General features: G+C 30.1%; 6 protein-coding genes across 8 annotated transcripts; 4 read left to right on the top strand and 2 right to left on the bottom strand.

Annotated features, from left to right (window-relative positions):
- The first annotated feature begins 14,430 nt into the window (after positions 1–14,430).
- LOC124939334 lies at positions 14,431–15,194 on the top strand. The gene is made up of 2 exons (XM_047479816.1): positions 14,431–14,928; positions 15,006–15,194. Exons 1-2 carry the CDS (start codon positions 14,431–14,433, stop codon positions 15,192–15,194), a joined length of 687 nt encoding a protein of 228 aa, XP_047335772.1.
- Positions 15,195–21,214: 6,020 nt separating this feature from the next.
- Positions 21,215–27,442, top strand: LOC124940131 (protein NEDD1-like). The gene is made up of 10 exons (XM_047480615.1): positions 21,215–21,482; positions 21,555–21,667; positions 23,034–23,294; positions 23,394–23,498; positions 24,168–24,233; positions 24,354–24,575; positions 25,454–25,996; positions 26,208–26,798; positions 26,893–27,075; positions 27,152–27,442. The coding sequence occupies exons 1-10, from the start codon at positions 21,326–21,328 to the stop codon at positions 27,257–27,259; spliced, it is 2,349 nt and encodes a 782-aa protein (XP_047336571.1). The 5' UTR covers positions 21,215–21,325; the 3' UTR covers positions 27,260–27,442.
- Positions 27,443–48,168: 20,726 nt separating this feature from the next.
- On the top strand, positions 48,169–50,068 carry LOC124939848 (protein IQ-DOMAIN 19-like). The gene is made up of 3 exons (XM_047480302.1): positions 48,169–48,781; positions 48,885–49,073; positions 49,138–50,068. Exons 1-3 carry the CDS (start codon positions 48,413–48,415, stop codon positions 49,831–49,833), a joined length of 1,254 nt encoding a protein of 417 aa, XP_047336258.1. The 5' UTR covers positions 48,169–48,412; the 3' UTR covers positions 49,834–50,068.
- Positions 50,069–55,051: 4,983 nt separating this feature from the next.
- LOC124938777 (putative pentatricopeptide repeat-containing protein At3g01580) lies at positions 55,052–57,201 on the bottom strand. The gene has a single exon (XM_047479282.1). It carries the CDS (start codon positions 57,054–57,056, stop codon positions 55,092–55,094), a length of 1,965 nt encoding a protein of 654 aa, XP_047335238.1. The 5' UTR covers positions 57,057–57,201; the 3' UTR covers positions 55,052–55,091.
- Positions 57,202–58,351: 1,150 nt separating this feature from the next.
- Positions 58,352–60,061, top strand: LOC124938035. 2 transcript variants are annotated; one of them, XM_047478398.1, is made up of 2 exons: positions 58,352–59,528; positions 59,873–60,061. In XM_047478398.1, the coding sequence occupies exon 1, from the start codon at positions 58,637–58,639 to the stop codon at positions 59,429–59,431; it is 795 nt and encodes a 264-aa protein (XP_047334354.1). In that variant the 5' UTR covers positions 58,352–58,636; the 3' UTR covers positions 59,432–59,528; positions 59,873–60,061. The 2 variants fall into 2 exon arrangements, with proteins under 2 accessions (XP_047334354.1, XP_047334355.1); XM_047478399.1 differs by having other exon boundaries at positions 59,856–60,061.
- A 228-nt stretch (positions 60,062–60,289) lies between these two features.
- Positions 60,290–64,867, bottom strand: LOC124938033 (protein NETWORKED 1A-like). Of its 2 annotated transcripts, none has more exons than XM_047478396.1 (4): positions 64,658–64,867; positions 64,274–64,482; positions 61,416–64,192; positions 60,290–61,352 (listed from the first exon to the last, which is right to left on the bottom strand). In XM_047478396.1, the coding sequence occupies exons 2-4, from the start codon at positions 64,383–64,385 to the stop codon at positions 60,447–60,449; spliced, it is 3,795 nt and encodes a 1,264-aa protein (XP_047334352.1). In that variant the 5' UTR covers positions 64,386–64,482; positions 64,658–64,867; the 3' UTR covers positions 60,290–60,446. The 2 variants fall into 2 exon arrangements, with proteins under 2 accessions (XP_047334352.1, XP_047334353.1); XM_047478397.1 differs by having other exon boundaries at positions 60,290–61,343; positions 64,658–64,865.
- Between the last annotated feature and the right edge of the window lie 7,222 nt (positions 64,868–72,089).

Raw genomic sequence — 72,089 nt, 5'->3', positions numbered from 1 at the left:
TATAAACAAAATAATTATATTAATTATATTATATATTTAATTGTGTTTATTATTGTTCGAGGAGATAAGGACCGACACTAAGGTAAGATATGGTCGAACGGGTTAGGACAACACATTTAATAAAAACATATAAGAGATTTAGTTAAATTTATTAAGTTTTTTTTGATATAAAAGTGTGTAGTAAAAATAATTTTTTATTTGGTTGTTAGTTCAAATTTCAAAAAAAACAATTTTTTAAACAATTTTTGTAACTAAAATTAGGATCATCAATTTTTTTCTTCACGTTTTTCTATATGGACTGGGATAGCTCAATTCCTGGGGCCGACACTAGGTAAGATTAAGACGGAATCAGTGCGAGGGACACACATACCATCCCCATCAAGGGCGAATCAGGGAATTTTTTTTACCTTGGGCGGTAAAGATTATAAGGAATTTTTTTCATGGACACTATTACGGGTAATAAGTCAACATATTAATTGAACCGTGTTTCACGAATACATTTACTAAAATAAAATAAATATACAAAATTTAAAAAGTGATAACATCACTGGATTCAAAAAATAAATTTATACATTTAAAATTATATAGTTAAAGAAAAATTAGGATAAAAAATGTGTGAAGTTAAATTAATTAAGTTTTATATAAGTAAAGACTATTATATAAATAAAGAAAATATTAAAGCCTAATTTAGTGAATTTCAATTTAGTTTGACGAGAATATAAAATAAAACAAAACATGAAAATAAGAAAGAATAAAACACAAAATTATTGTAAAAAATATATTATCAAATGAGTAGATACTCAAAAAATATATTATAAGTGAGTAGATATTTGAGAAAACGATTATATAATATTAATATTTATAAACCGTTTTGAAAGAATGAATAATATATCTCAAATCAATATAATTGTATTAATTTATTTTTAAATATTAATTTATATTTTTTTATAAATTTTTGAAATAGTTTAAAATTAAGAAATATAAAAAATTATTTTATCCTTATATTTATATAAATTATTATTTTAATCTTTATTTTATAAATAATTTGTATTATTAATTATATTAAAAATAAAAATAATAATATATAATTATCATATAAATGTACTTTTAAAATAAATAATATTATTAAATGTACACTATTTTATATATATTTCCTTAAACTTAAATAAATAAATCTTATTTATATATTAATTAAAATTAATGTATTATTATAAATATTATTTATATAAAATAATTATTTTAATAAAATGAAATGGAGTCAGAGTTTGATCACTTAACTTGGGCTACAGCCTAACCCCGCCCGCTACATAGTTCCGCCATTGATCCCAATCTTATTTCCGGTCAACTATCGATCAAATTAAAAAAAATGGCCATAATATGACAATTCAAATCGAAATCATATACATATTAAAATTGTCATCCATAATATCTATGAGGTACAACCCCACCAAGGTATCCCAGTGGGTAAGAATCGGCTTAAGAGATCAAAAAGGTCACGAGTTCGATTCTAATTGAAAGCGCTTTGAATTTAAACGATGGATCATGATTGTTGGATGTCATGCTAGATCTATTTTAATTCCCCAAAACAGATTTTATCGTCCTTTAAAAATTGATTATTAGAGAATTTAATTCTTGTTTAAAACGTAATAACTTTATTAGGATTTAACATTATGATAGTTAAATGTTAGTGTTACCCATTTAATGTTCATTATAAACATATTTATAATTAAAGTTTGAGTTTATTAAATAAAAATAATTAAATCAAACAAACAAATTAAAATAGAATTTAATTGACTTTATCTTTTATCTAATTTGTTTATGAACTTTATTTTTTTTTCTTTCCTTCTTTCCAGATCGAAAGTAGGAGATAACCCCATTTTGAACCAAAGAAAGAAAATAGATGACAACAAAGACGCAATGATCGCGAGGCCACGAAGAAACTGTTAGATAAAAGGAGAAGGCGATGACTTACAAAGAGGAGAGATAAAAGAGAGAAGAATGGGGTTTTTCTTAAAGATATGAGATCCAGGGAAAAAATGAAAAAAGGGTTGCAGCTCGGAAAAAAAGGAAAACGATTCGAATCTTCGGACTAGGAATGAAAGAATTTCGTACCTTTTGTTTACCAAGTTTTGTCACTCGTCTATAGGTACTAGCACTTTTATTTTTAGATTTAAGACAGATGACATAGACACATGTTTTTAGTAAAAGAATGATACAAAACTTGACACATGTTTAAGCTTGAATTACCTTTAACGCATGCCCTATGATTGGATAATTAAATAAATAAGGTGTAGAACAATATTATTTTAAATGAACAAAAGTTTAAAGCAGAGACTGTAAAATAAAAGATGCGTAAGACATAACACAAGATCCCATCCTCACAAGTAACCAAGCACAAAACAAGAACATAATTTCTAAAATGTGTTTAAATACACAAAATATTTTTCTTTTCTAATTTCTCAAGTATAAATTAGGTGGAGACTTTAAAAAGTCAAAGCTAGTCTAAATCGATGTTTTTAAATGCACTCTAGTCAAGTCTATCATTTTGGTTTCTCGTCTCACTCGAGGCTCGAGAGGAATGTGTGTTATGGGGTGCGACTATCGGGAATGGTCGATTTTTTACGTTACATTATGAATTATAAAAAAATATATAAATATATGTACTATTAATAATAGATTAATTTATGACTTTATTTGAGGCTCGAATTTATGTTTTTTTATTAGATGATGTTCGCTTTTTGAATTGTGCATTTAATACTCGAGCTATCACAATTTTATTTATTTAAAGTTTTCTCACAAAAATGTGTATTCTTATTTTAACATAATATTTGTCATTTCTTAATTAATTTATTACATTTGTAAAAAATAATAATTTTATTTTTTTCTTTCGATTTTTCTAATCTTCTCACGTATTACACAATTTTAAGACATTCAAATCGTACTCAGCAATTTTGAACATGTATATCTTGAAAAAATATTCAATCAAAAATACAAAAGGTTATATCTTGCGGAAGTTTTTTGAAAAATAAATACAAAATATATCTAATTTCAATTTTTTTCTTAGATTACACATTTAGTAACCCAAACCATCTTTGATACTAAAATGTGTAAATCTTGAAAAATTACTATTATTTAAAAATAGTACTTTTAAATGATGTAAATCTATCGACTGATCACACCCATCTCCCAACCATCCATGACGTCCCTCCTTTTACCAGTCATGCAACCTCCACATCGACCGGCCTGGCTACTGTCAACCAAACCAGCAGCGATGCTCCCTCGACAGGTCATGTCACTACCACCCTAACCGGTCACGATGTTGTTCTCCCAGCCGGGCTCACTTCATCCAATCCAACATTTCACAACATCCCCACCCCGACCACTCAAATCTCCGGAAAGTCGTGGACCATGGGACAAAATGAAATCGCAAATCTGACGGGCATTCGAAACCAAATCCTCAAATCCCTCACCCAGTTCCAAAGACATGGGCTTGTCATGACCAATGAAAGAAACAAGCAAATCATTTGCCAATTCAAAATCCGATTAGAGCAAGATTGGAATTCACTCGACAAAACCGAATACGAGGAAATCATTAAGTGGTTGGTCAGTGTCATGAGGGAATTCTACAAGTTCCCCAAAACCTATACATATACTATACAGACAAACATAAACCAAACATGGTAAACCAACAAGGTTTGAGGCAAAAACGGGACAGCTAATGGAGGCAAACTCAATATGGATCATAGCCTTAAAATCAAAACACTCGAACACCCGCTCCAAATCGAACTCCCCCTGGAAATTGAAGTGGGATGCGTCAACGATTGGAAGCGAGTTGTCGCCAGTCACTTCATGGGCACCCACAAGGCCCCATTCCGAGCAAGCCCTCTTCTGACAATGGAGCAAAAATGGACTCAAAAAAGTCAATGTCAATGAATTTGGCTATTTCTTCCTCACTTTTGGCATGGAGCCCGAAGCCCAAGTCATTGCGGACTTAGATTTCACTTTCATTTTCAGCTTATGCTTCAAGCTCGCCAAATGGAATAAAGAAATGGACACCAATAGCAAACCGCCACAATTCGAACAAGTGTGGGTGAGACTGAAAAACATCCCACTACACCTCTTTAATGTTGAAGCACTTGCCTACCTCGCCGGACTAATTGGAAAACCACTTAAGCTCGATCCCGACTTTGACTCGTTTGAATGGGTCACGTATTCCCACATTTACATTAAGATCAACTCAACGAGTGCAAAACTGAAACAATTGAGCTAAGATGTCGGAATGGAAACATGGCCACCATTGAGGTCATGTACGAGCAGCCGGGAAAAAAGGACGGGGAAAGCAAAAAAAGTCCATAGACACCCCTGAACAAGAGAATGTCAAGGTGGTCAGGAAATCCTATATTAAAGTCTTCAAGGCAAATGAAAGCCACAACAAAAACGTCAACGAGAACTAAACCGATCCCGATCTCACCAAGCCTGAAACCATGGTCCTTTTCCCACCAATTAGGTTCGAAATGCCTAGCGTCGACGTGAATGATAGAAAAAGCAAAAGCATCTCAGAAACTATGATCTCCAAAACCAAAGAAAGCCACAACGTTGTCAAAGAAATCACCTCAAGGGAAACAATTCATACATCCAACTCCAAACTCAAGCCCCAAAAGAAAAAAGTGACAAGAGAAGTAAGCGAAGACGAAGAAGCCGATACTCTATCAGGAAATTTATCCCCAAAAGACCTAAGGGTGACTAAAAATAAGGAAAGAAAGAACAAGGGCAAAGACAAGAGAGACGAGTCCGATGAAGTCAACCCCTATCCTTTTGTTTTAGCTGATTGATTGCTAGTTTCATCCCTTATTCACTTTTGTACTTTGATTTCATATCTGTGTGCATTAACTAGGCCAAATGTGGATTCATCATGGCTATTATGTGTTGATTTTGAGTAAATTTTTGTAATCTCAATTTCAGCTCTTGTACTCCTTTACCCCTTGCGAGTATTTTTTAATTAATGGCGTAAGCCGTTTCTCAAAAAAGTTATAAACGAGACAAACTAATAAGAAAAACAAAAATCATATGTTAGAATAAAAAAAAAACGTTTTTTCCATTTCAAAAAACCTTAAATGACTAAAAATATTTGATATTTCGAACCACATATTACTTAATTTAAAGTTTGAGTCATAATGAGTGAAAATGACCCATGTTCAAGTCTTAAAAAGAAAATTGGTCATTTGCTGAGGATTTGTGGATGCTTATATTGAAATAAACTTTTAGTCATTTTAAAAATAATGTTTTACACCTTCAACCCAGAAAAATCTAAAAAGTAAAAAATTAAATAAATAAAGGCAAAAAATGGTTCATCACTCAACTTTGCTTTTTTACTTTCTGGAAATAGTTTCTCCTTCTCCTTCTCCTTTTCCGTCCCCTCTCGCTCATTCGCCAACCAACTATACGTTCCCGAACTCGATATCATAGTCATCAAGGACAAATCATTTATTTGCCCCTACACCAATGTTTCCACTGTCTGAAAAACCATCATCATTACCAGGAATTATATAGCTCATCCACTAGATTTGCGATAAGAGTATTCACGTCACCAAGCAAAATCTATATTACACCGACGTCAAACTCTTCCAGGACAAAAAACAATCCGATATAGTACTTGACAATGTTTCATGCATCCTCGGTTGCACTAGATTCAGCCTCAATGTCATCACCGCCGAGAAGGGAGTGGTTGTCGGACGTCTCATCTTCAGTGACAACGGGGACATGGTCGATTGCACAAAGATGAGAATGGAGATATGTAGAGTGATGCGTTGTACATCTTGTCTGTTTTATTAATATGTAACTAAGGATTCGAAACATTTATGTGGTGATTGATGAATGGTGATTTAAGTTATTTTAATATAAGAAATTAATATATAGATATATTTAAATTCGAGCATTTCGAGCCGAACTCGAGCCTATGGTTATTTGATTGAGCCGAGTTCGAGCTTAATATTGAAAGCTTGATCGAGTTTGAGATCGAGACGAGCCAATAAAAAACGAGTCGAGTCGAACTCAAGCCCGACTTGGCTCGTTTATACCCCTAAGTCAAACATTCAAGGTAAATCATAGAAGACGATGAAATACCTATCGGAAAACTTGAGCACAAAATTAAGACATGATCTCTTGATCATAAGAAATGGCTCTAGGTACTAAGAACGCGACTAAAGCCTAAACTTAAGAACGATGTTCATAAAAGAAGAATATTAACATCTACTTGAGCTAGTGAGTCAAATATTTAAGGTGAATTAGAGAAGACAATGATGGATCCTCGAACAACCTGAGGACAAGATTCCTTCCCATACTTGATGGATGGTACACTTGGAAGTCTAAAAATGTCATTAATGGAGAATTTGGAAATGATTGATCCTTCGTAGGATTGCATTTGCATATGCATGCATTAACATCATTTGCATTGAAACTATTTGCATGAACATACGTAAAAATAAAATAAAATGATGATAACAACATCAACAAAAATAAAATCATAGTTTTTACAAAAGGCACTTGAAAATAAAATGAATGGAAAAACAATAACAAAAAAAATCATCAAAATAATAAATGACAATAAAACTATAGTTTTCATGCTAAGTGATTTTCTAATAAAATGAAATCATAGTTCATACAATAACATCTTCAAAATAAAAACAAATAAAAAATGAAAACACGAATAAAATGAAAATAAACTAATGACCATGAACTATGTCCATAATCTGTTTCTTTGCCAAAAGATACATAAAGGTGCTCGAAGTGTGGGATGTGGAGGTACTCGAGTTTCACTAGTACTAAGTGTTGGACCTTCACTTGGATCGCATATAGTTTCTGATTCTGGAAGAAAATGTATTAATCAAACTACTAATAAAATTGAAGTCATATTACTAATAATACCAAAAATATTTGTAAGAAAAGAAAAGTATACCTCTTATTGGAGGTTGAGAAGCAATTCCATCGATTGTAATTTCTTTATAACTCCTTTTATTTTGTCTTTTTTGACCGCATTTACTGCAGACCATGATTCGACCAACTCTCCTTCTAAGTCCAATTGCTTTTGTTTCTTCAATACCTCTTCTTCTGTTAACCTTTTTCCTACCCCTTTTCCTTTGAACATTTGGGGGTTGAATCAAAGGTAATCCATCACATTGAGGTTTCCATAATTCTCTTCCCCTCAATTGTTTAATGACATTTCCATAAGCCTTCTTGAATGCTGCTCGTTTATACCATTTTGAGATATAATCTTCAAGATGTCCACCGAAATGTTAAATGACATAAACACCATGTGCACAAGGTATACCTATGAGTTTCAAAATTTATTAAACTACTATTTATACTAAAAATATTCGAAATAAAGTAAAATAAAATTATACCTGTGATTTGCCATAATCTACACGAACAACTTCTTTCTCTAATGTCTATGGCATGTTTATGTCTTCCCTCAGTGATCTCATAGCCAAATTCCCCGTTAAAGTCCAATGTGCATCTATGATACCTTGTTTTTGCAAGTTCCAACCTTTTCATTGTCACTGGAGAAAAGTCTCCAATCCAATTCATCTCTAGTTCTTTCCTTAGTTGATAACATTCTCATTATCATCAATCGAATGTGCTCCAACATGTTAATGATATACATAGACCTACTTGATAATATCCATGACTTAAAAGTTTCGCAAATATTATTACCTATCATATCACACTTTGAATCCTCTTTTAGGTATGCTTTTGACCATCTCTTCTCAGTAATTCAAATCACAGAAGTACCAGCTCCTTGTTTGGTATGTTCGAGTACTCTCAAATTTGCATCAAATTGTTCTGGATATATGGATCGAGCACACCTCCAAAAAAACAACTTCATGTCTTCCCCCATGTTTCCTTCTCTAGCCCAATTTGTATACCAATGGAGACAACAAAATCTATGTTCCGCATTTGGTAATAACCCAGCAACAGCTCTTATGAGTCCCTAAAAATTCAATAAAATCAAAGTCATATTACAAGAAAATATACCAAGATGTATATCAATAACAAAAATAAATACTAAGAGCATACCTTTTGCATGTCAGTGATTATGCTAATGTTATCTCCTTCTTATAAATGAAGATCCTCAATCAGGTGTTTAAAGAACCATTCCCAACTTGTCCAGCTCTCTCCTTCCACCATAACCCATGCTATCGTGACCATGTGATCATTTGCATCTCGACCAACCATAGAAAGTAGCTCTCCTTTGCACGCAGTCTTCAAAAAACAGCCATCAACGCCAATAATGAGCCTACAACCTTTTTTCCAACCATTCTTACATGCCTCAAATCACACGTACATTCTATGAAATTTTGTTTCACCCGTAGTTTCATCTATGATAGTTTTGAGAATAAATGTCCCATTATTTCTTGAATTAAGTTCCTCCAAATAATTCTATAATTCCCTAAAGACTTTTTCAATGTCACATTCAACCTCAGCCAAAACTAGTCGACTTTTGTTCATCAATACACGAGTGACATCGCAATTTAATTCCTCCCTACGAAGTTGTTGCAAGATTTTTGTAGAAATGTCTCTTTGTGTTAAAATTCTATTGCGAAATTTCATCGCAACATACCTTGCGGAGACTAACTTGTTTCTATTATCAGAATAACAACGATGATCGGGATGATATTTCTTTATAATCCACTTCTTTTCAGTATTATCCTTGTTTGCAAAAAATACCAAAAGCATCCTTCTTTGGTACACTTTGCCCTCATTCTGGAATAGTCCTTTTTAAGCCATTTCAAACTAACTCTACAATCACAAGAATATTGTGTTATAGCATCTTTGATCATTTTCTTGATTTTAAACACCATACCACAACAAACCTCCCTGCACCCTCAACAGAAGGCTTGAATGATACATTTGAACTTGGCCGTCTCTTTACTTGATGAGATATTACATGATCATCAATCCTCTCGAAATCATTTTCTTCACTACCACTCCATTTATAACTACCCGGGTCACTTTCTTTAAAATATTCAGAAAAATAATGAGCCTACAACCTTTTTTCCAACCATTCTTACATGCCTCAAATCACACGTACATTCTATGAAATTTTGTTTCACCCGTAGTTTCATCTATGATAGTTTTGAGAATAAATGTCCCATTATTTCTTGAATTAAGTTCCTCCAAATAATTCTATAATTCCCTAAAGACTTTTTCAATGTCACATTCAACCTCAGCCAAAACTAGTCGACTTTTGTTCATCAATACACGAGTGACATCGCAATTTAATTCCTCCCTACGAAGTTGTTACAAGATTTTTGTAGAAATGTCTCTTTGTGTTAAAATTCTATTGCGAAATTTCATCGCAACATACCTTGCGGAGACCAACTTGTTTCTATTATCAGTATAACAACGATGATCGGGATGATATTTCTTTATAATCCACTTCTTTTCAGTATTATCCTTGTTTGCAAAAAATACCAAAAGCATCCTTCTTTGGTACACTTTGCCCTCATTCTGGAATAGTCCCTTTTAAGCCATTTCAAACTAACTCTACAATCACAAGAATATTGTGTTATAGCATCTTTGATCATTTTCTTGGTTTCAAACACCATACCTACAACAAACCTCCCTGCACCCTCAACAGAAGGCTTGAATGATACATTTGAACTTGGTCGTCTCTTTACTTGATGAGATATTACATGATCATCAATCCTCTCGAAATCATTTTCTTCACTATCACTCCATTTATAACTACCCGGGTCACTTTCTTCAAAATATTCAGAAAGTTCATCTTCATCTTCATCTTCTACCTCATCACCATCTTCATCTTCTATATCAACTTCCTTTTCATAGGTAGTGTCATTTTCTTCATCCCCACTTTGAACCACACATTCATCATCAACATTAGATTGGATTGGAAAATCTTCAGTATTACATTGAAATGGAAAATCTTCAATGCTTGTTTCAATATCAACATCTTCTTCAAAGTATTCTGCACGATCTACCTCTTCATCATCTACCACTTCTTGCTCTACGTCTTCCATCAGATGTACCTCTTCAACTTATAGTGGTATGGGTGCACTACTAGATTGAATTTCATCCATTTGCATTAGATGATCATCTCTTACCTCAAGATGAATATCAATCTCAAGAGATGTCTCAAATATTTTTAAGATATCTAATAAATCTTTATCATTGATAAATGGCAATAGAGGCTTATTTGGTGGACATACCATAGCTGCAATTGTTTTTTTCTTTTATATCCCAATGAAATTGCAAAATCCATAACATTCCACATGCAAAATCTATCTAAATCTCTTATTGGCATGATATGTTCTTTACCATAATGATAAAATCGAACAAATCTACAAAAAAAAAACAATTATGAAACTACCAAAATGTACATTTTAATAATATAAATAAAAGTTAGAAATGTATACCGTTCTGGATTTTAAGACAATTTCTCATGATTAAGGATTGTTTTACCACTATTGAAGTCTTCTCCCCAAAACATCGACATTTCAGATTCCTTTACCACAAACTGTTATTCCGATTATCAAAAATAATAAGAGAACATAAGCTGGAAATAAGTAATCAATAAAGGGAAAATACAAACAATGAAAGTTAGACCTATTGAAACTGGGTAATTGATCACGTGGGTAATTGAAATAGGCAGCACCACTGTGAGAATTGTATCGACAATATTCGGTCCTAGAGAATACCCAGTGAAGAAGTGATGTCTTATATTATATATATGTATGCGTAAAGAAATGAAATCATACATTTTAGTTAATCACTTGTTTGTAAATTGTAACAGTTGTCATCTTTATTTTGCTAATAAGAATATTATATTGAAAATAAAAGAACTATTACATCTTTAATATAGGATATCATAAGTAATATGCAAAAAATATGAGAAAGTTTAATTCAAAAAAATACATTCGTCAAACTAAACTACATGTTTGGAAATTAGAGATATTATTGTAATCTTAATTGTAATATTAGAATGTGTAGGTTTGAAAATAAAACATAATTAGGGTAGGCTAATAACAATGAAAAAAATAATGGCTTATAACTGCTCTCAACCTTAATAACAAAACATACCTTTCAGTTAGTCGGTCGTCAGTCGAGATGAACTCCGGACAAGGTTTCGATGAACTCCGCCTAAGCTTCGATGATGAACTCGCCCAAACTTCGATGATGAGAATCACAACAACATTGATAGATGAAGAAAACCCTAGATGAAGAAGATGATAAGTGAGAGAAAAAACGATATTGGGGGTTTTTAATTTTAATTATTTATTTTTAATACATGGAAATTAAAGATTTATGTGGCAGGTTAAAAAAACACGCTGTAAAATATAGACGGACGCTTGGTCTGTTTAAGACGAAGCCTCAAATGGTTAAATATGTAAATGTTCAAGCCTCATATGGTCAAATCGTCTTAAGTTCGAGCCTCAAATGGTATTTAAGCCCATTCTAAACTATTCAAAATAAAAAATAAACCTATTTCACACTAGGACATTCCAAAAATAAAAAAACGAACAAAAAAGGAGAATTAAAAAAAAAAAACAAAAAAACCTAATTTAGACTAGAGGCATTAAAAAAAAAGCAAAAAAAAATCAAACACACAAAAAAGAGAGAATAAAATCCTAGTTCACACTAAGAGCATTTTCAAAATAAAATTGACGATTTTGCACCTTGAACTACGTTTCGACCTGATTCCTATCTTAAGAGGATACGTAGGCAGCCTTGTATCGAGACCCGGTTGTAACCATTCATTTTCTAAAAAATAATGTGAGGAAATGTCGTCAAGATCACTCTCTAAAAAACAAGAAAAATGGATATTAGAAAATAAGTACGAGTTGAGATGAGAGTGTCCATTCGACGATCGTTTCAAAAGAAACTTAATAATTTCCTAGATGGTACAACAAAGGATATCTAATTGCATCGTTTCGTGTACTTGCGACTAATTTTGAAAAAAAATGAAGTTCGTAGAAAAAAGTCAAAGTCTAAGCTCAAACCACGTGAATAAAGAAAATTATTCCGCTTCCTAAAAAAGAAAAGAAAAAACGTTGAAAAATTGGAGTTGACTCGAAACTCGAGGCTTGAGAAAAAAATAATAATACTAATAAATGAGTCAAAGTAGTCATCAAAGTTGAGACTTTGAAATAACCATTATGTGTTCATTTAGACTCTTGTCTTTATTTCCAAAGGCAAAATTGTGAATGTATCGATTCGGTCAGATATACCAATGCTATTAAAAAAAGAAGAAAAAAAACTTCCCTATGGTTGAGATTTTGAAATCACCCCATAATGCTCACCTAGACTCTCGTCTTGATTGCTTAAAGTAAGAGCATATGTGTATCGATTCTATCAGATATACCGGGTCGCTACAAAACAAAACAAATAATAATACTCAAAATGAATGAGACATTGAAATCATCATTCGATGTTATTCAAACTCACGTCTTGATATGCCCTAATAATAATATTAGTGTATTAATTCTATAAGATAGTACTCCGAGTATATTATAATAAGAGCTCTCTCAAGCCAAGAATGACGAAGATTCTCTAAAAAATGTAATAAAGAAAGCGATACAAAATTCTAAAGCACGTGGCGCAAAGCACAAGCTTGATTAAGACGCTATAAATGATGTTTGGGTAGAAAATTCTCTTTCACAAAAAAAAGTTGTCAAAATAATCGCAAGAACACGGATTCAAGTGCAATATTAATGACCTTAGTGTCGAACGGAAATATAAGGAAAATGACCTTCTTTTTAGACGGTCTAAAAGTGTACTCGAAGTTAAATTTCGGACATATTTTGATCTGGAATTCGTTCTAAAACGAGAGAGAGAGATTAAGGCACACCTTAACTTGCAAAAATTGAATATCCTAGACAAGTACTAGGAGAATTACCCAAAAAACTTTTCAAAATAATCCCGAGAACACGAATTCGAGCGAAAAAATGACACTCGTGGTGAGACACCGAACATGTTTTGATTTGAGATTCGTTGTAAAATGAGAGAGAGATCAAAGCACGTCTTAACTCACAATAAAAATGTGAAAACAACTGAAAACCCCCCTTAAACAAGTGATACGGGCATTTTCCAAAAAATGAAAAAAAACGTCTTCAAGTCATGCACTAGAGGCATTCCCCCAAAAAAATAAATAAAGTATTGAAGTTTTTTTTAAAAAAAATCAAGTCATTCACTAGGGTATTTTTTCAAAAAAAAAAACAAAAAAACGAAGCGTTGAAGTCTTCAAATGAAAAAAGAAAAAAAACCCTTAGGGTGTGTTTGATGAGGGTGGAATTAGAATTGGAATTGGAGGGGTCAATTCCAATTCAGGTGTTTGTTTGAAGAATTAAATTTAGGAATTGGATTTGGAATTTGAATTCTGATGGAATTATAAACCATGTATTTATTAGCTTTTGAATTCCGGTCAAATTAGATAAAAATTCTAATTCCAACCAAACAGATCATACCCATTTCCTTTCACCTCTTTCTCTCCTTCCCCATTTTCAGCTGTAACATTTTTCTCATTTCCTTTCACCTTTCACTCTCTTCTTCCCCATTTTCCCATTTTCCAGTATCATTTTCCCCATTTTCCCGATCTATCTTCTTTCTCTTCTATTATGTAACGGGCGGCGACGGACGACGATTCCTCACTGGCGGCGACGATCTCTCACTGGCTTCAACATCAGGTACCTCCATATATCTCTTCAAACACTTTCTATTTTTTTTGTTTCTGGATCTGAATGCGATTAGATATTCTTTTCATTGAGAATATTATCCTTTTTGCAATACACAAATCATATGAAAAATATATTTGATCTTAATGATAGGATCCTGGTATTTTGCAATAGAGTTTGAGTGATGTAATGTATTTGTGAATAACAGTAGACACTTTGTTTTTATATGTGATGCTTTATGATTATATTGTGGCTATTTATGGTACATATGATAAGATTAGATTATATAGAATATGATAAGTGTTAGTTTGATCAATATGTTGGTTAATATCTAGTAAGATTATGACTATTTATTAGGATTTTGATTCCTAGGATTGATTCTAAATTCATTTCTGATTTTTCTGCTTTAAAGTTTAAATTTATGTAATCTTAGTTTTTAAGTAGAATAGATTTAATAACTGAAGATTAGGATCATAAGAAGAAATCAGGTTGACATGAGAAATATTGAAATCTAAGTTGTGACAATTCAGGTTTGAGGCTAATAAGTTCATTTTGAATTTAGGATGAGTTAGTATTTTAATATCAGATTGAGTAGTTTAATGTTGACACATACTCAATATCTTTTTGGTCGCCATATTGCAATAGTGGATTGGTCGCCATTAATTGCAATTGTAAATGAAGCATATGAGACATATAAACCTTATTTAATTTTATTTATTTTTCAGAACGTGGTATCTTATTAATGGATGATAACAGTTTAGTACAAGTAAAAAAAAGAAGATTACTTCTTGATGTGATAACTCAAACCACTATTGCAATTGTGGATTGGTTACAAGAACAACCTATACCAAGAGTCCCACGATATGACACTGAGGAAAATAATGCATTAAGAAAAATATTGTTAAAAAGATTATATGGAGAAAAAGACAAGACTTGTTTTGACTTATTACGATTCACAAAATACAGTTTCAATATGTTTTGTGAATTGTTGCGTGAAAAGGGTATACAAGATAATAGCAATGTGACGGTTGAAGAATCTGTAGCCATGTTCTTACTTGTATTAGGACATGGAGTAAAACTTCGGGTACTTGGAGGTATCTATATTCGTTCATTAGAGACAATTAGTAGGCGCTTTCATGAAGTACTACGCTTGGTTCTCAGTTTAAGTAAAGATTTTATAAGATTACCTAATCAAGTTGAGAATGTTGATGAGAATGATCATAAATGGAGACGATTCAAGGTTAGTATCAAAATTAAGTTTGACATATATTTGTAGATTATTTTAGAAATTATATAGTTTAATTTTAATTTTTTTAGGATTGCCTTGGAGCTTTGGATGGAACACATGTTGAGATGACTATTCCACATAAGGATCAAGGTAGATATCGAAATAGGAAACAACAGATAACAACTAATGTTTTGGGAGTATGTGATAGAAAGAGTTTGAAATTTCTTTACGTTCTTTCTGGATGGGAAGGTTCATCATCAGATTCAAAAGTTTTATGAAGTGCATTAGTGAGAGAAAGGGATCCATTTCTTGTGCCGACTGGTATTGTTTTTTAAATTTTATTTATATTAGTAGCATTAAGAAGACTAATAAATTTGAATTTTATTTAGGAAATTATTATCTAGTTGATGCTGGATATGCAAATACTCCAGGATTTTTTAGCTCCTTATCGTTCTACTCGTTATCACCTAAATGAATGGTCAAGTCATGGTAATCGTTCTTCTAACTATAAGGAATTATTTAACCTACGACACTCTTTAACAATAAATTCAGTAGAGAGAACATTTGGATTGCTGAAAAAACGATGGGCAGTACTTCGTCAAGCATCATTTTTTGGTACTAATACACAAGTTAATTTTTATAACATAATTATAAGTCGCTCACAGTGCAAGGGACACAACCCAAACCACCCTTATGTGATTAGGCTCTTTACTCCCCGAACTACGTGATCATAAGACCGATAAAATTGTTTAGACGTCAATCTACCAAGCTGACGCAAACCTCTAACTATCTCACAAATTATGTCACATAACTCGGATTAATTAGACACATACACTCGGACTAATTAGATACGCACTCAGGACTAGAATCGTGAGGTTAATATGATTTAGTTGCCCACCTAAGGAAGGGCGCCAACCCTCTAACTATCTACGCAGTTGGTCTAAGGAATATAGTGACGTACGATTAATGTATTTGGTTTTCCACTCGATTTGAAAGTCGATGAAAACCCTCTTGGCTATTTCATGCAACTGATCTGTGGACTATAATAACGTGAAATTAATGTATGTATAAAACGTCCACCCACACAATGATGCAAAACTCTTCAATTATCTCGCATAAATGGTCTTTAGACCATAAAAACTTAAGGTCAATACAATGTGTTCATCAATCCACATAATAATGAAAACCTTTTAGCTATCTCATATAGCTAGTCTTCGAACGATAATAACTTGAGATTAATACACCATTTTCATTAGTCTCGACATCCATGCCTGGACGAGATACTTACGTCACTAGTTAACACCTTGACTAGAGTCAAAAACCAATCCTATCAAATTTCACAGATGAAGCAAGACGAACATCTTTCAAGATCCAAACCCCCCGACAAGACAACCAACAAGCACTAGAATCGGGGTATCATCGATCATGTGATCGTCATTTTTATATATCCATCCTTTTAATGCTTTCCGAATAAATAAATAAATACAAGTCTAAATGGGATTTTAAATTAGGTTATTTACAAATGTAGTGTCTATGATGTTAGACTTGGGCATGCGTTTTCTAAAACTCGGTCGTAATTTCCAATCTTTATTCAAGAGGAGAATTCTGTAGACACTCATATTTTACACCCTATTTATAATTAAAATTTGTGTTTATTAAATAAAAATAGTTAAATCAAACAAAAAAAATAAAATGGAATTTAATTGACTTTATCTAATTTGTTTATGATTTTTTTTGGAAATAAATGAAAACGAGCATGACACCCCATAGTCATGACCCCCGTTTAAACTCAAAGCGCTTCTAGATGGAATCGAACATGTGACATTTTGGTCTATTAAGTCGACTCTTATCACTGGACTACCTTGGTGGAGTTTGTTTATGAAATTTATTTTTTGCATAATGAAATAAATAATTAAATCAAACAAGGTCCACGTACAGATGCCCAGACTCCAAAATAGGAATACCAAACAACACTATATATCCATTTTCTTTCCTCTTCCCCGGATGGACAACAGGAGAAGCAAAGAAGCCAGAACCCCTTTCCCCCTTTCCCCTTCTTTATCATCTCACTGTTTCTCTCTCCTTAATAAACATCAAACAAAGCCTACATAACCCCATTTTGGAAAATCCTAACGATCTCTAAACCAAAGAAAGAAGATAGATGATGATAAAGATGGGAGGATCGCGATGCCACGAAAAAACTGTTAGATAAAAGGAAAAGGCAAGATCTTACAAAGAGGAGAGGTATAAAAGAGAAGAAGGGGGAATTTTCATGAAGATGGGGAGATCTAGGGAAAGAAAATGAAAAAGGGTTGTAGCTTGGATAAAAAGGAAAACGATTCAGATCTTTGAACTAGGGAATGAAGGAATTTCATACATTTTTTGCGGAGTTTCGTCACTCGTGTCTATAGGTACTAACACTTTTATTTTTAGATTTATGGCCCATGACATTGACGTGTCTTAAGAACAGAATGATACAAAACTTGACACCTATTTAGGTTTGAAAAGAAGAATTCACTGTGAATGATTGGGAAAATTGGAGCAATTTAATCATTAAATTTACTAGCTTCAGAGTGCACTATGATTGGATAAATAAATAAATAAGGTGTATAGGTTTGAAAAGAAGAATTCACTGTGAATGAATGGGAAAATTGGAGTAATTCAATCATTAAATTTACTAGCTTCAGAGTGCACTATGATTGGATAAATAAATAAATAAGGTGTAGAATACTATTATTTTAAATGGCCAAAAGTTTAAAGTAGAGACTCTAAACTACATTCACGTGAGACATAGCGTGAGAGCCCTTTCTCACGTGTAACCAAGCACTGAACCAATATTTTTTGTTCTAAAATGTGTTTAAACACGTAAAATATTTTTTTTCATAATTTCTCAAGTAGTAAATTAGGTAGCGACACTAAAATGTCAAAACTAGTCAAAATCGATATTTTTAAATGCACTTTAATCAAGTTTACCATTTTAGTTTCTTGTCTCACTCGAGACTTGAGAGGAATGTGAGTTGTGAGGCGCAATTATCGAGTAACGAAAACCTCTTCTTGAAAAAGATCAAATTTTGTCGTTACAATATGAATTATAAAAAATTATATAAATATATGTACTATTAAAAATAGATTAATTTATTTGAGGTTCGAATTTATGTGTTTTTTTTATTATATGAGGTTCGATTTTTGAATTGTGCATATAATACTCGAGCTATCACAATTTTAGTCATTTAAGGTTTTCTCACAAAATAATGCGTGTATTCTTATTTTAACATAATATTTTTTATTTCTTAATTAATTTATTACATTTTCTAAAAATTAACAATTTTTTTTCTTTCGATTTTTCTAATATTCTCACATTACACAATTTTAAGGCATTTAAATCGTATTCAGTAGTTTTGAACGTGTATATCTTGAAAAAATATTCAATCTAAAATACAAATACGTCTAAATTGATAAACAATACATAAAGTTATGTCTTATCGAAGTTTTTTGAAAAATAAATACAAAATATATCTCATTTCAAATTTTTTCTTAGATTACACATGTTTTTAGTAACCTGAACCATCTTTGACAGGGGGCGGAGCCACCCATGGGCTAGGGTGGGCTCCAGCCCCACCTAAATTAAAATGCTAAAAGAAATTTTTTTATATATTTGTTTCACATATGAGGCTTAGCCCAGTTGGCTACATTATTGAAATGTGAATATGAGGTCAGGTGATCAAATCCTGACCTCATCTATAATAATATTATTTATTTTAAAATTATATTTATATAATAATTATACATTATTTTTTATTTATTTCAATATAATTAATAATACAAATTATTTATAAGGGTAAAATATAAAAATTAAGATAATAATAATGATGTTTTATATTTCTTAATTTTAAACTATTTCAAAAAAATTTAAGAAAAATATAAATTAATATTAATACACAAGTTAAAATAAAGAATTTGATATCCCTATTCAAGAACTTAACAAATCTCCTAGAATTGATGTTGATGTAAGTTCTCTTAAACTTGATCCAACATTACGTATTCTGATATGGAAATATCATTTTAATCAAATGGTTGAAATTAGACGAGCTTATATCAAGATGAGGTCATATCAACCTATTAAGGATGAGTACCCGCCGACCAAATTTGGAAATCAAAATCGACGGTTCCAAAGTCATTGGTTTAAGAAATTTACTTGGTTAGAATACTCTCCTTTGAAAGATGCTGCTTTTTGTTTCCCATGTTTCTTGTTTTAACATAAGCAACCTCAAAACCTACATTTACAATAGATGGATTCAAATATTGAAAACGAGTTAATGATGAGGATAAATGTTCTTTTGTTATGCATATATGATATAATATTTCACCACATAATAGGGCAGTTGAATATCTTGATAATCTAAACAATATCCTTGTCATATTGACAAAGTACTAAATGCACAGTCTTCAGATAAAAAACAAAATAACAGATTACGGCTTACAACAACTATTGAAACCACTCGGTGGCTCACTTTGCAAACGTGTGCATTGAGAGGGCATGACGAGTTTCCATCTTCTAATAATCGTGAAAATTTTATTAAAAAAAAACGGAACATAGAAAGTTAAATCTGAGATACAAGTTGGAGTCAGCCCCAGGTAATTTTCCATCCTGGCTCCGCCCCTGATCTTTGATACCAAAGTGTGTAAATCTCGAAAAAAAATACTATTATTGAAAAATAGTATTTCTAAAACATATGTAAATATCATTTCAATTATAAACGAGACAAATTAGTAAGAAAAGAGAAAATATATGTTAGAATAAGAAATTTTACGTTTTGTCCATTTCAGAAAACCTTAAATGACTAAAAGATTTGATAGTTCGGACCACATATTACTTAATTTAAAGTTTGAGCCATAATGAGTGAAAACGACCCATGTTTAGGTTTTAAATAGAAACTTGGTCATTTATTTATTAATCCTAAACCATTTTGTAACTGATTTAAACCTAAAAAATAATATTCATACTTTTCTCCACTGTACCATTTAATTTCCTTCCAACTAAATGAAAAAAAGGAAAAAAATAGTTAATTTTTTTCTTGTTTTTACAAAAGAGGTAAATTTTTCGCAAAGGGTAAAGATGCATCGTTTCGAAGATCGAGAAATTAAAGATTTAGGCATAGACTAGTTTAGAGGGATTAAACCAAATATGTGGTTAAAACTTAATTATAGTCTCTTCAGTTTTCGAATCACTCAAGTTTATAGGAATGGCTCATGTTAGTTGATTTGATTATAGAACAAGAATAAATTGAGTTTCTTGAGTGAACTAAATTCTGTAGGTATATTTTTACTTATTTGATTGAATAAAAAATGTAAAACTACATACAAAAGAAATAGTTGTCAAGATTCAGTTTTGAAAAATGATTTGTTCACTCTCAAACACCAAAATTAAGTAGTTTGTGTTATGAATGTATCACACTACCTTATTAAGAGAAAATAAAGGGTTCAGAATGTATATTGTTGTATTTGTCCTATCAAATAATAGAGTTGAAATTAAAGGATATATACTCGTCAAGTGCAAAATTTTGAAGGTAATCTCCAATTGAAACTAAAGAAATATTCAATTGAGATTTGAAGAGAAGAAAAAAGTGAAATTGTTATTGAAATCAAAAGTTTATAACAACTCATGTTTGTATGGAATCTTATAAGGCTCATATTTCATATGCTCGTAAACTGAGTCGACCATCGGGTATGATCAGGCTGCACCCAACTTTAGGGCAACCCATTTCATAAAAAATAAAATATTTAGTTAAATTTATTATATTTTAAAATATAAAATAGTTTAACATAGTTATTGAGAACGAAAATTAAGAATTTTTATTCAAATCTCATCATAAACAAATATTTTATCTTTTTTTAAAACTAAAACAAGAGTTGCCCAATATTTTTTTTTAACTTTTTTACTTGATGGGCAATATAAAACTCGGGCTCAGCACTTGACACTAGACACTTTACACTTGAGACTGTACAATGAAATTCGTAAAGTTTCTACATATATCAAAATAGGAAATAAAATTTTGTTATAAATACAATAATAATAAACTTTTTTTAAAATACTATAAAACAAAATAGATAAAGTTATAAATGTATTAATAATAAAATTTAATTGAAATTAATTTATTTAGTGAAAAAATCAAACTAAAACTTTTGAATAATAGAATTCAAAATATTAATAAATATGAATTTATTTTGAAAAAAAAAAGAGTACAAAATATTAAAAAGAATACACAGCATGATGTTTAGTCTCCCCGCCCAGTGCAAATCTAAAACTCAAACAAATCGGGAAAGAGAATGCTTTATACTTAGGTCTCGATACCTGCTATCCATTTCTCTCTTTCTTTCTCTCTCAACCAGCTGCTTCAAAGGGGGAATCATGAATTTCGGGGAATCTACATCTGGTATCCTCGCCGCTGCCGGCGGCGACACCGTTAAACTATTCGATGTCTCCGCTGAGTCCGGCGATCCTTGCATATTCAGTTACACTCCTTCCCCGGGTTTTCAAGTGAACTCGGTCAAGTGGAATCACACTAGTAAGCATAACAAAGATACACAATTCATGTTTTAAATGGTATGATCTGAAATTTGCCCTAATTTCTTTGCAGATTTGGTTGTTGCCAGTGCTGGAGACGACAAGAAGATATCACTATGGAGGAAAAACGGACAGAGTATGGGGACTATTCCTTTGGCTGGAAACGATGTTGGAGATAACATTGAGGTAACATTGCTTTTTGTAGTGGATTTTTGTAAGATTAGTTTGAGAATTAACTTTAATAGTGTGATGTAATAGGTAAAATTGATGAAAGTTGCTTTCTTGTTAACTATTATAATGTAAGCTTGACAAGAATTTAGAATTTTGTAGTAGATAGTGAGTTAATGAACATTAGATTGGATGTTAACACATGGGAATCTTCCAATTTGAATTCAAGAAATTACTGTAGACAATGATAAGGACTGAGAGTTTGAACTAAATAGAGAAAAGCAAACACTCATAAGAAAGGCCACCATATCCTGCACCTAAACTTGAAAATGTTTGTCTTGATTATCTTTTGAATGCTTTTAGCACTAGTTTCCTTGTTTAACAGAATGTCATTTGGAATTTTGGCGTGGCATCTAGCGGTGGTCACCTTATGTAAGCGTCTAACTTGTTATTTGAAAATTCTGCACTGAGAACATGGTATAGTTAAAACTAGATCCAGAAAGAGATGAGAACAGAGGAGAGTTAAGATGGGAAAAGATTGATAGAGATGAGGATACAGTGTTTCTTCATCATATTCAGCATACCCACTACTCTATCAATACTAAAGAAACCTTAGCCCATGTCAGTTACAACATAGAAGCAAAACTCTACTCCAATACAAAAGAGCTACATGGCCTTGGATATAAAAGGCTAAAATAAAATTAAAAAACAGCTAAAAGAAATGATATAAAATAAGCTGTGACACAACATTAATGCAATCGTTCCATAAGTATTGTGTTTGCGTCCCAAAACCATGTTTCAGTTAACAAATTTTGTTTACAAAAGACTAGCCTTCCATTCAAAGCTATGTATGCTAATATGACATTTCTTTTGAGTACCAAAGTCCAGTAGTATGCTTCTCGAAGCTGTACAGCACATTGGTTATGTTTAATTTTGGTAGCTATTTCTCTCAACTTCTTTTGTTGAAGGATAAAAATTCATACTGCTCCAACCTGACTAGACTATTGTCAATAGATTCTTTTTCCTTCGACAGGGATGCATCTCTAGAATATAATTTTTCGAAGTGCAATCGAACTATGTTTGGATATAAGTGAACTAACACCTGTAGCAGATTATATATAGCAACTCTCATCTCCCGACATCTCTAAAGTGCATCGAGCTTCTAACTGGACTTTCATCAGCTGATTTAATCAATATTATGTTTTCCGTATCTTCTTTAATGAAAGCTTTATGGTCTAGAGATCTAATTACTTCTGGAGTCTTGTTTCTAGTTTTCTACTCTTGCTGCAATGTATATTGGTCCACCAAACATAAGTTTGCTCGTATTTAGTACTTCATTCATAGCGTCTGCAGTCAGTCAGAGTCCCAATTAATTGCTTTACAGGAATCAATAATGAGCATCCACTTTAGCAACAAGGGATCTAGATATATGTGTTCTGGAGGAAGCGGTAAGGTGGTGAGGATTTGGGATTTGCAGAGAAAACGCTGTATCAAGTGGCTGAGAGGTCATACTGCAACAATTACTGGAGCAATGTATAACGTTAAAGATGAGCACTTGGCTTCAATCAGCATCAATGGGGATCTTTTACTTCATAATCTTGCTTCTGGTGCACGCGTAACTGAACTAAAGGATCCACATAATCAGGTTCTTGCATCACTTCTTATGTTTTTAATAATTGTCTTGGTTTTGATATATTGTACTTTATACGTATCCTTAAAATGATTATCTTTTTCTTGTGCCTAGGTGCTAAGAGTGCTTGATTATTCTCGGATGAGCAGGCATCTTTTGGCGACAGCTGGTGATGATGGATCTGTTCATCTGTGGGACACAACTGGTCGGAGTCCTAAGGTATGGAATCAAAAGTTTCGTGATTTCAGATCATTGAAGCTACACTGAAGCATCCATATCTGGTCCTGCTAAAGCTGAGAGAATATCCACTAAAACATTGTTTTCCTTTCACTAAGGCCTGGTTTGATGTATGTATTTATAACCCTAATGTATTTGCCCAAATGAATTTATTTTTAAGAACCTACATAAAACAAGGTTATTTGAAAATAACCACTTGGTTATTCAAATAAACCTAGATCAAACAAGGCCTAGAAGTTGTTTAAGAGAGGAAACCAATTTCATCACTGGAAGAAATTACATTTATTCATTTACAAAGATGCCTTATAGCTCATAACAATATTGGTCATAGTCAAAATGATTGTATAAAATCTCTGAAACAACTAATCCTTATTAGTCTACATTTTAATTTATTCATAGGAAATATACTGTTTCTTGCAATGTATACTCAACTTATTGCTCTTAACAATTATAAATATAAATTGATTGATATCTTTGTGTACATGAAGGCTTCACTAAAGAATGTATGTGAAATTGAATTCCTCTTTTAAAATTGTATCAGTTTTTTGCAGTGCAACCTCAACCAAATATATTGTTAGCACAATCACCTTTCTCATATGTACATGATGTCTATTTTTTTGAACAATATTTTGTCTCTCAACTTCCCCATAGGTTTCTTGGTTGAAGCAACATTCAGCTCCAACTGGTGGTGTTAGTTTCTCTCCGTCAAATGATAAGGTTTCTTATTCTGGACTGTAGCTTTTTTTGACAGTTTTTGAGTTCACTTGAACAATCAATTTTTTAAAAAGAAGCGACACATTTATTGCAGAGTAGTCCTGACATTTTTCCACATGACAGATAATAGCTAGTGTGGGTCTCGACAAGAAGTTATACACTTTTGACTCAGGAAGTAGAAGGCCATCGTTTTGCATCCCTTATGAAGCACCTTTCTCTTCACTGGCTTTTAGAGATGATGGTTTGATATTAGCAGCTGGTACGAGCAATGGGCGGGTGGTATTCTATGATATCCGTGGTAAACCTCAGCCATTTACTGTACTTCGAGCTTATGGGAATTCCGAGGTGATTGTTTTGATGCATTACTCTTCTTTCATCTCAGATTTACTAAGTTCTCTTGTAAAATTCATATATGTTCTGCTAATTGGCATTTTCTTGAAATGGATATCCTCCTAACCATCTCCATAGTTGTCAGTCATGGTTTTACTTATAGATATGAGGAGTTAGCTTATAAATGGTTACCTTTTTCTGCTTATTTTGTTTACGTGTTTAGAGCTTTGGATGGATAATGCATTCTAAGACTGACATGTCTTGGAGGTGTTCTTGGTAGATTCTAAAGGATTTTAGAAGAAGAGAAAGATTTAATACTAACTTTACATAAGGCTTCAAGTTTCCACATATAATTTCATTTTGCTTGTGGGTGCCATTAAGAGTGTCCATTCAGTAATTATACCAAATAGAATAGGGAGTCCTTGAAATATTTTATATTGCATCCATGTTTTTCGTATTATTAATAACCAAGGATAGAATGTGTATTAAGATAAAAGATAAACAGTGCTTGAATGTGGTGCATGTGGGATATCAAAAGAGAAGGCTATCACGCCATAGACTTGTACTTAGAGACATTAACATTTTGGTTAAACTTAATATTGTATCTAAAAGTTTATCCAGACTTATTTTGTCAGGTGAAAAAAAACTCTTATCAATCAGATAATTGATTCTTGTTCAGTTTATAGTTTGCTTTGTCAGAGAGAATATCCAGTTTAGTAGGTTGAACAAAAAAGTTAGACTTAATTATCACAACTACAAAAGGAGGTTTGATACTCTTTTACTTTCTTCTTATTCTTTGATGCTTGTTTATAAAATGACCTTATTCTATTTGAATTACAAAAATGACGGATTCAGTGATAATAGGTACTAAAGTTATTCCTAATGCTTTTCAGGATGTGACAAGTCTATCTTGGCAAAGATCAAAACCAGTTATGGTGGACGAAAAGAGTTGCTCAGCCGAAACTGCTCTTCTTGGAGGTGCTACTGAAGACTCAGTACTTATGCCTGATCCATTGCCTTCTATTACATCTTCTTCAATCCTTTCAACAACTGCTGCTTCACGAAACAGTGGTCGTTCAGGTCCATCAATGGACTCGTCTATTTCAACTTCACTTGATTCATCATCTATAGCAGCAGAGGAAACAACCCCATATAAAAGCAGTTTGTGGACAAGTGGAAATTTGACTAGATTACATCCTCCCCGTTATAGTTTCAAAGATGATATGGGAGTATTTTCTCCAGTTGTGGAGGTTCAGTCTATTAAACCTTCCATTGAAAAACTTTGGGACGATCAAGGAGAAAAGAAAGTTCATCCACCAATTGATAATAAGTTTTCTTCCCTTTTCCCTTCACCTAGTAAGAGATTTCCTCTTTCAGAAGGCAGTACTGATCCTCATCCAATTTTTGACTGGAAATCTACCACGTCTTCCAAACAGGTTCCTTCTCCTTGGAAATCATTATTGTTTTTTCTTTTCTTCTCTCTTCTTGATGGATCAACTGAACAACTTTACATTTACTTATTTCTAAATAATTCTGAACCGCTATAGAAGCGAACAAATCCTGATAATGCAAATAAATTGGCCACATTCGAAAACAATTAATGTTATATAAGTAAATTAAGGTAGAATTGTGTTTTCTTTTATGCAGGAGGATAGTACACTCTCATTCTCACAATTGTCATCTACAAGTGCTGAATCTTCTATGAGTAGTAATGATTCCACAATTACACATCCAGAATCCTGGGGTGGTGTAAGATTCTCAGATAAATATCAACTTCGACATTCAATCAATTTACCATCTCGATTTGCAACATTGTCCAGTAGCCTGACGACAGGATCTACTACACTCATGGGATCAATGGATCCTACTTTGTCAATGAGCTCAACCCTAGGCTTGACAAACTTGAGAACTAAAGACATTTCTTCAAACCACGATGATATTTCAACATTTGAACCATTGGAAAATCCCTCCTCCACTAGAGATATAAAAAGCGTAACCACCAGCATGTCAAACCTAGATTCTTTGGGCACCTTATTAAACCGTCCTCGGAGATTTTCATCCTATGCTGAGAGAATAAGTGCTTCGCCTTCATTTAGCGACGCAGCAGCATCACTTTCTATGGCCTCGCCTAAAACTAAGAAAACTGGTATTGAGACAAGGGATGAACTTTTGAATGCTTCCATGGCTAGATCTGATATAACATTCGCTTCAGAATCAGGCTCGCTTCCTCCAATCAATGTAAGTATTGTATTCCACACATATCTTTATCAATGAAAGAAAATCATTCATATTTGTTCTTTAAAAATATCATTGACCTGTAATTTCATGACAGCGAGGAGGAGTCTCCCAGCCACAAGAAACCTCTTCTCAACTTGTGACAGAACAAGGGAGTTCTTTCACAATACAACTGTTTCAGCGCACGCTTGAAGAAACTCTCGAACCATTCCAGAAATCAATCCGCGAGGATACAAGGAATATTCATATTGAAATATTGAGACAGTTCCATATGCAAGAGGTGTTTTTGCTTGTTTTTTTTACTTGCGTATTATTATTTATTGTTTGTTTCAACTCACTTAACTCGTTTTAAACAGGTGGAAATGTCGGGTATGATGAGTCTAATACTGGAAAACCAAGCCGAGCTTATGAAGGAAGTTCAGGCACTTCGCAAGGAAAATCAGCAGCTTAGAAAACTGTTGTGATTTTTGTGTCCCATATTTTTTTGTTAGTGTTTATAGCATTGCTTGATATTTTGGCAATTAAATTTGGAATGGAAGATGTGAAAATGGAAAGTAGAATAGGTAAAAAAGATTCATTTGTGCATAGATTTGATTTTATTGATTGAATTGACTTGAGGAAATTAAATCTTTCTCATGGAGCTTTTTCATGTTGGGTTATTGATTTAAAAACATGGTTTTAATTTGTTGAATTATTATAAAAAGTTTAAATTTTATAAATATAAAATAAGTGTATTTTAATATTTTAGTTGATAAACTAAGGAAATAAAAAAAATTAGAATTTTTTGTATAGGTTGTTAAAAAAATTTGAGTTAGATTAGAATTTTTTATTATATTTATTTATTAAATTACTTAATTTATTAGTTAAAATAATTTTATTTTATAAAATATAAACAGTATATTTTAAAATAATAATGAAAATTAAAATAATCGAATATCAAATCAACTTTTGTTTTATATAACAAAATATTGCTAATTTCATTAAGGTTATAAACATGATAAATCTTAATTCAAAAAAAAATGTTAAATAAGTTATCACAAATAAATATATATAAATATTTAGCTTATATAATAAGTTGAACAAATTAGTCTTGATCTTTCTATTTTTATTTTTTTTATTCTTTTCCAAATCATTTATAAAAAAGAGTATATTCAAATTTTATATTTGGGTAAAATAATTAAAATATTTTTAATATATTATAAATAATTAAATAAAAAATTTTAATATTTTAATTTATAATATAAATATTGATGAAAGCGCGCACACACACACACACAAAAAAAAAAAAAAACTTAAAATCTCCTGGGAAAATAGAAACCCCCCTTAGGGAATAAATTATGGTGACAAAAGAAGCTCAATTTGGATGTCTCAATGTATGGGTTTTTGATGTCTCAATTTGGGATTTGATAGTGTGAATTGTTTCTAAATATAAAGCATATTTGTAAATGATATTTTATTGTTGGCCTTTCTAAATTAAGAAAATGGAGTTTTCAAATAAGTTCATATTAGGCATATTTTTTTTGTAAATGATTGACTATTTTTGTAAATGATATATTTGTTTTTTCAATAAGCCCATAGTTTATTATTTGTGCTAGTTTCTTGAAAGTATGGGATTATCACTAGATTTCTAATTTTTATTATATATTTAGAAAATGAAACAACCTAGTTATTACTCATACATAAATTAAGATGTAGTTTATCATTTGTGTTATATTCTTGTAAGTATGAGATTGTCAATAAATTTTTATATATTAAGGCTATATATAGTTTATCAAATATATTATTTTAACTTTATGAGAAACTAGAACGATTTCACCGTCGTGACCATTTATTTTAAAGTAAGATATTTTAGTTGAAATCGAACTCGAGATCTCTTAAGCAAGACTCTTAACACTTAAACTAAGTTATTAAATTTTTATCTTTTAAAAGTTACAAGTTTGCATATATTAAGTGGTGTGAAATGTGACTTTTATTGATTAAATGTTTAGTGAAACATATAAACTTGATACATATAGTAATAATACTTAAAAATGTTTCCTAATATTCACCGGTATTTTATACTCTTATGTAGCTTGTGACATTTTATTTATTTATTAGAATTGATATTTTATTTTTAGTAATCACACATGGGTGATGATTTTTTCTATGAATGCTTGAGTATGATTTGAATAACTTAGAACACATTATGTCTATAATTTGAATTATTTTTATTTTTTACTATTTAATTGAGATTGTAATAAATAAATGGGTGTTTTTTTTTTTTAAATAACTAATTGTTTGGTTTGATTCATTCATGCTATGAAGCCATTAAGTATCTGAAAATGCTGGATATCCTTTATTGAATTATTTTGAATGAAATAAATTGAGAATTTGTAAGAACTTTGTACAATTTATAAACCCTTTTATTTTGTTGGTAAGACAATTTATATGGATTTGTAATTTATTTATTTATTTCCAATCTGTATATCCTTCTCATTCCCCCCTTATTTTTTATTTCAAAAACACAAATTAGAATCATCAAGATAGTCCAATGTTACATCTTTATAAACAAGAAGCTCTTTTCTGATTTTAAACTTAACCAAAGTCTATATTTACTTTAAATGCAAACTGTTTGTAAAAAGAAATTTTGATCCAATAATATAGAATAATAAAGCATAAGACATGCACTATTAATATGAGTGAATAAGTTTTTAAAATAACTAAATAAGCATTCATTTTTCATTTTTTTTCAGAAATAGTTCATTAGGTAAAATATTGTTTTATACATTTTATTAATAACTCAGTATTTAGAAATAATTTTTAAATTTGTTTCATTACAACAAGAGCTTATTTGAGCTTGATTTATTTATTTAAAAATAAATAAATAAATAAATAAATAAATAAAATGTTTAGTATTTGCATCTTCACCGGCAGGGACTAGCTGATATGGCCACGTGCACCACCCATGTAGGGTCAGTCAACTAGCCCACCATACGTGGGGTCACTTCTAAAAAATAATTTAATTAAAATTCACTTTTCCAAAACAATCTATATTATATTATGTTAATTTAGAGCTCGTTTGATAGAAGAATTTTTTAAATAAAACTCAATTTTTATCTTATAGTTTAAAAATCTTATTAATCATAAAATTAAATAATTTTATTATTTAAATATTAAAATTATCTTCTAATTTTATCTCTCTAAACCATCGTTCTCCTACCTACACCATATCCTCTAAAATCAAAAAATAAATTAATCTTCAAATTTTAAAAATCAATTTTTTCATAATTTTTAGCGAACAAAGATTTTAAGATAAATCACAGATAAAACTAAAAAAAATTATTTTCTCAACCAAACCCTTATTTAAAAACTACATATAGTTTATTTAAACTCAGTTTTATTAAAAAAATATATTTTAACTTTATAACTCGTTATTAACTTTATCCTAAATTTAATAATTTATATTATATAAATACTTAAATTATTATTTTTATATAATAATAATCATTTCATTGTCAAGAACATAGATGCATACACACAAATACTGTGGGAGGTGAATCTAGAATAGCAACAAAATCGTTAATAATTTAAAAAGAGATGATTTGTAATATTTCTGTATATATATTTTTAATTAAAACAATAATTTAAATAATAGTATTAAAATATATAATCAAATTTATAAAAAAATATAAACAATTTAAATAGATATATTAAAATCTAAATAATTAAATTTATAAAAATATTAATTTAAATAAATATATATTAAAATATAAATAATTAAATTTATAAAAATATTAATTTAAGTAGATATATATTAAAATATAAATAATTAAATTTATAAAAATATTAATTTAAATAGATATATATTAAAATATAAATAATCAAATTTATAAATATAATAATTTAAATATATATAATATAAGTTATTAAATTTAGAATATATTTAATAATAAGTTATAAAAATTAAAAAAAAAACTAAATTTGAATATTAAACTATATTAATTTGAAAATAAACAAACTTACTTTGGGGAATTGATTCCATACCTTTTTCAAATAAGAAACATGAATTAAATTCGATTATTTCATTTAATTGTTTGGAAGGATTTATTAATTTAAAAAACAGTTACGGTAAGTTTTCATCCATACATTATTAATTAATTCATTAGGTAAAATATTATTTTATACTTTTTCTAAATATTTCTTTTATAATAAATTAATAGCTTTTATATATATATTTTTTAAATCTCTACCAAATCCAATTCAAATAAGACTTAAAATTTATAAAATAATTAAAAACACAATAAATTAAAATGAAGAATATGAGTATTGTTTTAATCTACTCTAAATAATAAGCTTTAATTTTAAAAAAGCTCCCTAACATAAAATTTTCAATTTTTGTGTAAGTTTTAAAGTGACTAATTGAATCTAAGACTTTTTTTAATATATATATATATATATATATATATATATATATATATATATATATATATATATATATATATATATATATATATCTATCGGTTAGACAGACCTACCCACAAAACCTATCGTTTGACGGATCGACGGCAGGCTAACCCGCTATCCCGGCGGGCAGAAAATCCCCAACCCACATTGGGTTGCGGGTCAGCTCACGAGTTGTCTTACTACAAATAAAAATAAATAAAATGGTAAATTATATCTAATGTAGTCAGCCTCCCCGCTCACGTTTCGGGTTGCTAAGGTCAGATTCTTGAAACAACAGTCCTAGGAGGGAAGTTTTCGGGGATACGTAGCCGGGTGGCGAGAAAAGAAGATTTATTATTTAAGCAGCGCCGTGAAAGCTTCGGAGCGATCGGATTGGACCTTTCCCAGCAGCGCTGGTGACAACATGAAGGGAAAGAGAAGTGTGACTAAAGCACTTTATCATATGTAATACTAAACTGAGCATCCTGTATGTATATGATCAATAAAAATTTGACGTCCCTTGTAGCAGCCACCGCTTCGGATCCTGCTCCTCTTCTTCTCTCTGAAAGCTTGTGAAAAGAAATTAAACCTTCAATAGAATAGCAGTGCCCCTACCCCTACTGATGATCAGCTAAGCCCTATTTGGCTACCCCAGGAGCAACGGTTCATGGCCATTATAGATAAATTATTTATGAAGGAGATACATTAGTTACATTTATATTCCTTTCTATTCACGGCAATTTATGCCGGATGCATTGATAAGGAATTTTTTGAGAGAGCTGGAGGCTTCTAGACCTTGTTCCCTGTATTGGTTATGTTCTTCATTTCTTGTCTAGCAGAAACTAATCGAGCTCCGTTTGATCTCCCAGAAGCAGAAGCTGAATCAGTTGCAGGCTATAATGTTGAATATGCGCGGGATGCGATCCTTAATAGTTCACTATTGGCGGAAGCCAATGTCCCGGGGTCCCGGGGACTCATTCTGACTGAAACAAGGGGCTTCAGTTTCATCCGTGGGATTTGGAGAAGCCTTCTAAGCCCGCTCTCGATTCACGTCTTTCAATCAATCCCTTAAGTAGGAACTTCCTTATACTCAGAGAATAGCTTTTAGGTTCTTCTAAACCCTCGTAACGGCGTTGAGACCATAGCATGTTACACGAAAGCTTGTTTGGGCTGGCATAAAAGATTTGATTGAATGAACGCCGCCCTTGGTAGTTTTCAAACAAATCCAATGTTGAGCCAAGCGTTGCCAGCCGGTAATAGCCGAAGGCAAAAAACACTTTTATGGAATTCCATCCATAAAGGCTAGAAAGAAGAGAAGAAGGATTAGTCGTTGCCTTTTTATGACGAGGATTCATTAGAAAGTGATGATGAAAATGAACACCATTCGAAAGTGGAAACTTATGATGAGCACAGGTGAGACAGGACAGCCTTGTGGAATACCCTTCGGGAAGAGTAAGAATTTGCTTTTTAGTCGAGGATTAGTAGCTCACATTAAATCTTTTGGTATATGTTCCTAGACTTCATCTTTCTATCTTGATCAAGATTCATTTGTTCTACGTCGTGAAACTTCAATTTGCTGCAAGTTTTAACATGACGTCACAATGTAGAAGACCCATAATGTTTACCCCACATTTATATTGATTTTGCATCCATTACATTCAACTTTTTCTATATTATCAATACCTTTCATTTTCTTAAAATACATTCAAATATCATAATATTCCATAGACTTTTTATATGACCCTTCATCATGCTTAGCACTTTCAAATTCATCAACATCCAAATTAATACCTTGATTTTGAGAGGAGTCCATTTCGAAAATGAATATGTTATTTAACATAATATTAAGTTTCAGACTTTCATTGTGAAGCTTCTGGACTGGAACCAAGTTTGAATCCACGAACTTTGAAGGCGAGAACGAAGAGGAGAAAGACGGAATAAATAAGTAGTCGGCGGTTGATGGTCAAAGTATTGAGTATTGACTGATGCAGTGCTGCCTGGGAGAGAAAAAAACTATGGCTATGCGGCATATGCCTATAAGGTTATTATTAATCAGATTAAATTTTTTTCAACCCGCGGGTCAACCCAAGCTCGACCCGCCTAGGCCCACGACCCGAACGGGCTGGCCCGTGTAGGCCCACTTCAAAATAGGTTGCTAATATTTCAACCCAACCTGTCCAAATTGTTTGACGATACGGGTCAACCCAACGAGTCTAACCCAAATTAAATGAGTTATTTTTTTAATATATATCAATTTTAAATTATTTATTTTTATACATTAAATTAAAAAGAAATAATTAATAATTATTTAAATAATTTAATTAAAAATTGAAGTAAGATCTGTTAGTGAATTATTAAGATTAATCTTAAATAAAGAATTATAACCAAACAATTTTTTTTATTTTTGTTTATAGAAAAACACAGTTATTATTAGAAGATACTTTTGATTGATTTATTTCATAGTATTTATAATTAACTTTTAATAGTTGAGTTTATTTATTATAATTATTTTTGTTAAAAATTTTAAAAAAAAGTTAGATCAATTATTTTATCTTGATCTAAAAGTTTATTTAAAAAAAAGTATTTTTCTATTTACTTTTTACTTAAAATCTTTTTTATCTTATTCTATCACATTTTTGTATATCAAATAAAAATAAATTATTTTCACATTTTTTATTTAATAATTTTTAAAAGTGAATTGTGACGGTGATAAAATATATATTTTTTAAATATTTAATTAAAATATTAAATTATTATTGATCATTTTATTTATAATACATTTTTACTGTGTTTAATTATTGGCAGAAGAAGCAGTTGTGACTTGTGATAGTATAAATAGAAATTAATAAATGCTAGGTTACAATATTTGCATATAAAAAGTAAAATAGTAAGTACAACCTATTACCATGAAAAGATAGAAAGATACTGACATTTTAGTACTAGTTCCATCACCTGTTACAAGAAATTATAAACTATTTGTTTTTTACAATTTAACTACAATTACTTGTTTATCCCATAATTTAAATTGAGTAATTTTTTATAATTAGGCTTATTAATAAATTATAATAATTTCATAAAAACATTATGTATGTAGTATAACCTCAATTTTATAAAATAATGGTTAAAAAGGACTAGAAAATTAAGAAATAAAAAACTATTCTCACAAACCCTCACTTGTTTGTCTCTATCAAACATTATAATTTAAATTCATTAATAAATTATAATAATTTCATAAAATTTTATAAAATAATGGTTTAAAAGGACTAGAAAATTAATTACTAAAAAAATGAATTATTTAAAATATTTTATTAATAACATAAAACATTTCATTAGAAGACATTTTAAAACAACCTCAAAAATAAAGAAAAACACCTAACTAATAAATAATTTATTTAATTTATAAGTTTAAATAAATTAACATATTATTTAAAAATAATAATTTTTTTATTGAAAAATTATATTATAGAAGAATATTAATTATTAAAATATTATATTTTAAATAATTATTTTTTTTAAATAATTGTTGCTAAACTTTGCTCTAATCATTTTAATTTTAGTGACCGGTCGGTGGTCAATAATCAAGACCCAAAATTTATTAAGATCTGAATATAGACAATATTTTTTTTTAGTTTATAAATAAATTTAATATTTAACATAATTGTAAACCCTCAAGTGTTATAGCAAAAATTAAGATCAAAATTGATAAGGTTATGAATATAAATATATATTTTTTTTAAATTGATGAATAAAATTAAAATTTAACCCAATTGTAAACCCTTCTTGAAAGCCTTGTTTAATCTAGTGGTTAATGGAGTTAGTTCTTTTTTTTCTTTTTTTTATTATAGGTATTATTCAAAAACTCAATCATTCCTTCTTCCATCTAAATCACTCTTTTTATCTATTAAAATATTAAAATTATTCTTTTTAATTATTTTATTTTAAAAAAAAAAGAAAAACTTAAAAATATTTTTGTTATTTATAAATAAAAAAACTGTTTTTTTTAAATTTAATCAAATTAAATGTTTTTATGAAAAAACCAAATAAAAATCCAAAAAAGTTAACAAAGAAACTTAATCAAACTAACCCTAAAAGGACAAAGTGGTCCAAAATTTGACATGTGAACGAGCATCTTAACGAGGATTCTCCCACCCCACGTTACACTTCTCCTAATCTCACATGCCCAAAGAAAGGGCTTGTTTGTTTTCATTAATTATTCTACCAATAATATATAATGTTTTTTTTTCTCATTTAATTTTCTACCTAACGATACTTAATAATAGATTGGACCCATCAATTAATACCACTTAAAACGATGAAATATCACTAACAATTTTTAATCCAAAATACAAATATTAACTAAAGAGGTTTGTGATTGAAAATTATTAAATTGATTTCAAACCAGCGCCAATAATTTTATTATTTTGAAAGAGCTCGTGGCACATGATTACTCTTCTTTCCTTGTCTCTTCTTATATATACACTTTGTTATAAAGTGAACTTCATTTTTTTAACAAATACAATAGAGACAAATAGTAGGATGGAGAATTATATAGTTCAAACCAAACAAGAAAAATATTAATTCATCTACCAATCTCGAAAGAATCTCATACAAATTTAAAGCAATATAGTTGAAAATCTTGGTAGTAAAAATTATTTGTACACAATCATTCATTTAGAATCATATGTCAAACACATCACATGCAAGAATAATTATAAGAATATAATTTGGAGAGCATCAAGAAAAAGTTATTTAAAATACTGTTTATAAAAAGCTCAATGTTTTTAGTTAAAATGACCAAAATTAATAAAAAAAAATGAAACACTTTGGACTTGTTCGGTAATGAGTTATTTAAATTATGTGAATTATTTAACAATAATAACTGTTTGTGATTTTTAGTGAGTAATATTTTTTTAGTAAAAAATTTAAAATATATTAATATATAATAATATATATTTTTTATATAGAGAGTATTTTAATTAATAAGTTAAATATCGATTTATGAGATTATAATTGTATAATGTTTTATTAGGTTAAAATTATTTTAAAAAATCTCAATACAACAATATCTTTATAAGGTCATCTAATATAAGAGTACTACTCTAGGTTTTTTCTTGAAAATTATTGATTAATTCAACATAAATTCATTTACTTTTATTAAATTTACATTTTAATTTTTCATCCGTTTGGTGTTCTCACTCACTAACATTACACACAAAACATGAGAATAGTTAAAATATTTATCTTTTTATTATTATTATTATTATTATTATACCTACATAATTATTGTCGAATGATATTTAAATGTTTAATCTTTTTCTAAACGATTTAGGTCAAACATGTTTTTTTTATTTAAACAGTGACATTTTTTTTATTCAAAGAAAAATTACAATGAGTGTTGAAAAAAGCAAAAGATATTTTAAAATTCAAGATGTGAATTTAGGTTTTAGTTTTCATGATTAATAATTTTATTTTATTCAAAAAATCATTTAGTGAATTAATTATTATGAGTTAATTAAGTAAAAACACTCAATATATTGAAACTAAGAACTCCCCAAACAGGTTTCAACAAAATAAAAAAAATCCTATTTTGGAAAAGCACATATCTTAAGTACGTTATTATGGTTAGGGTTCATACCAGAGTGACACGGTAGAAATAATCGACGTAAGAAATCAAAATATCACGAGTTGAATTTCTACATTGAAGCGCATCGAATGAAAGAGGATAATCATGGCGGTGGGATATTTTGCTAGTTTTCCTTAACTAAAAGAACAATGTGTACATTTATATTTGATATTTGTTGGTATCCGATAGTCGAAATGAAGATGAACCGATTGAGTTTGGGACGAGAGAAGTGTGCGAAACCAAACCAATACACAACTATATTAGGGTCGGTCCTAAATTGGGTGTTTTGGTTTATTTTGGTTAAAGTGATAAAAAAAAACTATATGAAATATAGATAAATTTATTTGAGTAGAATGGGTTTGGGGACATTTAAGTCCCCACTGTTGTTAAAAATTACGGAGCGTGCCACTAGGTAATAGGGTTTAATAATTTAAAATTTAGAAAAATTAATAAGGGTAAAATGATATTTTAAATAAAAGAATGAAGTGATTGAAAAGATTGAAGTGATAGAGAAAAGGAGAGAAAAAAACTAAATTTAATCTAAAATAAACCAATATTAAATAAAATAGCATTTAGCCCGTGCATTTGCACGATACTTAATATAAAAAACCATGAAAAAAAATTACGGATAATATTTTTAATTTTATTTTTAATCGTTTTAAGTTTATGGGTGGGTCAACCCACAATTCGACCCAAGTATCCATTTACTCAACATCATTATATATATATATATATTATATATATATATATATATATATATATTAGTTAGTTAAAAAATTGAATTTATATTAATGTTAAAACGTCCCGCGTTCATCAAATTTTGTGTTGAATTTAAAATATAAAGTCTTAGTAGCCTAGTTGGTAAAAGGTTGTACTTGTTTTTGTTAGGTTGCAAGTTCGAAACATACCTCTAGCATTTTTTATTTTATTCCGTTTTAAATTTAAGGCGGGTCAACCCATAATTCGACCCAAGTATCCAAATTAACCACAACTCTAGACCCGGCAATCCGGACACTTTAAAAATTAAGCATCATTATATATATATATATATAGATTAATTAGTTAAAAAGTTGAACTTATATTAATATTAAAACGTCCCGCGTTTATCAAATTTGGTGTTGAATTTAAAATATAAAGTCTTTGTAGCCTAGTTGGTTAACCACAGCTCTCGACCCGGCAATCCGGACACTTTAAAATTAAGCATCATTATATATATAAATAGATTAATTAGTTAAAAAGTTGAACTTATATTAATATTAAAACGTTCCGCGTTTATCAAATTTGGTGTTGAATTTAAAATATAAAGTCTTTGTAGCCTAGTTGGTTAACCATAGCTCTCGACCCGGCAATCCGGACACTTTAAAAATTAAGCATCATTATATATATAAATAGATTAATTAGTTAAAAAGTTGAACTTATATTAATATTAAAACGTTCCGCGTTTATCAAATTTGGTGTTGAATTTAAAATATAAAGTCTTTGTAGCCTAGTTGGTTAACCATAGCTCTCGACCCGGCAATCCGGACATTTTAAAAATTAAACATCATTATATATATATATAGATTAGTTAGTTAAAAGTTGAACTTATATTAATATTAAAACGTCCCGCGTTTATCAAATTTGGTGTTGAATTTAAAATATAAAGTCTTTGTAGCCTAGTTGGTTAAAGAGTTGTATTTATTTTGTTAGGTTGCAAGTTCGAAACATACCTCTAGCATTTTTAATTTTATTTTTAACCGTTTTAAATTTAAAGGCGGGTCAACCCACAATCCGACCCAAATATCCAAATTAACCACAGCTCTCGACCCGGCAATCCGGACACTTTAAAAATTAAGCATCATTATATATATATAGATATAGATTAGTTAGTTAAAAAGTTGAACTTATATTAATATTAAAACGTCTCGCGTTTATCAAATTTGGTGTTGAATTTAAAATATAAAGTCTTTGTAGCCTAGTTGGTTAAAGAGTTGTTCTTGTTTTGTTAGGTTACAAGTTTGAAACATACCTCTATCATTTTTAATTTTATTTTTAACCGTTTTAAATTTAAAGGCGGGTCAACCCACAATCCGACCCAAGTATCCAAATTAACCACAGTTCTCGACCCGGTGATCCGGACACTTTAAAAATTAAGCAACATTATATATTTAGATTGTTGAGGCTTGAAAGATTTTTAATATGCCACGTCATTACAATATGAATATATATATATATAATTTATTTATGTTTACCCACGTTAGCCAAAAAAAAATATATATTTTTCACAACTCTTTATCTTATTTTTTAATAACAAAAAATGTTATTTAGCACTTTTAATTCTTAATCATCAACATTAATTTTTAACATTTTGTTAACCTTATTCTCGCTAATTATTTTCCACTCAAATTTATTATATTCTTCAATATATACCAAATAAAAAATAAAGATTATAGGTAGGTAATATTTTTATTTTATTTTTTAATTTTGATACTATTAGTTTTAAAATTATTTATTATTTAATAAAATTATATTTTTTTCTTTTTCAATAATTACAATATTATACATATTTAATCGAGTAATGGGATGCCCAACAAATTAATGAGGACGGGAATATAAATGGAAATACTAACAATTCGAAGTCGGGTAATAAAATAAAACCAAGTGAGTATTATTGTCATCTCTACAGAAGTCATATTGTCTATCTCCTTGTCCATACGTCAATTAATCAAACATCAATTAATTAAGAGTAAAAAAAGAGTGAATATCAATTGGTTTCTCTTGGTTTCGTCGCCATGAATTGGATTTCATATTGGACCATAGTTTTATGTTGTCACTCAAGAGGATTCTGTTGTTCTTTTTCTCGACATCCTTAGGGTCCATTGGCACTCGATTCAAGGGGTAGTCAGGAGACCACATGAGTTAGGTTCACCGCTCGATTGATCAATCATGCATTTTCCTACTTTTTAATCAAACATATTGAAATGAGAAAGTATAAACAAAAAACCTTACATAATAAGAATAAAGTATCCCAACTGAATAATATATTAAACATTATAATATACCTTACAAATTTATAAAAATCGATCATTTATATACATCTATACTAACAAAAAATATTCATTTACAAGTTAAATAAAAATAATTTAAGCATAACAATAAAATATAAAATAATAAAAATACTATATATATATACAAACTAATTGAGTAATGAGATCTCATTTGTTAAGATAGTACTTCAAATAAAAAATAATGAATGATATCCCAAAACAAATCTAATTAACATTATTATCATAAGCATACAATATGCTAATTATAAACAATATTTTAAGCCTTATATTATATAGAATTAATATTATATAATACTAATTTTTATTTGATTAATATTACTCATTTTAGTAAATCGATCTACACCTAGCTATTTATAGCATGCTAGGATAGGAGCCTAGGACCTTACTGCGTAACTCTGAAATAAATAATAATAATAAATACCTGTTTTTAATTTCATTTCCCTGTTTACACATGTATTCCAATAATGGGAGAATATCAATTATCAAATATGTATTCAAAATGGGCGTCTCATCTACCTACTTATATATGCCAGCTAATAGATATAAATATAATGCTTGTAATAGTTTGTTTATAAAATAGATATAATTCAATTGTGAAAATTAAATATATTAATATTATTATTATTTGATAGTAAATAAATAATAATATTAATATTGTAGACACTGAAATTCAACTCTCATAATTTATAAATTTTAAAATAATTATATATTTTAAATAAATGTTCAAAATAAATAAAGAAATACCATAATAAAATAATTATTTGAGATAAAGGTTATACCCATTAATTCTAAAAAAATTAAATAAAAACTCAAAATAAAAAAAAAAATAGACAAAAATAAATTTTATGTATTTTATAGATTAAAATAAAAATCTAAAGTATAAAAAAAATACAAGTAAAAAATGAATAATGTTTAGAGGGTTAGTTCGATGTTACCCATATAGGTTATGTCTGTAACCACTACGGTAACGCCACATTTGTAAAGAGAAAAAAATCATCAAATAAGTGGGAGTGATGCTTCACTTTTATGTATGTGTCAATTAATGAGTGGAATATATGCAATGCCAGTATAGTTAGTATCGAATTAACCCAATGCCAGTATAGTTAGTATCGAATTAACCCGTTTTAGACAAACCATCAGATGAATCATCTGGCCATCATCCAACGAACGGCAACCCACCGCGTCACCCGCTACAATGGAAGCAAGACATTTCCCGCCTTAGCGGATCAACAGATGGAAGGCTAACGCCTGACATGCGGAATGCTTGTCGCTAACGAAACGCAGACAGAGCTCGACAGACCGCGCCCAATGCGCGTTCACGATCTGGGTCTTCTTCTTCGCGACACTCAGATAAGAACATGCTGAAATCTTTGATTTTTTAAAGATTGAACTTCGCAAATATTAGAACAAATGATAAAATTCAAAAGCTGAAATGACCAATATATATGCATGATCGTATCCCCTAGGTGCATAACTCGTCTTACTCGTCGAAGGGTTAAACTTCACACAAGCAAATGGCAAAGTCATCATGACCTTTTGTCAAAATTCAGCCCACTTGGAAAACTAACCGACTTAGTCCGATTATAAAAGGAACCTCCCGACCATTAAGTACAATAATGATCAACCAAGCTTCACAAGAAATCGTCAATAAAATTTTTGAATTTTTAAGTTTTTTTAGAAATCTGTATAAACCTTCAAAGTTCGATTATAGTTTATTCAAAAGAATAAATAAGAATATAAGAGTGTTCTCCAACTTACTGTAAACTACCTTCATGCTGTAATTAATGTTATGAACAAAATTAAAATTTTTACATTTGATGGAAATTTTACATTTGAGTTAACGCGTTCTTAAATATCGCACGACACTTCAATATCTTATTTCAAGTTTGATCCTAAAAACATTTAAGAACTCTCTATCAAAATCAATTCAAATCATTCAACTTATATAAAAAAAACAAATTTAGTTTTAAATTTTTAAAAAATTGGATTTCTATTATTGTTCTCTAGCTCATGAATTATGATATCAAATGCTCTCACATCATTTATAAATAATGTTTAGAGTGTTTAAAATCAATCTTAATCAAATTAATGTAGGTTGGTATTAAATAAAAAATTTCAAAAAACTTGAAAATTCCAATTTTGAATTGGTAAAAAATTGCAACTAGTTATGTTTAAATGATTGGTTTCAACTCTAATAAGCTTAATAAATCTTTTGAAACAAAAAAAATTCAATTGAAAACCCCAAAACCCGAAATCCCATTTTTTGACGACTTTATGTCGGAGCTTCATTGACCTATCACCGATTGAAAGGTGACTCTGAGACTTCACCAACATGTTATAAATGAGGAGACGAACCTCCTCATGTCTTTAGAACTGTGAACAAAGCCTCTTATCCCAAGACCAAAACAGCTAGTTTTGGTCTAGCTCGAGGTTGAATACGACCTCGGCCTTTAGGAATAGGTGATCCACCTAGTGCCCGATCCAACCCAGTCTAGGGCTCATTTGTTTAATCCTCTTGAATTTTTAATGTTTTTCAATATTTAAATGCTTTAAACCATAAAGGTTAGTTTAGATTTATTTTTAAATCTCATTTTTTACATAAATGGTAGTTATTAACGTTTATTTAATATTTTAAAATTTAAAATATTAAATTAAAATATATGTGTAAATTATTATTATTATTTTGAATTAATTAAATAGAACTATTATAACATTCTAAAATCATATATCCTCATCTATTTAAATCGTTTCTAGTGAGAATCGAATTCATGACATTTTGGTCTCTTAAGTCGACTTTTTCCACTGAAGCACATTGGTAGGATAAATATATGTTTAGAATTTGAATTATGAAAATTAATTTTGATAAATAAAACGTAAAAATTCAATTTTTCTAAATAAGATCGAAATTTTGTAAAGTAAACACTATTTTTTAACGGGCACGAAGGATATAATACAATATTCATTTCTCGAGTATCATGAAACATCAAATTCAACAAAAATCTTTGTTAACATTATGTTTGTACACGTACAAGTATTCTTGATTTTTTTATTTTTTTTTGTATCAAATGATGAAATTTTAAATGAGAAAGGGTGACCATTAATTAATTTTATAAATTAAATATTTTAAAATTAAATTTATCATTTCAATCCTGGTCTCTTTTGAGATTAGAGAATTAATTAGTAAGTTATTTATTGTTATGACCAAGCTAAAAGTTAATTATAACTAATTAATTATATATATATATATATATAAAATGATGCTTAATTTTCATAGTGTTCGAATTGCCGGGTCGAGAGTTGTGGTTAATTTGGATATATATGTAAGAGTAAATGGATACTTGGGTCGGATTTTGGGTTGACCCGCACATAAACTTTAAATAGTTAAAAGTAATTAAAAATGTTATACGTATGTTTTGAACTCGCAACATAACAAAAATAAGTACAACTCTTTAATCAACTATGCTAATAAGACTTTATATTTTAAATTCAACACTAAATTTGATAAATGCAGCACATTTTAACAATATAAGTTTAACTTTTTAACTAACTAATTTATATATATATATATATATATATATATATATATATATATATATATATATATATATATATATATATATATATATATATATATATATATATATATATGCTTAATTTTCAAAATGTTCGGATTATCGATTCAAGAGTTGTGGTTAATTTGAATATATATGTGAGAGTAAATTAAAAATGTTATCATATTTTTACCGTATTTTTTTTTCTCGTTTGTATATCATTACTCGTGCAAATGCATGTAGTAGTTTAATTAATCATCTTATATCATTTAACCCGGTTATACGCTGAAAATTCGATGCAAATCCAATCTAATGTTGTCTTTCCAGACACTTACAAATATGTTTAACTTTTACAATTAAATTATATAATGTATTATGTAAATAATATAATTGAGACTTACACATAAACTATTTAAATACATATATATTTAAAATAATATATTTTTAAAAAAAAATATTATATTATGATTAGTATTAAATTCATATTAACAAATTTATGAAAGCAAAAACAAAATAATTTGGCAAATAATTTCACTGAAAAGAAATGGTAGAAATTCAAAGATAGGCCTATTAGATTTCTTCATAACATCATCTATTTTATTTTGTTAGATGGTCTTTCTTGGAAACTCAATGATTATGGCTTATTATATTTTTATCTTGGAGACTTTTTTTGCTTTTCTTTAAATGTTACTTTTTTTTTGTAATTTGTTGTTCTACTTAAATAAAAAAATATATATTTAGTGCATAATTATTTTTTAATTAATATAATTTTATTTATATTTATTATGAATATGTGTACAAATTAATTTAATAGTTTTTCTTCTTATTATATTATAATTATTATTTGTAGACTAATTTTTTTTTTTTCAAATGTGTTTCTATTTTTTGTTGTTGTCTTCTCATTTTAACAAAATTGAAAACATGAATGAGGAGAAGCTTCCTATTGAACTTCTCATTTGTAGTTTGATCTTTAGTCATTGTCATCATTATCCATTATTTTATTTTGTGTTTTATAAAATTTACGAGTTTAATAAAATACAATTTTCAAAAAAAAAAAAATGGAGAAGTAAAATTATGTTCACATTACTACAAATACTTTTTAATTATTAGTTATAATAAAATAATTTTTATATTATTAAAAAAAATTAAATTAGCTAAGTAAATATATATACAACTTAAAAAAATTAAAAAAAATTGATACAACTATGTCACAAAAATCCATATAAAATATATTTTATCTCACATAACAAATTAAATTATTGTATAACTTGAAAAAGGATATGAAAAGTCTTTGTCTCTACCTCCATTATTTTCTTTTATTTTTTTTCTTGTTCTTTTCTATATGTTGACTTCATTTGTCTGATTTTATTACTATTTCTTTTTTATTAGTTGACTTCATTTATATAATGTGTAATTTTTAAAAGATTATTGTTGTTTTGGTATAAGATGTAAATATATATAAATCTAAGCAACATAGGGTTATTTTAATGTTAAATTAAAAAATATATATTACACCTCAAAATGGTTTTACCATTAAGCCTAGTGAGAAGATAATTGATTTATTAAATTAAACTATATTGATTAATTTTAATATTAAAATATTATATATTTTTAAATAATATATATATAATAAAAAAAAATACATATAACACTAATGTTCCGAGCTAGTATCTGGGCCGGCATAAAAAATGAATTATTGTGATAAATAAAATAATTGATACAAAAAAAAATATAAATAAATAAAAAAACAATTAGACAGTTGGACACGTCCTTGTTTTTACACCTCATCAGATTCCTTGTTAGGATGAGATTCACTTCTTAAGAAAATCATTATTTTATAAATTATATTTATCATTTTGTTCTTCAATTTAATTTATTATTAAATATATACACTCATTTGATTTAATTTTGTATATTCAGATCTACTTGTTTTCAAATCCCAAAACAAACAAGCCTCAAAGATATTTGTGTTTTTACCCTGTCTCGCATATACTTAGCACTATCTGAATAAAAATAAAATAATAAGGAATAAAGCTCATTTTTGTCATTCAATTATTGTTACTATAGCTTGTATTATATAAAAAGAATATTAATTGGTTAATAATATACTAGTGTACCTCAAATGACAAAAAAATGTTATAAAGATAAAATAAAATAAAAATCACGGGTTTAAATTGAAATATCGATACTCTTGGAATATTGATACTAGTTTTATGAGTTTAAAGAAAAATGATTTAATAAAAATTAAAACATTTAAATACTTTGCTTTGTGACAGTATTCGTTCTCCAAAGGAAAACCTAATGAGGAATAAAAGAATCCACACCAAAATAAGTTATACAAGAGGTTACTTCACATGAGAAACTTCCTTTCATTCACTAGCTTCCTTTAATATAAAAATAAAGTAATTAGTTTTATTTATTACTTTTGTAAATATTTTTCAATTAAAAAATATCTAAAAATTGGTAAGGTCATATATACCCTTTTCTACAAATAATGAATTGTTTATTTACATAAAAACACAACAAATATAGAATCGTTAAACTATTCATACTGTGATCCACAATTTGATATATAGTATAAAAAAAATCGGGTAGAACTCTCTTGATGAGAATGATATTAAAATACTTGTCGAGTTTGAATATCTCAATACTCGAAGGATAATATACCGATTCCACTAAGAATTAGAGTAGAATGAATTGAACTAATCATTTCTGTCCCATTTTAGTATGTTACGAATCAAAAAATTCACCTAAGAAGTTCAAAGAATGTCTAGTGTCACCGGTTATTTTAAAATACAACAACAGTACTACATGTATAGATAATTAAAAGAATGTCATATAAAATGGGTAAAATAGATGTAAGAATCTTGTATGGTTTGGTTTATTGTAATAAATCTGAATTATTTAAAAAATATTTAGTGGTGTTGATTTTGAAAAATAAAGTATTGTCAAAATGGGGACAAATATTTTTGAGAGCCTAACTATTTATGAGTTGATATGATAAGATGTAAATATGTAAATGATTGGTCTGGATGGTTCACCAAAACTAGCCCCCGATCAACTAGTTGTAGCGTTTGGAGAGACATCTTTACTATGTGGAAGTCTTTTCGTAGGCTGTGCAGATTCTCGGTAGGCGATGATTTATCGATCAACTTTTGGGACGATATTTGGTGTAGTTTTAAAAGTTTTGCATTGTCATTCCCAATCCTCACTTCGACCACGATATGTATAAATGCTTCGGTCAAGGACATGTTCGATCAATGTTCGAATAATTTCGCGAGTAAAATTTGATACAGAAGAAGGCTTGGTGATAAAGAGGTAACCTTAAATGAAAGGATGTTGCTCTTAGTGGGTCGTAAGGTGGTGATTCCTTATTCTCGTGATATCTTACGTTGTCAAGATATGGATTCATTTAAGGTTGGTCATTATTACAAATTATTTGTAGAGATTGTCCCATATGACTTTTGATGGGAAAAATTGTGGGATTCTAAATTCATTTCAAAAATCTCATTTTTTGGATGAAATGTTATGCATTGAGGGATCTTGACAGATGATAGATGTATGAAAAAATGGTGCATAATGGTTAGTCGTTTGCAGAATGTGTTGCGAAGAGGTGGAGACGACACCTCACTTGCTTTTGCATTGTAAAAGAGTGTCTACGACTTGGAGCCCACTTTGGAACATGATTGTCATTAAGTGGATGATGCTTGAGTCAATCGTCGATTGTTGGAATAATGTTTGAATAGAAGCTGTGAGCTCAATTGGATTGAGTTGATGGGTCCTTATCCTAATTATTTTCTGATAAACTATTTGGCTCGAAAGGAACTGTATGACGTTTTGTGATCGAGATCGACAAATGTGTTACTCCACAATGCTATTATTATGACGATATGAGAAATCTCTTTCTGGAAAATTGGTGGAGGTGGTTGGTGAACTAATTAATCTCCTTGAAGACCTCTGAACTCGTTAATGTTAGATTTTAAATTTTGTTTTTGTTCGTTGTTGAACATTTTTTGTTTATGTTTTCAGTATTACGTTCAAATGTTTAAAGACTTGTGTTTTTGTATTGTTTATGTCGATATGCTTAAATGACTATTATTTATATCATATTGTATAAAAAAAATTTAAACATTTTTATTTTTATTTTTTAGATAAGCAAAGTAAGAGCTTGTTCGATTGTTTTTATAATTTTGTTTAAAGTAAAATTAAAAAATATTCAAGACATACCAATAAATAACTGAATAATCTAATTTATATATATATATATATATATATGAATCAATTGGCTCTTTTGATTTAGATTATAAGAGAAATATGTTTAATCGTTTGCATAATAATCTGTTACATTAATTTTACTAAAAATATTAAAATAAAAACTTTATAATCAAATACATTGTATGTTTAAAATAATATTTTCTCTACTTTATAAATTAAATCAAATTACTTATATATTAAATATATTAATTTTTTAATAACCAAACTAATAAGATTTATGTAATTCTATCTCATAAGGTAAAAATTGTTTTTGAAAGATTCATACTTCTTCATTTAAGAAGAAAAAAAAATATTTAAAAGATTAAAAGTGGTTCTAAAAGATTAAAAGTTATTTTGAATCTAATTTTTAAAGTAGGTTTTAGTAATAAAATATGTAAAATAAATAAATAAATAAATAAAAAGTGAGAAATAATGGTGGTTGTTACATCACAGTTGTCTGTCTCATCTATTGAGATCTCCACCTGCAAAATTAATGAACAGCGTTACTCTGTTTCTCTTCCTCTTCCTCTTCCTCCTTATTAATAAACACTCTGAAAGCTACTCATCAAACACGATTAAAGAGAGAGAGAGAAGAAAAAGAATAGATCCAGCATCCATGACCAGTTGCTTTCTCATCTTCATCTTCAACCAAACCAGATCAGATCACTTTCATTTTAGCATCTAGTGGTCGGTCGGAGAGAAGAAAACCCCCCCTTAGAGATGGGAAAACCTGGTAAGTGGATAAGAAACTTGTTGACCGGAAAAAAAGACAAAGAAAAACAGAAGAACAATGCATCAAATCATCACCATCTTTCTGACACACCAATATCAACTCCCCTCACACCCCCACCAACCACTCCAAAAGAAAAACGCCGGTGGAGTTTCCGGCGATCATCCGCCGGAACACCCACCAAAGACAACAACCCACCTTCTAACAATGCCCAAGATCATCACCACGCACTGCCGGTTGCCGCCGCCGCCGACGCTTCTGTCGCTGCACTCGCCGTGATCCGACTCACTGGTGTCAGATCTAATCAAATGGAGCAACTTTACGCTGTAAAAATCCAATCTTTCTTCCGTGGTTACTTGGTAAGAAACTAAGTCAACTAAATTTCTTTCTTTCTTACTTTGGATCTTGAAATCTTTTTTTTGTTTGACTGTTGTATTGATTGATTGATTGATAATGGGTCAGGCTAGAAAGGCGTTAAGTGCATTGAAAGGTTTGGTGAAATTACAAGCTTTAGTCAGAGGTCATCTTGTCAGAAAACAAGCCACTGCCACCCTTCGCTGCATGCAGGCTTTAGTCACAGCTCAAAACAGAGCTCGTGCTCAAAGACTAATTCGTATCTCCGATGGGGGCAGGATCAGACAAACTTATCAAGTAAAATTCAATTCATTTCTATCAAACCCATCTCCACTTTGATTGATCATGATTCTTACTACAGGAAATAGACAGAGGAATTGAAGAAAACATCAAGATTGTTGAAATGGATCTAGGCGAATCAAGAACAACAACAACAACAAGAAATCGAAACAGCTGCTATTCAATTCCAAACTACCCACAAACAGATCATCACAGATTCTCAACTCATTCAGTCCCAAACCGTCCTTCATCAAGACAACAAGACCATCGTGACGTATCTCCGGCACCATCTGCCTTGACTGACGTAAGCCCTAGAGCATACAGCGGCCATTTCGAAGATTACTCCGCCCTAAGCAGCCCACAATGCTATTCCACCGTCATGTCAAAACAAGAACAAGAATTATACGCAGAATCACTTCCATACGATTACGAATACCCATTTTTCCCAAATTACATGGCAAATACAGAATCGTCGAGGGCTAAAGCTAGATCTCAAAGCGCACCCAAATCAAGGCCACCGGAGCCATTTGAAAAACAACCCACTAAACGGAGACCTTCCATTGAAGGAAGGAATGTTCCTAGGGCGGTTAGGATGCAAAGGTCGTCTTCCCATGTTGGAGCTACGGCACAGAATTATCAATATCCATGGTCTATTAAGCTTGATAGATCTTCGGTTTCTTTGAAGGATAGTGAATGTGGATCGACTAGTACGATTTTGACGAATCCTCATTATGCACGATCTCTTGTTGGATTTGAATCGGTTAAGATGAGATATTGATGAAAAATGGAGTTAATTCATAACTAATAATCTTGGGTTTTTAGTTTGAGGAAGCATAAATTTATCTAAATGGTGTGTGTGTATTGTTCTTGTTTTTTACTTCTGGGTTTGTTTGTTTTTTTGTTGAATTTGTTCATACGGATTTGTGAACTAATTGTGACGTTTTCTATAGAAAGCTTCAAGATGGGCATTAATGGCGATGTTGTTTATTTAAATCTCTTGTTTTTATAACTTAGAGTTTAATAGGTGTTAATTTCATTACCATTACCAGTACTTTACTTTTTCCACTAAAACGTTTCAAAATAATAATAATAATAAATGATCTGAAAGGTAAATTGGGTGTAAAAAGTTAGTAAAATCCCAATTTAACTTTTGTATTTTGTTTTTTAAATATTCAGCTATAACTCTTATTTTTTAAATTATTTTAGTGGTAATTGAAAGTAACGAACTTCTAATTATTATTTATGTTTTTGGGAATTGAACCTAATGACTTTTAGTTTCTCAAAACTTATTAGGGTGAATTAATATTTATATAAGATTATCTTAAAATATTTAGTCATAAAGAGTACTTTAATTTACCTAATTTAGAATATTTTTTTAAGTTAGAATTATAACATATTTAATTTTGTAATATTTTTTTATTTAAATTATTAAAGTATATTAATATGAACAAAAATTTTATGATAAAAATCAACTATTCAACCCAACCAAAACAAGAAATAATTTTGGATTTTAGTTTATTGAAGTAATTTATTTAAAAAATATTGAGTGGTTGTGATTTTAAGAAAATATTATGGTATTTTTTTTTATAAAAAAATCTTAATATATAATGACTTTAAATAAATGATATTTTAGTATTTGATTAATAAATTGATAAAAAAAATTATATTTGATTATAGTTGATTTTCTTAATAAAATCTAATAAAAAAAAATTATTTCAATTATAATGATATTTTCTAGTTCCAATTGTAATATGGACATAAATTTAGAGAAAAAATATGACAAACAAATAAAAGTTTTTTACTTTGATAAAAAAACAATAAGGAGATGACAATTTAAAATGTAATATATTAAATTAATTAAATAATTATTAATAATTTTAGAAAATAAATTATTTTTCATTAATTGAAATAAATTATAAAATAATGTCTAACAAAATCAAATCAACTAAATAAAAATATAAGTGTTAAATAATATAAAATATTTTTATTAAATATTATCATAATATTACAAATTATAATAATATCATTATTATATTATTATATTAGTTTTCTTATAAGTTTAATTTAATGTCTATATAACAGACCTAATCTATATAATTTAATACCATCTTTTTTCTTATATTCTAATATTGTATCCAGTCTTATTTTCTCTCTTAAGTATACTATCATAATCTTTCGTTGTTTTCATCGATAGTTATTTTAATAATTGATGGAGGGCTCTAATAATTTATTATTATATTTTTTAATAATAATTTTTTCTTTTAATTTTTTTTATTAATCCCTTATTTTTTTTCATCTATCATATACTTAGAGTTTATTTTTTTCAACTGTTGTTTTATCCCAACAATGAATACTCATATTTTATTTAATTGATTTATTAGTCAACACTCTCTCATCCTTTCGTTTTGTTGTAATGAATTTTCTTCTCAAGTTGTTTCAACCCAGCATTCTTTGCCCATAAATTTTACTCTCTTAGATAAAACATTGTCATCTCGTTGTTGGATGGATCTCGAGACTCGCAAATAACTTCATAGTTTTATTTTTGTTATTGTTTCACCCTAGAATTCAATACCCATTAGATTCTACTTTATTCGCTAGTTCTTTTTAGTCAACACTGTCATCTTGTTATTGGGATTGATCTTAATACTCAAGAGTTTATTTAGTTTGAAGAACATAACATCAATATTTCACAATCTCATCTTCAACCTTAAGTTGTTCAAGCATTTTTCATCTTGAGTTGAAAAGGAATGTTAGAATATAAAGTAATATATATGTAAGATATTATCACAATATTATAAATTTTGATTAAATCATTATTATTATATTATATTAGTTTTCTTATAAGTCTAATTTAATGTCTATATAATAGACATAACATATGTAATTCAATATAACATCAAATACAATTATTCTTTAGAGTTAAGAAAAAGAGATTGTATTGAATGATATATTAGTTACATAAGTTATGTCTATTATATAGATATTAAATTAGACTTATAAGGAAATTAATATGATATATAATATTGTGATAATATCTTATAAAAAAAATATTATTATATATTATAACATTTTTTTCTCAAACTTAAGATAGAAATGACTTGAACAACTTGAAGTTAAAGACGAGACTGTGAAATATTGATGTTAGTTCTTCAAACTTCAAAACTCGTGAGCCCCATTCAATTACAAGATGTCAGTGTATTGTCTGATAAACTAGCGCACAATGTAGAATCCCATGAACATTAATATCTGGGGTGAAATAACAACCGAAAATAAACTTTGAAGTTACTTATAAATCTCGAGATCTATCCAACAACAGGATGTCAGTGTGTGCTTAAAATAAAATCATCGAAAAATGTAAAGTTCCATGGGCATTGAATGTTGGGATGAAACAACACATGAAAATAAAATATATTCTAACGAAATGATGGTAGTGTGTTGATTAAATAACCAGTAAAGATGTACATATGATTGGATTAAGACCAATAAAATTATGGATATTAACTATTATGATAAAACAACAACTGAAAACAAAACTCATAAAATATGATAGCTGAAGAAAATAAAAAACATCAACATAATTATTTAAAAGAAAAAATATTAGAAAAATATAATTATAGGTTTATTAGAGTCCTCCGTCAATGACTAAAATAATCATTGATTGAAGCAGCGAAAGACAATATTTTGTATATTCAAAAACGAAAATAAGACTATGATATCATGTTATAATATAAAGAATAACTATATTGGATGTTATATTGAATTACACGGGTTATGTTTATTATATAGTCATTACATTAAACTTATAAATAATTAATATAATAATATATTATCTTATACTATAACATTTTAGAATAATTAAAATTATAACGAAGAAGATCAAACAATCTTGTAATTTTGTATGGTGACTCTAAAGATCCATGGCGATAATTGGTGAAATAGAGCAAGCCGGACAAATTAATTAAATAGTATTGGAATTTTTTTATTAAATATTTTGAACGACAATGAAAATTGTTATTGATCGAGAGTTGGTGAGAAAAAAATTGATAATTGACCATCAACATATATGGTCAAAATTTGAGAAACCCATAAAAATAATGAGAGGATATTTATAAAATGCTTCAAACTGAAATATCCGTTTTAGTGACTCTTTATTGGAAAAATGAAAAACAACTCCAAATTCGGTACTTCATTATCCTTTAATTTGTTGCTAAAAAAGAGACATACATAGACTCGAGAAAGGATCACCATGATAATCAGAGGGTATGGACAATAAACAACTTACCAATAGCTATGAATATTATTAGATTATAACAATCTAGAATGAAAATATTCAATTTGGTTAAACAAGATGTCAAATGGAACCAATCAAATTTAAGTTGTAAAAATAAAAACAATGCACCTTTCAACTATAAAAAAAAAACATGACTAAGAAAAAAAACTATTCAACTTCTTAAAATATTAATTTCATATACTAATTTTAAATCATAAATTATATATATGTATTTAAATTAACTTCAATATTTGAAAGCCGGACTCTATTTGAGATAAATTAATAAACTCAAAATTTTGTCACTTTCAAGTTTTTAACTTTTATTGTTAAAGAGTTTCCTTTGATATATTATTATGGGTATTGTGCTAAAAAAATAGCTTATTACCTCGGTCAAATTTAAACTTATCCCAATTTTTATAAATAAAAAAATGGATGTCAAACCGTGGGATATCCCAGTTACACTTATTTTCCAAAATAAGCAGATTTTATTATATTATTCTTTAATTATGAAAGAAGATGAATGAGTACATAAATTGTCTTATGACTTAAATGGATATTAAATGGTATAGACATAAATAGACCCATATTGGACCCCATCTCATTTGACACATTCAAATTTCAACCAATTTACTCAATGCATTCTTCAGATTTTAGCTATATTCATATTCAAACTAAGTTGAATTTTGTTTTCTAATGTTCATTTGTTTGTCGTTTAATTAGTTATACATCGAATGTATCTTTGTTGTCGCTTAATTCGTTATACATCGAATGTATATTTGTTGTGGTCTAATTGAATGATAGATATCTTACATCACATATTGTCATTGATGCTCTAATTATTTGTCTCATAATGTATTAAAAAATATAATGGAATGATTTGTAAGCAAACTTCAATCAATGATTTGGAAATAATATAATATTTCATTCAATGTCATTTACATGCTTCAATCACTAACTATATTTATATATAATTTTTAAAGTGTTCAGTTTGCCGGGTTTAGAACGGTGGTTAATTTGGATATATGTGAGAGTAAATGTATATTTGGGTCGGATTGTTGGTTGACCCGTCCATAAACTTAAAACGGTTAAAATAAAATTAAAAATGATGCTTAATTTTCAAATTGTCCGAATTGTCGGGTTGAGAGTTGTAATTAATTTGGATATATATGTGACAATAAATAAATATTTGACTCGGATTGTAGGTTGACACGCTCATAAACTTAAAACGGTTAAAAATAAAATTAAAAATATTATCATATTTTTACCGTAATTTTTTTCACGACTTTTTATATCATTACTTGTGAAAATGCACTCATCCATACTAGTTGGATAAACTGAAACAAATTGTTATTTGAGACTCAAACTTGATTCGATTTATCAAAAGGAGTTCAAAGTTTAAATTGTGCCATATGGGTTCCAACTATCAATTCTTTTTAGTTATTTGAAGCTACCTAATGGACAAGACGTGTCATGTGTGAAATACTAAAAATAAGAAAAATGATGTTTATTCGTATGACTAAAATTTTATAGTTGGAGCTTCACGTGGTACAATTCAAAATTTGAACCTTATTTGATAAAAAAAAAAAACTTAATTCGAGTTTCAAATAACAATTGAGTAAATAAGAAAAACAAGTTAAAACCATTAAACGTACTAACATACCAGTTCATACCAAATATTTAAAAATCCAAATAAGTTAAAAAAAATGTTTTCAAATAAAACCAGTTGTTTAAAAAGGAGATAAATTAGATTATATTTGAAAGTAATTCTACAAAATTTCCTCAGCCTGATATACCAAAGAGTTGTTCATATGAGAAACATAACATTCCTGATTCATTTCCCCCCACATATTCCCCAACAAACTATAAATTTGATTACAAAAAGGATGCATATTATCATCCGCTACAAAACTATGAATTTCATTCCCAATCCCGATAACACTTTGCGCCGTCGTCTTCTTCAACCTTTTTGTTTTCACCGCATTTCTAATACTCGCTCCCAATTCCCATTTCCCCTCGACAAAATACATGTTCGAAAGCAAAATATGGTAACCCGCATGGTCAGGGTCTAACCGCGATAGTTCCCTAATCGCAAGCTCTCCTATCTCCACATTCCCATGAATTCTACACGCCCCAAGCAAAGCCCCCCATACATTAGCCCCTGCTTGGATTGGCATTCGGTTAATAATCTCAACCGCCTTATCAATTTCCCCATTTCGGCTAACCAAATCGACGAGAATTCCAAAATGTGCCGATTCAGGGTAGAGTTTGTAATCATTAACCATCATTTCGAAAAAACGAATCCCTTCTTTGACTAAACCTGCATGGCTACATGCAGATAGGATAGAAAGGAATGTCACCTTGTTCGGTCTAACTGAAGTTATCATCTCGTTGAATAATTCAACCGCTTCTTTGGCTCTGCCGTGGATTCCATAACCGGCTATCATCGAGCTCCATAAGAAGACATCTTTAATCTTTGCTCTTTCGAATACGCTCATGGAAAAATGTAGCTCACCGCATTTCGAGTAAAGTTCGATGAGTGAAGATTGAACGAAAACATTTTCTTCGAATCCTCCTTTAACCAAATAGTCGTGAAGAGAACAAGCTTCAATAAGGTTCCCAGATTCGGCAGAAGCTGATAAGAATTTCACCATGGCGATCGGATCAGGTTTGATTCCACTTCGTAACATTCTCTTGAAAACGCTAATGCCTTCATGGGCCATTCCAATTTTAACGTATCCACTCAAGAAAGCTATCCACGAAACTACGTCTTTCCTAGGCATTCTATCGAACACATCAACTGCGATCTCAATGGAACCACATTTCATGTAGAAGTACATTAAAGAAGTGGAAACCGAAGGATCGGATTCAAACCCTTTACGAACAACGTATTCGTGAATCTTCTTTCCTTGATCTAGATCAGAAGTATCTTCACATGCTTTTAGGACGTGAATTAGAGTAATTGCATTTGGCTCAACATTCTCATAAACCATCTTGTTAAAACTATCTATTGCTTCAGTGGATAATCCATTATGAGCATAAGAACTAATCATAGTACTCCAAGAGACCACATCTCTTTCGTTGTTCATCGTTCTGAACAGATTAACAGAAGCTTCAACAGCTCCAATCTTACCATAGAAATTCAACAACGAATTGTCCAAAGATAAAACAGTATCGAATCCCATCCTAGTTACAAATCCATGAACACTTCTCCCCATGTTCTTGTTCATTAATTTAGTACAAGCAGAGACAACACTAACCAGAGTAATCTGATGAGGAATGAAATCACCAGTCTTCATCTTCTCAACGAAAATTGACAGTGCTTTCTCTGAATAGCCTTTCTTGTCATACCCACTAATCATAGCAGTCCAAAGAAAAACATCTGGTTTACAGCAATCTTTATAGACCTGCATAGCATCATCCATAGAACCAAATTTTGAGTACAACTCAACTAATGCAGATTCACCAAAGTTCAACCTTGAACTTCCATTTTTAATCATAAAACCATGGATAATTCTCCCAAATTTGAGCTCATATAGCTTTGTACATGCTTTTAATGTAATGGGTATAGTTGAAATATCAGATTTTTTAATGGAAAACAAATGAGAGAATAGATGTAGAGTTTCCCTGTATTGTTTGTCTGCATAGTAGCGCCTAAGCTTGGAGTTCAAGACGTGAAAGGTTTCACTGAGGCATTCCATCGAACATGTTGTGTGCAGAAAAGAAGAAGTCATATTAATGGATTAACAATTGGGAAAATTTTATGCACACGTTTACTAGCATTATCAATTGTAGAAGAAATCATCAGTGGGAAAATGGGAATCGAAATATCAAGAGAGATTTCGAGTTTTATGTTTGATCTTTCACTCTGTGAATGCCGATTTCTGTTTATTTTAATGACGATTCTTGTGAATCCTATTTATATAATCTAAAGACTAAAACTGTAGATTGACCCTTCATGTTATACTTAATTTTCAATTAAGCAAATTAAAAAAAAAACATATATCTAGTCAAACTTATAAAACCATAAACCCTACACCTTAACTAAAAATAGGGCTAATAAAAAAACATTTTAAAATAATCGGATGAGTATGAAAAGGATTGAATCATTATTTTAAAACAAAAACTTAATGATTTACCTATAAGAATAAGAGTTCAATATTTTATTTTGTATTAGAAAAAATATATTTATAATTATATACAAATATGGTGTAAACGAGTTGTATAGTACCCGATTTGTATTATATATATTCGAAATTGATCGAGTACTAAAATTTATATTCGGACTCAGTTCATTGACAATTCGATTTATTTAAATTCGAAACTCAAAAAATGTATTTTGTTAATTAAAATTACATATTTTATTCGATGTCAATTTATATTTTACCTGAGACGTGAATGATCAATCAAGCATGTGTTGAACGAGAAAGATGATGAGTTTGAGAAAAAATGTTCAAGTAGAGAAAAGAAGAGATTAGAGAGAAGATGTGCGGGAGATGATTAGAGCTTTTATTATATATTATAAATTTTAAATTGTTGAATGGTGATTAGTACTCAACGAGATTTTTTTTTAGGATTTATTAAGTGAGGTCTGAGTCTTTGAATAGTTGTTGAAAAATTTGAATTGATGCGGCTAATATGATAGATTTACATAATTGGATTATCATCTCAATTATTATTTGGTGGACTATCTGGTTGAAGATAAATGTCAACTTTCATTGATCGTAGTTGTCTGATGCGTATCATTTATAATTATATTATTATGATGTTTCTAAGATTCATTCCGGAAAACCGGTAAAATCCGTCGAGGAGTTTATCGTTATTCTGGAGAATTTACAAGCTCGATAACTTATTGAGTAACATTTTTTTTATTTTTTTTATGTAATGTTTTTGTGCTCAAACGATTTTAATAATTTTTAATATTAAAATTGAGGTTTATATAAGCAAAATGAAATGTAGGGATCAAATTGAATGTTACATATAAATTGAATCTGAATTTGAGTTTCTGACAGATCATTAGAGAGTTGCAGAAGAAGAACCTCTCAAATTTTGTAACTTTGAACCCTCTTCTCTTCAATCTTCAACTAAAAGTTCGAGAAAATGGAATCTCAGATTCAATGTATTCTCCCTGTAAGTTTCTCTGCATGATTCGTTTTCTATTTTCGACTGTAATCTTGAATCGAGATTCTATTATTGGTAGGGTTTGGATAGTTGCCTTTCTTTTGTAAATTATTGAAACCCTAAACAACGGAGAAGCTGAAGGAACTCAAGAACTCTTAATTCTATCCACAATAGACTAATAATTAGAATCCAAATGACGTTATCACTCAGCGCTACAAATTCCTTCTTGAAATTGGTTCTTAGTCGAATCCCAAAGAATGGTAATCGTTTCGTTCATTTCTCTGCATTCTCAGGTCCAATGCAATGTGTTGTTTCTTATCCAATACAAAGACAGACCTGCAATATTTTTCAGCGATTTAGAATATCATTATACCGTGACAATCGTACCTTGTCCATTACCAGTATAAATAGTAATGATTCATCAATTTCTAGTAGTAATAATGAATCCATGAATGGAGCCAGAGAATTCCTAGGTTTGACTGACGATCGATTGATGGACCAATGCGAGATGGATACATACAAGTCATCTGGTCCAGGTGGTCAGCATAGAAACAAGCGAGAAACTAGTGTTCGTTTAAAGCATCTTCCAACCGGTATAATCAGCCAGGCTTCAGAAGAGAGATCACAACACAAGAATAGGACAATGGCTTTAGTTCGTTTGAGAACACTTTTAGCTCTTAAAGTACGAAATCCAATTGATCTTGATACATATTCACCTCCTATGGAACTCCTTCAAATTCTCCCTACAAAATCAACCATAAGAGGACGTGAGTGTGGGTCACAAATAGGGCCTAATAATTCTAAATTTGCTTTGGGGATACAAGCTTTGCTTGACCTGATGTTTGCTGTCGACGGTTCAGTTTCAGATGCTGCTAAGCGGCTAGGTTTGAGTACTGGGGCTTTGTCAAGGTTAATATTATCTGATGATTCTCTTAGAGCGGCTGCAAATGAGATTAGAGCATCCAAAGGTCTGAAACCCCTCAAATAGAAACTTGTCTAATGGATAAGTTTTTTCTGAAGATAATAACAGCACTAAAGGATCAATCTTTAAGTCAAAGTTCTTCTGATCTATTTCCTTACATCAGGTATGGAAGATCTTTTCATCTTGTTTTTTATCTTTTATTCATTCTTTGGAAATGATCAACTTAAACTTTGCTAAGTAATACTAATGAACTCTGATTCGAAAGAGCTGATCCTTAGGATAAATTGATCTATTGCAGTCCAAATTGATATTTAGGTAAATAACTGAACCAACCCGATCCACGATCAACCCTTAGAATTTGTTTTCGAAATAGTTAATGTTAGGATGGATGATATTTTTTTTACAAATATAAACCAACCTAATGTTACATTTGTTCATTTATGTTTGTTTTAGCTAATATTTATAACTTTTTTTTCTTTTCTTTTTTCAGATATGAACATAACCATGATCTTGAATAAGGAAATGTTGGCTTGAATATTGTTCCTGAGTTACTGTGAATTGCTGCATTTTTTCAACATCTCGTCTTTTCTTCAATTAGAAAACTTAATTTTACCTTTCAACTTTTGTATATCTATTGCTATATTTATTCAATTAGAATACTTTATTACTATTAGATCTGCTGAAAGTGTTTTGTTCTTTTTGGTGTTGCAAACCCTTAGAAATTGTTTTCGAAATAGTTAATGTTAGTACTGAATCTGCTGAAAGTGATTTTGTTCTTTTTGGTGTTGCAAACAAACAAGTAGATTCTGGATCCTAAGTTAGTGCTGCTGATATTGAGCTACATTTAAATGTTCTAATATAGTTTCAGTTGGCTTCAATTGCTTATTGTTGTTATATAGAGATGCACCAACAAAATCTTGAATGGAGATAAAGGTATTTATTCTTGATCATCTAATAAAAGTATGGATAACATGCAATTAAATACTAAAAGAGTAATAGAAACAATTGAAGACGCAACTCAATCAGCTTAAGAAGGTTAGGTTAGACCTAATTTTTACAATCCGAGTGTAGTCTTCACAAATCACATGCTGATCCTGCCTGCAGTAGTTGGAGTTGAAGGATTAAAGCAACCGCATAAACCGCGTTTCTTCTTCTGCTTAGGGCTGCCGCTGGTGTGTATGAGAAGACTCTTCAAAATTAAGTTTGTTTTGTTCCTTGAAAACCTTATGCTTCCTCCTTTGCTTATCTTCTTCTCATCTTCTTCGTTCTTCAGAAAAATATACTGGATTTTCTGAACTTCTAGCTCCAACCGCGCAACACTCTCTGAACCCTTCCTTACAAGCTGATACACCCTTAACCCTTTCTCTCCCTCGTTCTCGTGTGCATTCTCTTCCAGATTTCTCTTCATCTGACCATTCAAATGTGTAAACTGAACTATTGCTTCATCAACTTCCTGCAACTGTTCCTTCACTGTTTCGAAATCGAATGAATCCTTCTTCTTATTCTTCTTCCTGCATTTCTCCTCCTCTGCCAACTTATTTTTCAACTCCATCATTGTGGTCTTGAGTTTAGTCAGTTTCTCAGAATCCTTAGTTAATGTCTCTGAAATCTTACTGCTGTCGAACTGTGGTTTAGGGTTTATAGCGTTCTTCTGAGGAATGTGTTGAGGAATGTGTTTGAAGGTGCGGTCTTCTGCTGTAGCTTCCCATAATTCGAGCATCTGATCGTCTGTTCTTGAATTCCCTTTCGTATTTGTTCTTCTGCGTAATGAATTTGAGGCGTTTGATACCTGATCAAGAGGAATGTCTTTTGTCAAATTGCCATTTCTTGTTGATGATTCTTCTTCTAGTATTTCCGGTTTTGTCCTTTCTTCATCCTTTTGCAATATAACCGCCTTCTCAACTGCCTCTACCCTGAACTGTAATCTCTGCAACTGAGACACATCTAATTCGTCTTCTTCTTCGAAATTAGCATCATCCTGCAAATCCTATTATTATTATTATTATTATTCTAGGGCAAAGTTTGGTGAAACTAAAAGAAAGGAAATTACCTTGTCAACAAAAGCTGATAATTGAGCTTTGAGGCCTCCAATCTCGTTTTCCATTAAACCGACTCTCTCCTTCATGCGATGAATCTCAACTGCTTTGGAAGCGCTTTCACTCTCGAGAGCCTGACAGGTTTCAGAGAGTTCGTGGACCTTACTCTCATAAAGAACTTCACGTACATTCGAAAGCTGGAGATCGAAATAGAAAGTTGCAGCCTCTGCTTCCCACATCTCAAACTCATTGCTCATCTCCTTCAGCTCAGAACTCCAATTCTCCTCTTCTTCTTGTTCTTCTTCTACTTTATTCCTAGTTGATAACTCTTCTTTTAGAAACAAGATTTCCGTCTCTTTCTTCTTCAATTCGTTCTTCATCGCCATAATCTCCCGATTTAGGGTCTCCTTCTCCTGCTCAACCTTTTCCCTTCCATCCAGTTTCACTTGCTTGAGTAAAGTCGTAAGAACTGAATTCTCCACAGATAGATGATGCGTTTGTTCCTCGTGATTCGCCAGAGAGCTTTTCAAGTCCTTTATCCTCCCTAAAACATGAAGAAACGAGAACTGCATGTTTCCAACCTTGTTATTATTATCATCTTCTTCTTTCTCTAGTTCATGTTCGACATCCAATGCCCGGAAAACCTTGAATATACCAAGCCTAAGTTTCCCAATTTCGTCAAGCAGAATCTCTCCTTCAACCTGCTGCTCCAGATTCTCGCTTTCCAATTCATTGATCAGTGTCTCAGCCAATCTCGAAGCCTCTGTATGCTTCTGGCACTCGAGGATTAACGAGTAGTTCTTCTGCTCCATATCCTTTACAAATTTCTGCAAAACAAAGATCTCAAGCTGAGCATTCACAGCACGGCCGAGTTCTTCCTCGAAATCTTTCTTCGCCCGTCGACTCTCGTCGCGAAGATTCTCGATATTGCTCTCCAGGCTCGCCAAACGTGTCCCTGTCGAACGTTCTTCCTTCAAATTCTCCAAATCAGTAAATCTCGTCTCAAAATTCTCCAGTTTCCTCTCGACAGTCGCCAACTGCTCCACGAGCTCGCCTCTTTCGGTTAAGAGATTCGATTTCTCATTGCTTAGAAACTCGTTCAGCTCTTGCAAACCGTTCGATTTCGCACGTAGCTTGAAAAGCTCGAGATTAGCAACCGAGAGCGAATTCTCGAGAAGAATGTTCTCCTTGAAAAGCTTCTGCATATTCTCTGTAATTATCTGCATTTGAGATATAAGGGATGCTTTCTCTGCTGCTAGCGAGGTTTTCTCATCCAGAACCTTCTCCGTCTCTTCCACTTTCTTTAGCAAATCGCATTTCTGAACCATGTCCTCCACTTGAATCCTCTGTAACCTAGAGTTCTCTTCCTGTAGAAGCTTGACAGCTACTCCGGCTGACTTCAACTGCTCCGATACATCGCTGTATTTACGATTCATTCGAAGGATTTCGTCTTTCAAATTTGTAATCTCGTCCTGTAGAGCCCCGGTTTGGTTGATTTGTAATGCAAGTTCACCTTCGAGCTTCTCCTTCATCTCTCTCAATCGAAGAATCTCTACTTGTTCATCCTTCATCATTTTCAGACCTTTCTTTAGATCCATAGTCAAAGCCTTCTGTTCATCCTGTGATCGAGAATGCAGGTTTTTCAAACTCTCCAGAGCGGTTTCCACTTGCACGAAACGATGACGTTCATCCCTTAAACAATCCTGAAGTTTCTCCAAACCCTCCTGTTTCTCGCAGAGCTCTTGATCCTTCTTCGAGATCTTCTTCATCAGATCATCAGCCTCGAGCTGAAGAGACTCGTTCAGCATTTCCAGATGAACATTTCGCTCAACAGCGCCATCGAGCTTCCGTTTATCTTCTTCCAGCATCGCGATCTTGTCCAAGCAGTTTGTATATTGAAGGGAAGCATTATCTTTCTCTTGTTTCAATTCTGCAAGAGATTTTTCCAAGTTCATGACTTGATTCTCAGATCTGTTGGCACTCTCCTTCAGACTAGCTGATTGTTCTACAGAGATTGAAAGCCTTAATTCCAAATCGGCTATCTTCAAGAGACATTGTTTATGGTTGAGAATACTTTCATCTCTTTCTTTCTCGAGTTCTTTTTCGATAAACTCCCTTTCTTTGGCTTGGCTTAGTAAAGACTCTAGATTGATAATCTTAACAATTCCAGAATCTCTTTCGGCTCCTAACTTCGCCAGTTCTTCCTTGAGTTCCCGGGCTTCTGTTTCAGCTTTCTCAGCCGATTCTTCAAGGCAAACTGAATTCTTCTTAGCAAGACTGAGTTCTTCCTCCAAATCAGATAACTCTTTCATAGCATTCTGATACTTAACCAAAACAGATTCTTTCTGGGAAAGGGCCTTCTTTATATTCTCAACATCAGTTGCAATTTCTGGATTCTCTTCTTCTATCTGCATTCCTTCCATGAAATCATTCAACGCTTTCATCCCCGAGTGGAAATCGAACGAGGTGTGGTAAGTTCGTGGAGTTTTGGGCGTGTTCATGTTTGTGTTTGTGCTTGGATCAGGAGAGGGTCTACAAGGGGAATAATCCTCGGAAAAGACAATGGAGACTTGATCCTGATCAAGTGCTTGCGCGATTGTTTTGTGAGCTTGACGAAGCTCACCCGAGGCGTGATCATATCGCTCAGCTAAGGCGCGATATGCTCTGTAGAATTCCTCAACTAGTTTCATTAACTCGGGGCGTTTCTTGTAGTACATTTCTGCTCTTCTAGCGAAGGAATCTGCGTCTTCTTCTATTAACTTGATCATTGCTTTGATCTTCGAATCCATATCTGACGAAATTGAGTTGAATTGAGTTGAGCTCAAAGTAAGTGAAAAAGCAAAACGCAAAAGTGAAAGAGAGAGTTAATTACCGGTGAGATTTTCTTGAAGCCATTTAGAGTTTTTAGGGCTGATATGACTGTCCCACCACCAAGAGTAGGAACGCCGAGAATCGGTGGAAGTCAATGGCGGCGTCATCGCCATAGCTTATATATTATGAACGATCCAAGCAACAAAAATCCTACCTTTTTCTTCTTCTTCTGAATAAGACAACAACAGCAAGATAAGAACACACCAACAACTACAGAAGAAGAGAAAGAAAGAAAAAACAGATCTTGAAATGAGAAAGTTTGTGATTATGAATGGCTGGCTGTACTTGAATCTAGGAAGAAAGAAATGAAAACCCTGATCTCCATAGTAGGAAGAAAGAAGAAAGCATCAATGGCGGATCAAATGAAGAAAAACAAACAACTTACAGAAAATGAAAATGCGGGTTTGATGGAAGACCTTCCCAACTGAAACTTTTACCCCATTGTCTCTCTTTCTCTCTCTACTGGTTCCAAGCAAAAAAAATGAAAACCCAGATGCCTTATCTCTCTCTATATCTATATATCTATATATATTATATATATATATATGATATGATATATAATCTTTTTGAGCAGTTTCTTTCTTCTTTGGTAGAGTGTGGGGATGGATGGATGGATGGATGGATTGTAGTGAGAGAGAGAAAGAGAGAGAAGACAAACGGTAAAAAGGGACGGCAAGCTGAAGAAGAAAGGGAAATGAGAGCTAATTCTCTTTTAGAGTGATAAAATAAATATAAAAAGGTCTATGATATCATACCATATCTTTCTCCTTTATTATAATATTTTTTTGTTTAATAAAAAAAAGTTAATTCTCATCTAGATTAAGTAAGGTATTAAATTATTAATTCAAATTTGAAATAAAATATTAATATATTATATATGCACATAATCTGTAAATATATATATATAATAAAAAATATTAAATTCTTGAAATTTGTGGAAGAAATTTCCCCTTATTTTGGATAGGAGTATTAAATTTATTCAATAATTTCTGTTCTTTCTTCAAATGCCTTTTTGTGCATATGAATTTTTTTTATTTTTTTTATCATTTTATTATTTTATCCAAAGACAAAATTATTAATCAACCTACCTAGAAATGTCAATTTCAATTGGCTAGATGAGAACTTTCTCAAGTCGAATCAAAGCCATAAAGTTTTTTTTAAGTAGTTTATTAAGAAGAGGTATTTACATGTCGTTTTTTATTTGTCCAGAAACATTAAAAAAAAGTTAAATCATATTTAAAATTTAAGGATATGTACAAATTAATATTTTATCATAATTTTTTTATTAAAGATAATGACTATATTAAAAAATGATGTCAAAAGTGAAATCAAAAGTTATCTTTTTTTACTTTATTTGTTATACTTTTTTTTATTTATCATGATCAATTATTATTATTTTGTGAATTTTGGTATTTACTTAGTATGAAAGTTATAAAAGAAAGTGATTTTAATTTATAAAAAAGTAATCTTAAATTTGAGACAAAATATTGAACTGATTGATTTAAATTTATAACGGTAAGTTTATTATATTATGATGGGAAATTTAATTGATTAATTAAATGTAATATTTATATAAATCTAATTTAAATATTACAAAGAATCAGTACCGTTGATTGTGATAATATTTCAATAACAACAAAATAAAATAATTAGCAAAATAAAATTAGTGCCGTTGAATAGAATCTGGTGAGATATTTGAAAATTTCATTGTTATAATATTTTTTTATGCTTTTAAATTTATTGGTCTATCATTTTCTTAATTTGTTGGTCAATAAAACCTTTTAGAAGATTTAGCTAATATCATAATTAATGTTTTGCTTCGTTTTTAAGCTAATTGAGATTAAGGATGAGAAAACAAATCATTTTGGTTCACTTAATTAATTGCCAGATAAAAAAATATATTTACGAATTTTATATTATGTTATCTACACTTTAAAAATACAATTTTGGTAAATCAACGTGAAGTAGTTATTAATTTTCCTGGTTTATCGATTTTCGGAATTACTAATGAAGATGCTAGTAACGTTTTTTAATAATATTTTTTTAGGTGAGTAAATATTTTGGTTATTTTTTTATTAGTATTTGAATTGAATTCTAATGACTTATCTATATATATATAATGATGCTTAATTTTTAAAGTGTCCGGATTGCCGGGTCGAGAGCTGTGGTTAATTTGGATACTTGGGTCGGATTGTGGGTTTACCTGTTTTTAAATTTAAAACGGTTTAAAAATAAAATTAAAAATGCTAGAGGTATGTTTCGAACTTACAACCTAACAAAACAAGTACAACTCTTTAACCAACTAGGCTACAAAGACTTTATATTTTAAATTCAACACCAAATTTGATAAACGCGGACGTTTTAACATTAATATAAGTTCAACTTTTTAACTAACTAATCTATATATATATAATGATGCTAATTTTAAAGTGTCCGGATTGCCGGGTCGAGAGCTGTGGTTAATTTGGATACTTGGGTCGGATTGTGGGTTTACCCGTTTTTAAATTTAAAACGGTTAAAAATAAAATTAAAAATGCTAGAGGTATGTTTCGAACTTGCAACCTAACAAAACAAGTACAACTCTTTAAGCAACTAGGCTACAAAGACTTTATATTTTAAATTCAACACCAAATTTGATAAACGCGGGACGTTTTAACATTAATATAAGTTCAACTTTTTAACTAACTAATATATAATAATGTTGAGTAAATGGATACTTGGATCGGATTATGTGTTGACCCACCCATAAATTTAAAACGGTTAAAAATAAAATTAAAAATGTTATCCGTAATTTTTTTCACGGTTTTTTATATTATTACTCGTGCAAATGCACGGGCTAAATGCTAGTATCAAATTATATCAATAATTTGAAGTCTTTATTATTTACATATTTAGGATTACATATATCACTAAAAAAAAATTAGTAATAATATGAACAATAACCATAATTGTGGGTCTTCTTCAATTCAAAAATAGTAATAAATGAATATTTATCAATAAAGTGGATAGTATTAATGTATTTCATTGTTGTTGAGTAAAAATAAAATGAAATGTTTGTTTTAGTATGTTGAATGTTTTAACTAATTTGGTGACTATCAATGTCAAACTTAGTTTGAGGGGACATGAATAGAAATTCAATATATATATATATATATATATATCTATATATATAGTATATATATATAATATAATATATATATATATATATATATATATAAATAAAAATTCTGATAAGATATTGAAATGTGTTCTTTTTTATTTTCATAACTCCTATGATGTTTTATTTGGTTTCATTCGACATCTTGTTTTTTCGTGCTGAAATTTTATTCTCGAATTTTTATAATTCGAATAATATTTATATCGGTTGGTGGATCATTTGTTGCTCATACTCTTCAATTGTATTAATGATAATTTATCGATTATATTTCTGTCCATTTTTTAACATCAAAAGAGATGAAGTTATTAAATATGATTTTTTTTCAATAAAAACTTACTAAAACGAATCTTTCAGTAGAAGGCTCTCTTATATCTTCCTATTATTATTATTTTTTTTTTATGAATTTCTCATTTTTTGACCATATTTACAGATAATCAAATATCATTTAAAAAAATCTGAGTTGTTTACCGAGACTCGATCAAGGATAATTTGAGATTTTTTCGACATCTTTTTGATTGGTTTATTCATCTTACTTTATTTTTATCATTCAACATTACGAATTTGTGGAGTTGATTAATGAAGTTATAAAATTATTCGTTATTCTTTATTATAATTTTAATTATTACAAATATGTAATATTATTTAACACATAAATTTTTGTTTAATTGTTTTATTTGTTGACAGTATTTTGCAATTTAATTTTTCATAGATAACTCATTATTTAAATTATTAAAAATTAAATCTAAAAAAATACATACTGATTGTGTTATTCTTTTATTATTAATATGCATTTATTTTTATAAAAATAAATGAAAGAACAGAAAATAAAAGGAGAGACACAATTACAGCCACCAAACAATAAATAAATAATAAAATCAATTATTAGCTATGCAGTAATAAATGAATATTGTACACATGGTTATATAACATAATATATATATATATATATATATATATATATATATATATTAAATTGAGAATAATTTTATTGATATATAACATAATAATTGAGATTAAAAATTATTACTTATCCCCTTCTTGAGCACACAAGTGGTGAGATTACTTTATCACCCTATGACCTAATAATATCAAATGTCCAAGAAGTTAAATAATTCAATAATGACCTCGATGTCACAAATTTGTACCATAGCCCAACATCTACACTAAAGTACTTATTTGATAAAAAAAAATATATATAAATCAATATGCATGTGTTCATCATTAATTAAGTCTTTCCCTAAATTATTTAAATAGTTAATTAAAATATCAAACTTTTATTCTTTATTTTTTTATAATATTTTAAAATATTAAACATTATAAATATTTGTGAACATTTCATCCAAACAATTCAATTTTTTCATTAAATAATATTTTTTTTTATTTAAAGAAACCAGTTTATCTATGATAAATAACATTGTGTGCTTGTAAACTAGTTTAGTTACATAAAGAATATATATACCCATAAAGACATCTTAATTTTGACATTTTACTTTTAAAGAAAATCCTATGTTCCTGGGTTCGAGTCCGTCAGGCGGCAAATCATGCGCTTGCTTAAATAATTAAGTGTGTTTGCGGGCTACATACTTAATTCGTTGTCCCATTTTTATCCCCTCTTCTAGCTTAGCGACAATAAGAGGTGGATACTAACCCTAAGTTCCAGGGCTCGAGCTCGTTAGGCAACAAATTTTGCGCCTAGTTAAATGGTTAAGTGTGTTTGCGGGCTACATATTTAATCTGTTGTCCCATTCTTATGCCCTCTTCTAGTCTAGCGACAATAAGAGGTGAATACTAACCTTAAGTTCCTGGGTTCGAGCCTGTTAGGTGGCAAGTTCTATGCCTAGTTAAATGGTTAAGTGTGTTTACGGGCTACATACTTAATCTATTGTCCCATTTTATCCCCTACTCTAGTCTAGCGACAATAAGAGGTGGATAATAAACCTAAGTTCCTAGGTTCGAAGCCCGTCAGGCGGAAAGTTTAGTTAATGGTTAAGTGTGTTTGCGGGCTACATACTTAATATGTTGTCCCATTTTTTCCCCTTTTCTAGTCTAGCGGCAATAAGAGGTGGATATTAACCCTAAGTTTCTGGGTTTGAGCCCATCAAGCGACAAGTTTTGCGCCTAATTAAATGGTTAAGTGTGTTTGCGGGCTACATATTTAATATGTTGTCCAATTTTATCCCCTCTTCTAGCCTAGCGGCAATAAAATGTGGATACTAACCCTAAGTCCTAGGTTTTAAGCTCGTCAGACGGTAAGTTATGCGCCTAATTAAATGGTTAAGTGTGTTTGCGGGTTACATACTTAATTCGTTGTCCCATTTTATCCAATCTTCTAGCATAGCGGTAATAAGAGATTGATATTAATCCTAAGTTCCTAGGTTCGAGCCCGTCAGACGACAAGTTCTACGCATGGTTAAATGGTTAAGTGTGTTTGCGGGCTATATACTTAATCCGGTGTCCCATTTTTAATCCATCTTCTAGCCTAACAGCAAAAAAGGTGGATATTAACCATAAGTTCTTGGGTTTAAGCCATTAAGCGGCAAGTTCTGCGCCTAGTTAAGTGTGTTTGCGGGCTACATACTTAATCCGTTGTCCCATTTTTTATCCCCTCTTCTAGCCTAGCAACAATAATAGATGGATACTAACCCTAAGTTCCTGGGTTCGAGCCCGTCAGGCGATAAGTTCTGCGCCTAGTTAAATTATTAAGTGTGTTTACGGGTTATATACTTAATCCGTTGTCCCATTTTTGAAATACTTTGGAGTACCTCTGTCATCAAAACAACTCAGATATAATCACTTCAGACAATTGGTAGAAAATGTTAGAAATTATGTCTTGGGTTGGGCTACGAAAAAAATTGTCTTATGTAGGTAGAATCGAGCTCGTTAAAAGAGTCATCTTTGAAATTATTAGCTACTGGGCACAACATATAGTCATCCCAAAAAAAAATAATGGATGAAATCGATAAAAGCATGAGAGATTACATATGGGGAACACAAGGTAGAGGAGGCAAAAATGTCAAATGGGAGGATGTTTTGCACTCCCATAGAAGAAGGCGGACTAAAATAAAAAGTTGTGTGAATGGAATAAATCCCTCACCATCAGGAGCTTATGGGAGTTGGAGCAGAAAGCGGACTCCCTATGGGCTCAAATGGGTGCATACAAGATGTATGAAAGAAGAGCAGAGTATCTGGACACGAAGCATCAATGAAAGAATGACCTGGTCATGAAAAGCGATCATAAAAAAAGAAAATGTGTCTTTCAAATGGTGCAAAGCACAATTGGAAATTGAAGAGGGGTACTATTCTAGAATAATCATTGGATCATATTCCCATTATAATCAAAGAAGAAATGAAAGGAAAGTAAAGTTAAAGAGGAATACATCAAGTACTCATTTAGAGACGTCTATGAGGTTAATGTGACCACTTCTGAGGTGTATTCCAAAGATGATAGAATCATAAACCTAATGAGGCCGACAGCAACTCAATGAAAGAAATAATGAAATATGCTGGAAACAGAAAGAAACGAGAAATTCATTACAGGAAAGGCATGGAGAAATGGTTTAACAAACAAGAGGACAAGAGGTTAGATTGACATAATGTAAGTGGTATGGTCTCCAAGATCTCATCGTCAATAATTTTATTCTCTGACTGGTCTACAGGAAAAGGTTGACAACAAAAGACAGAATTCGAAAATACATAAATATTCCTAATATCAACTGTGTCCTATGTTCGGGAGTTGATGAACAGCATAAACCATTTATTTGGAGAATGCTCTTTCGTAATACAAATCTGGAGGAGTTATGCTGCAAACATGAACATCATCAACTTTTCAGGAATATGGAAAGAAATCCAAGAGTGGATGAATAATAAAGCAAAAGGAAGATCCTTCTATGTAACTATGCTGAAATGCTATTTTGGAGCAATAATCTACAATATCTAGAAAAAAAATTCAAAACTCACAGTGGAAGAAATAGAAATACTGAAAATATTTGGGAAGATATAACTTTAGATGGAAATTCACTCATTCAATCCTGGAGAGTAATCGAAAAGAATGAAGAGAATAGAAAACTCTGCCAGATATGAGATATTTCGTTTGAGAAAGTCACAAATATAATCAAAGTAAAAACGCTATAGGCGCTAATTGATTGATGTTATTGTCTGTAATTCAATTATTATTTCATTGTCAAATCTAAAAATTGTCTAGATCTAATCTTAAAGTTTTTGTATTTTTTCCCTCTTTTGAGTTTTTTAATGAAATTACACTAAGTTGTTTTTTCAAAAAAAAATTGTCACTTTCTAAATTCGTTTAATAAGACTATGTTATTTATGATGTAAAATAATTTACCCATCTAGTTATATTCACCATATTAAGATCTAGATACTTTGAAAAAAAAATAGAAGTAATTTGTTTGTAATAGTTAATTGTTTTGTATATATAAAAGGTATAAACTCAACCAAATTAGAGGTATATTTAATAACTAGTATATATAATAATATTGAGATCCAGGAAATTTATTTTAATTTTCAAATAAGATAAATTGTTGATTGGAATGCATATATAATTTTTTTTTATAACGCTGGATTCTGCTTCTCTTATGGAGTGCGACCTAATCTCCGTGGGTTAAGCCCACAGCCCCAAACATACTTAAGCATTTAATCAGGT

Source organism: Impatiens glandulifera, chromosome 5 (assembly GCF_907164915.1).
Source record: "Impatiens glandulifera chromosome 5, dImpGla2.1, whole genome shotgun sequence".
NCBI lineage: Eukaryota > Viridiplantae > Streptophyta > Magnoliopsida > Ericales > Balsaminaceae > Impatiens > Impatiens glandulifera.
The sequence above is the reverse complement of the archived record's forward strand: the minus strand, read 5'-3'. Positions and strand labels throughout refer to the sequence as shown.

What these genes read in the sequence shown, in the direction of transcription:
- LOC124938035 (XM_047478398.1), top strand. Translation starts at nt 58,637, where the DNA reads ATGACGTTATCACTCAGCGCTACAAATTCCTTCTTGAAATTGGTTCTT.
- LOC124938777 (XM_047479282.1), bottom strand. Translation starts at nt 57,056, where the DNA reads ATGACTTCTTCTTTTCTGCACACAACATGTTCGATGGAATGCCTCAGT.
- LOC124938033 (XM_047478396.1), bottom strand. Translation starts at nt 64,385, where the DNA reads ATGGCGATGACGCCGCCATTGACTTCCACCGATTCTCGGCGTTCCTAC. An exon ending in GCTTCAAGAAAATCTCACCG is followed by an intron (nt 64,193 to 64,273) that starts GTAATTAACTCT and finishes CAATTTCGTCAG; the next exon opens with ATATGGATTCGAAGATCAAA. An exon ending in TATCAGCTTTTGTTGACAAG is followed by an intron (nt 61,353 to 61,415) that starts GTAATTTCCTTT and finishes TAATAATAATAG; the next exon opens with GATTTGCAGGATGATGCTAA.
- LOC124940131 (XM_047480615.1), top strand. Translation starts at nt 21,326, where the DNA reads ATGAATTTCGGGGAATCTACATCTGGTATCCTCGCCGCTGCCGGCGGC. An exon ending in GAGCTTATGGGAATTCCGAG is followed by an intron (nt 24,576 to 25,453) that starts GTGATTGTTTTG and finishes AATGCTTTTCAG; the next exon opens with GATGTGACAAGTCTATCTTG. An exon ending in GACAGTTCCATATGCAAGAG is followed by an intron (nt 27,076 to 27,151) that starts GTGTTTTTGCTT and finishes CGTTTTAAACAG; the next exon opens with GTGGAAATGTCGGGTATGAT.
- LOC124939334 (XM_047479816.1), top strand. Translation starts at nt 14,431, where the DNA reads ATGGATGATAACAGTTTAGTACAAGTAAAAAAAAGAAGATTACTTCTT. An exon ending in ATAAATGGAGACGATTCAAG is followed by an intron (nt 14,929 to 15,005) that starts GTTAGTATCAAA and finishes TAATTTTTTTAG; the next exon opens with GATTGCCTTGGAGCTTTGGA.
- LOC124939848 (XM_047480302.1), top strand. Translation starts at nt 48,413, where the DNA reads ATGGGAAAACCTGGTAAGTGGATAAGAAACTTGTTGACCGGAAAAAAA. An exon ending in CTTTCTTCCGTGGTTACTTG is followed by an intron (nt 48,782 to 48,884) that starts GTAAGAAACTAA and finishes ATAATGGGTCAG; the next exon opens with GCTAGAAAGGCGTTAAGTGC. An exon ending in GGATCAGACAAACTTATCAA is followed by an intron (nt 49,074 to 49,137) that starts GTAAAATTCAAT and finishes TTCTTACTACAG; the next exon opens with GAAATAGACAGAGGAATTGA.